General features: G+C 42.5%; 1 protein-coding gene across 1 annotated transcript; it reads left to right on the plus strand.

Moving 5' to 3' along the window:
• The first annotated feature begins 22,692 nt into the window (after positions 1-22,692).
• Positions 22,693-59,057, plus strand: NKD1 (naked cuticle homolog 1). Its single transcript, XM_026036498.1, has 8 exons — positions 22,693-22,746; positions 24,370-24,427; positions 42,221-42,327; positions 44,824-44,919; positions 52,402-52,549; positions 53,973-54,057; positions 56,762-56,892; positions 57,602-59,057. Exons 1-8 carry the CDS (start codon positions 22,693-22,695, stop codon positions 58,174-58,176), a joined length of 1,254 nt encoding a protein of 417 aa, XP_025892283.1. The 3' UTR covers positions 58,177-59,057.
• The last annotated feature ends 12,566 nt before the right edge of the window (positions 59,058-71,623 follow it).

A 71,623-nucleotide genomic window follows, 5' to 3' on the forward strand; every position in this document is an offset into this window, starting at 1 on the left:
TGTTGAGCCACCATATGATTGGGAACAAGTAATTCCTGGATCTTTTTTCTACTACTGTTTACTTAAGGCTCTCATCTATTAGAGTATGCAGGAAAGTCTTTGTATTTAGGCTCTGAATATTATTCAGTATGCAAGAAATATTTTTCAAAGTTTTCTTAATTGAGTTGTCAGCTACATTTCTATGAGCATAGCTTTTGCTGTTGTCTTAGCCATGAAAGAAACCTGCTAAATATCTCACATTCTGTTCATTTTAGAAGAAATATATATTCCTTTTTGGATATATCAAACATATTTAATGGAATTAGCTGTTCTCCTTACCAGAATGATTTTGATTATTTAATGCTTATGGAATTCGATAGGAAATGCAATCTTGTTCTTGTACGTAGCACTTCAGTTCACAGCTATGAAGTGGGTTTGCCTTATGCTCATCCTTCTTCCCTTGTCTCTGTCAGTACGAATTTGGCCAGCTGTGGTTTATGGTTGGATTTCACGCTTGTTACAGTGTGACGTGGGCTGGTGGCCTGCTGAAATGAGCATTCAGAGGCTTAGGAGGAGGGCAGGCTCGCTGGTGGCTTCAAAAAATAAACACTGGGAGGAAGTTTCTTCAGTAGGTGGAGCTGGGAACTGTAAACCCTGGGAATTTGAGAATTATCTATGTACATATCTGAGCACTTAGAGTGGTAAGCACTAACCGGGGAAGGTGTGAGATTTCAGCCTTAACTCAAACCTGTCAAGGGTTAATGGGAGTTGAAGCGGGGCTGCTTCCTTTGCAGCAGTATCCCTTTACACTCATGCTTTTAGAAACCTGCTAACCAAATACAATCTGGCCTTGCTTAAAAACCCGTTCTTGCTTCCCTAAGATTTAAGTAGGGCTGTCTGTCCAAATCTGCTCACATACCATTTGCTATCACATGGGAGTATCATAACAACCAGTGAAAAAGGCCAGAGATTTATGTTAAGTGCAACATCTACCAGGAATTCTCCATATCCTGGGTGACACCTGAGCTGCCATGTCAGGGTTATACCCATCTGGAACAATTCCTTTGCAACTTTTGTTTCCTTAAATTTTACAGTTGTCTTTGAGTATGCCTTACTTACATAAATACATCTTTTAAAAGTCTCTTCCTTGTGAAATTTGCCTTTATCATTTCTGTTGCTCTTCTTACTTACTTTAATGTGGACTTGTGTTTATTTGCATGATTAACATGATGTAAAGAAAACTCAGGCTAAGCATAAAAGCACATAAATAAGTGACTTATAAACAGTTTTTTTTAATGGAAATTTCATTTGACAAGATGTTTCACTGAATTGGTCATAGATGTGTCTGCTACAGCAACTTCCTATGATTAATTTTGCTAGAGGCAAATCAGACCCATGAATGAATATCACATTGTTGGCCAGGAAGAAAATCAGGTTGTAAAACTGCGAGTTCTACAGGTTATCTGGCACTTGCTGATTTAAAGGTTCTGGGTTTGTTAACGCGTTCTGTGACTGATATGAATGACTAGTCAAAACCATCTGAGGGATGTGAATTTGGAGTGGAATGTGAGGGGTTGTTGTTCTGTTTAATTCCTACACAGTGTGGTAGATAATGGGCGAAGCTCTGAACTCTGTTATCTTAAGACCAGCCCAGGGTGGGCAATGTAATGGAGAGTCTTAGCTTGTATCTAACCAGATACGGGTGAGAGCTGTTTTTCTGTTTCCTTGTTTTAATTAGATAGATTTTTCTTCCTAAATTGTGTAACAATTTTCCAGACATCGAGTTAGTTCTAAAAATCTAAAAATCTACTCGGTGTTTGCAAACCAGCAAGAGGTAATTTGACTCCAACTCCAAAGTTGAACTGCAGCAGATGCTGCTACCTGTGCTCTGGCTCCCAATGAAGTAATTTACCTTCAAGATGGGGAGTAGCAAGTTGAAGTAAAAGCATCTTATTGAAACTGCTGATTTCATTGCGCAGAAATGAGACTAACAAAAACTAGTTGTTGACTTAACCGTGCTGTGGCTTTTGACAAGGTTATTAACCAGAGAATATTATTATACAATAATATTAGCTGCCTGTGAGAATCAGCCTTCAGTCAATGACTTTCTTGAGAATAGTCTGAGTATTTTTTGAACATGTAGGCATGCTGTATCACGGCAATAATGCAAATGTAGTTGGTAAACGTAAAAAATAACCATTAGAGGTCAGAAATGAAAGTGAGTAGGAAAAACAAGCAGACAAAAAAGAGGGTACTGCAGGCAAGAATGCTGACAAAAAAAAAAAAGATTAATGTGCTGTGTATGATATGATACAGAAGATGATTTTAGAGTGATTAATACCTTGAGCTATCAGGAATTTTGTAGATTAAAACTGAGCTGGAAAATCTTCGAGTTCTCTACTTACCACCCAGTAATATTGGGATCGTAACCTACAATGCTGCTTGGATATATTGCCATAGGCACTTTTCCTGCTTTAGTTTTTGTAATCTTCCTTAAGTAAAATGGACATAGGAAAACTTTCAGATTTTTTACTGTATGTATTCATGTGCAGAGCCTGCATTTAGTTTATGGTTACCATATGCTTGCGTTGTGCCCTGCACAGGGTAGGGATAATCTACACCTCTGGGGGCATCTTCAGCTCGGTTCATCTCCGTTAACTTTAAATGTCTGTGATGTGAATATTGACATCTGAGTGACCTCATCTTGCTTAATCAGCGGAGAGAAGCCGAAGTTGAGGTGAGATCAGTTTTAAGGCTGTAACTGTTGCTGTTGAGCCCTGTGACCAGCAGTGTCTGTCTCCACATGGTGAGACAACCGTCTGGGATCGCTATGTGCAGGGCTGTGAATTGCCTTGCAACACTGGGGATGTTTCTGTGCTTGCATCTATGGCAGGAGGTAACTAAGGCAGCATTAGCTGCTTGTTTTCTAGCTGCTTGGAAATTTAGGTAGTTGTGCTGGTTTAGGAGAAATGTCTGCTGTTAGAGAGAGAAATCCCAAGTTGCTCCTGTAGACTCTCATCCGCAGCATCACAGGCCTCTGGCTCACGGAGAAGTTTATTAGAAGAAACAGCTTAGTAAAAATCTAGGAGAGGACATTGGTCAGAGGAGAAGAGTGTAGACAAAAATGGAGAAAGCCAAGCTGCCTGCTGCTCTTCATTTGTTGCTACTGTAAGGAGGGCTGTAAAGTGGGAGAGTAATTTGGAAAGTCAGAAAGGACATGCCAGCCAGTGCTAAACTCGGGTAACCAGAAGGGGAAGAGTTAGGACTCTTTGCCTGAAGCTTGGCCCCCTGCACTTTCAACGTGTGTGATTAAGGGATGGTGTGTTTGTGTGGGCATGTCAGAGAGAGAGAAAGCAGAGGCCCAAGGACTTATCTGTGCGGAACCGGTGCATGACACCCCCTATCAACACTGGGTCTGTCTTGCCTAGAGCTGGAGGATTTCTGTCCATTGATCATCGTCTTCTGTAGGTCTTCAGTGTTTGCCCGTGTGTCAGAGACATGGATGAGGCATCATGGTACAGATCAGCTTGTGCTGATGTGACTTAGCCATGTCTGCTCCATATCTGCACACTGAGGAGATCCCTGCTCCTTGCCTGCAGTGTGGGTCAAATAGCAGCCCCGTTGCAGTGGAGGTGAGGTGGGTGGTGGGTGCCAGTACAAGGATGTGCACCCGTAGAAATGGAATAACTTTAATGACTTTGAACTGTAGTTTTTTGTTTTAATGGATCAAAATGTCATACCATCACTGCCCAAAGTTCTGGTAAAGTTTGTAAAGGCACTTTGTACTTATTTCCAGTCATGGATCTCAGTATTTTCTTAATATTCTGTCAATGGCATGAAATTTAAGGGCAAGATTTTGTATCCTGAGTGACCCTTCCCTTGAGTAATGCCAGCACACAAGATGTTCTTGAACAAGAGATGATGTCAGCCTAGTGCAGGAAGGAAGACAACATGCCTGTGTGTTAGTGGCATAGATAAGGAAAAAATCCCTCCCTGCAAATTTGTGTTTGAAGTAGGAGGAGCTCCTATCGCTCGGATCTTCAGCTGCCTTTTTGTAGCCTGGTCTTCCTCTTTGATGCTTTTTTCCCCTTTGGGGACCTGTAGTTAATTAACTCAGTTGATTAAAAGCAGAATGTCCAAACTCACGGGTCAGCACACTTGGGAAGCTTAGACCTCCAATTTAAAAATAGGCGTCAGCACCTGATAAGCCCTTTGAAGGCGGCGGGAGCCAGTCCTGCAGAGCTGGCCCTATAGAGCGGCATTCCCACCATTTCCCGGAGAGATCCGTAAAGCAAAGAAATGCCATTCGGGCAGGTAGGGTGCAGTGGAGCCAGGAGATCTCCTAACTCTCCTGGTTGGTAGCATGAGCTCTTAGTAAGAGGAAAATTGTTTTGACTTTTATTTTTTAACATAGCAGTGTGGAGAAACTTGCTCTGTCAGGTGCTGTCAACTTGAGAGCAAGAAGAAGGATTTTAAATGCCTTTTATTCAGCTGTTACTTGGACAGAGCAGAAATACTTGAAAATTACTTTTTGCTTTGCAGTCACTTGCAGAGATGAGCCCTGCATGCAACCTTCACTTACTGCAGTAATAAGAAACTGGAGTGATCCTAATTGCACAGTGTACCTTGATGCCATTTTTCAGCTGTCCTTCATTTCATTTTCATGTATGCTTCCATTGTGCAGAGACTTGTTGTTTTCTCGCACATACTGTTGGAAATTACTGGATTCAGCTAAAGGGATCATGAAGTTGAAGCTGAAGGAGATAGACTGTGTATTACTTAAATGAAAGTTTCACTTTGCAGGCACATTTTCTGTGTTCCTCAGTTTAGGTACACGTCTTAGGCCTGTGACATTTGGCAGAATGGAAGATTTTGATACAGATTGACTTGCTGTATATAAACACAAGGCACCAAGCATACAAAAGGACAAGATGCTACTCCAGTAAAAAGGCTAAGATCCAAAATGAGAAGTGGAAACACAGGATAAGAGGGAGAAACAGCAAGCCTAGTAAAATTAAAGATATAGGAACAAATTATGAAGGCTGCCAGCTCGCTCTTGGAGTGCTTTCACATGCTCACTATGTAATCCATCTCCCCAAATAATGCCTGGAAAATTTCCCTTGCATCAGCCAAGAGAAAAAACTTTTAACTGAAAGGGGGGAGGGAAAAAAAAGCATTGTGGAATTTTTGATTCATTTGATCAATATAAACTTCCTTTGACTGCAAAGTTAATCTAACCTTCCAGATTCGAACAGAGCACAGCTAAGCATAATGTTTTAATATTTGCCTCAGCCTGCAGGCAACCCCAGAGCCTCTGTCGCTGCTCCAGTGCTTTTAAATTTCGTCAGTGAGAACAGTAAGTGTCCAGTATGGCCTGGAAAAGCAACAAACAACCCTCTGCTGCTTAAGAGACATTTGTAAATCGTTCATATGTCACTGAAGGTGGAGACTGAATTTAATGTAGGCCAGATTTTGACACGCAGTGTGGTACAATAGTTTACTGTCATGCTTCAAATTCACCCAAGGTCTGTCAAACGCGATGAACTGGAGCCAGGACGCCCTGAAAAGGGGCCAGAGAGGGAGCACCTCGGGCGACTGAAGGAGAGGGCTGGTCATTGACCGCGATGGTATCACCGCAGAGGGGTGCTTTATGTGTCTGAAATTTAATCTGTAGCCCACACTATTCCAAAGATGACATGTAGGAAAGTGTTTGGAATAAAAGGAGGAATTACAGATGAATAGATGGAGAAGGCTGTTAAAAGGGAAGGATGTGAGAGGAGGGGAACGTACGGGGGCTTGGAGTACGGGGAGGAGGAAGATAACTTGGGTGAAGGTGCATCACGACCTGCAGCAGCAACAGCAAGGTGGTGTGAAGTCGCACAAGGCAAGAGGGCTGGGGAGTGGAGCTGGCTGGATGGGCTTGAGCCGACACAGTTTCCAACAAATTGCGCTGCTGTTTAAGTCATCTGAAAACACTTTTATGTGGTTTTGGACCGGTCTGTGGCAGGTCTTCATTTACTTTGCCAAATATATTTTTCAACAAATAGAAGTAGATTTGTGAATAATAGGATTGTGATTTGTCTTACTGTTAATCATAGTGAAATGAAACAATAAGTTGATGCAGTGTCATTTGGCAAGACTCTATAGTTACATGCAGTGCATAGGGAAGAGCATACAGTGGCTGTGTGTTCTTCTAAATTCTAAACTTTGTATATGGAGCTTATTTCTTTTTTTCTCCCAAAATATGCTCTCTAGAAACACATAACAAATGTGCTCTCTAGAAACACATTTAAAATAAAATAATTTTTTCTTAAGAGAAGATCGTATGGTTGAAAGTAATGGGTATATAAATTTTCAGTGGGTCTGCCTAGTCATTGGTGGCATTTCTAATAATGGCTCAATTTTTAAATATATTGTGTGTACGTGTGTGTGTATAAAACAGCCACAGAATCCACGAGCACCTTCAAAACTGTCCTGTCTCCTGTCTGCATTTCTCTTAAAAGCAGTTGTCTGCTTCTGAAGCAGCAGATGAGTCATTATGCAACTGACATCCAGTCTTGAGATCTTTTCTGTGGCCTGGGCTCTTAAAAAGTTTCCCATTTTGAACTCTTGAGCAACTTTTGCTTTTGCTGGAAAAACTTGGCCCCATTGGTTTTGATAGAAGGATTAACAAACTGAAAGGACTGGCAGTGGAAGAGGGGAAGGAAACATTTAACTGTGTCACTGCTTTTAACAGCCCTGCACCAAGCTACATGCATCTCTGTACAGGCTGTGGTCCTACGTAGTTTCTAAATATATGTCTTTCCTCAGCTTACAGTCAGAGATCTGTGACTGATTTTGTTTAACGAGAATTGGTTATTTCCTGGGGTTCTTTCCCAACATTTTTGTAGCTCCCAAAGATGGTGGTCAGAAGCTTTCAGAAATGTTCAGCATGGCACTGTGCAGGCTGTGGTGTGGATAGGTAAATCCCAATAGACCAAGACAAATTACATGCACTTGCCTGTCTGTAAGAGACAGTAATAAACTGGAAAAAATAGTTCTTTGCCAGCACCTTTCCCACGTTGATTCATCTCGTTCCAGCAGCTTAATCATGGCCATTCGAATGTGCCATTGCAGATATTAATGCAGTTTGACACATCCATTTTCCATACGCTTGGGAAAGGAATCTCTTTCTACTGGTTCCCTACATTAAAATACAAGGCAAGAGAGAAAACAAAGGTGTGCTACGTGTTTGGTACCGGTGCTCTGCTTGTTTGCAAGTTCTTGTTTGTTGGGAAATAAGCCTCAGTGGCAAGAGGAGACCTTCATGGGGACAGTCTGGAGGGGGTACAAAGACGGCACTTTGTTTGTACCGAGCAAAAATCCAGGATCTTCGCTGTTGCGGCCCGAAAGCTGTGTCTCCCATTCCCGGCTTCCCACGTACCATATGGAGCCGCGGCCGGCTGGGACTCCGTCGCCCGTCGGCTCTTCCCTTTTTTCTGTTTGGGCTCTGGGGCCGCGCGGCTGTGCCCCAAACACCTGCCAGATTTGCATATCATTCCTGCCTGGCTGGAGCTTCCACACGGAGCTGGCACACGAACCGGGGAGAAGCCGGGCTAGTGTTTTGATTGCGCGCCAGAGGCTGATACCGAAATAGGCGGCGGGACGCGATCCAGTAATTGTTGGCCTCTGATCAATGAAAACTGTCGTTAGGCCAGTAAATCGTCGGTATGTGGGCTTAGTTCTATATATCATCTTCGGGCTGGTGTCACCCTGACTCCAGGACAAGAACATTATCAACATGTCATCAGGTCTGCTGGGAGCTTTTTATTACTTTTTCTCCCTTTGATTTATAGCTGTTCTCGGGTTTCGCACAGGTCAGTTTGGACGAGGCGCTGGTGAGGGGCGCAGGGGCAGCCCCCAAGCCCCCGGAACGGCCGCTCTGCTCGGCAATGCAGGACACGGAGGCGGCTGAGACACCGCGTTGGGCATGAGGCGAGCGGGGAGGGCCCCGTGTGGGTGTGAAGGTTCCAGGCCAACTTCTCCCCACAGCTTAAAGCACTTTGGGATTGGTTAAGCCCAGTTAAAGTAAGCCACGTAAAATAAATGTCCGTGTGGCTCCCTGCAGCGTAACCCTGCTGGAGAGACAGCCCGAGCCCTGCGTGCCGAGCGGTGGCTCCCTGCGGCCCGGGGAAGCTCTGACCCGTGCTGCAGCGCTGGCACCTTCGCTCGCTGCGCTGACCCGAATGGGCATCTCTGTGACAGTTGTGGGATAGAAGCGCTTCCTTGGGATTGTTTGTTGTGAAATCAAGAGTATTGAAATTTTTCCTGCAATAGAATCCATGCAAGGGGCAGAGATCGTCACAGCACCAGCAGAACAACCATGGTTGTGGCAAAGCCCTAAGGCTGCTTTGAAACAAAGTCGCTATTCTCATAGGGGAAAATACTGGCGTTCTTTGGGAGCTGGAGGCGGGAAACTTGGTGCTGTTTCTTTGGTAGCTTTTCCTTTATTCTTTACTGTATCAAAGTCAACTTATTTCTCAGTTAACTGCTCCCAAGAATGATCAGTGCTCAGAAGTATATGGTGCATGCAGTTCCAGCCTGTTGTAGCATGCAGCTTCCCGTGTCACTCCTCTTGCACCTGTGTGCATTCCGAGTAACGGGAGTTAAATTTGGAAGAGGTCATAGCTGACTGTTTGGCCGGAAAATAATGATATTGCCTGTTTGATTCCAAGAGCAAGACAGCACCTCCAGAGTGGAGGCTGGATGCCCTGGAGGCCATGGTATATTGAGGGATTATTCCCTGCTGCCTTCTATGTATAGGTGCGGTGAGCCAGGATATGGCTGAGAGTCCAGGCCTGGATTTTTCCCACATTTAACTAAACTTGAAATGTTCTTTTTAAAATAGCTCTTTGAATTCTTTCCTTGCGTTTGGGATAGGTTTATTTAAAGGCTAAGCTGAATAAAAAGTTGCTGGTTAAGGTGAGTGGCTAGCTTTCTGCTAGCTTTCTGCAGGCTGAGTGGCTTTTTTGGAGGCCTTTTATGCTAATGTATAAATCCTCATTAAGGGACACTCTGTTTAAATCTGATCATGGCCCCATTTCAACAAAGCACTTAGCATGTGTTGAAGCATGCGGGAAGTCAGCAAGATTACTTGGATGCGTGAAGTTGAGTGCAGTACCAAATTGAGATGTGCATGAGCATCAGATTAGTTGCTGCACAAGTACAGAACTTATTACTCATAAATATTTTGAATTCTTTTTTAATCTTCTTAATGGTAAAGTGAGTAGGCTGCCTCCAAACTTGCCAAATTCCATTTCTTAAATCAAAGCTCCGATTTGAGTTACATGACCACAAAAAGCATTTTAAAATAAACCTCCAAATTTGTTTACAGTTGTATAAATTAAAAAAAAAAAAAAAAAAGACAAAACAGCCTAAGATTTCTTTGTTCTGATTGTTTCCCTTTTTTGTTTAGAGTTGGCACTCGGTTGTTTCCCTTTTTCCTTCAGAAGGGGTGCTTGGGCTGTGCCCCAGGCCCTTTCCCCGGCTGCGCTGCGGCCGGCTGGGGCGGGCAGGAGGGCCCTGGCAGCCCCTCTCCCACTGCCTGGCCGCCCTGTCGTGTCCCTGTTCCCAGACTCCCTTCAAGGGAGCCACTGCTTCCGTGGGTGCAGGTAAGGCGCCCAGGGTGACGTCGTGGCCCACTCTGTTATCACAAGGCTTGAAGGCAGCGCGGGGCACAAGGGCCGCCCGGCTGCTGCTGGTGTCTCCCCTGGTGCCCTTGGGCACGACGAGCAGAATTCACATTGCTACGTGCAGAGCTCGGGCTCTGCGTGCAGGAGTATAACAAAAATAAATGCAATGATAATACATTGCGGGGAGGGAAAAAAAAAAAAAGAGCAGAGGGCTCCAAACAAGCTTTTTTGCGTGTTATCCCCAGCAAACTCACAAGAGAACTGGCAGCGTGAATTTGTGTTATGTGTGTGATCGTTGGCTTGGGCAAGTCGCCTTTAAAGTCTGGTACAAATTGTATTTGTTAGTGTTGCCTCTTGTCCTAAATTCTATCCTGCAAGTGAGATCTTGAAGCTATGATAGTTTTCTGTTCCATTTATTTATTTATTTTGAAGTCTTTCAAGTTTGTTACTCTTAAATGGAAAAGACACCAAAGTAGAGGAGAAGGAACTCTGCCCATCAAAACAGGCCTCTGAAAAGATCCCCAGCTAAAATAAACAGAGCTGTGTTGGGCACATTTAGGATTCAGGCAGGATGCGAAGCAGCACCCAACCCAGGGCGAGCGCGACGGCCACAGCGTTTGCTTTGCAGGCATCATGCTAGAGACTCACAAAGTTAAGCTGTTAACAGGGATTCCTCTGCCACATTACAGCTGGCAAATGCTGGGTGTATATTGTTGTTTATTTGCTAGAAAAGCTGAGGAATTCAAACTAAAATGGCTGGAAATAGCTCAGTGTGAGCAAATGGAGAGGCCTGATACTTTGTGCAAAATGGATGTGCTGCAGGCCCTGGGAGCCCCATCCCGCAGCGACTGCGAGGGGAGGCTCCACAGCCCATCATCCTCGAGCCCAAACCTTTGGGACTTCTACTTCACCCTAAAAATTGTACAAATGGCTTTACCATGAGCTCCTGAGCATTTACATTTTCCAGATACTTGCTGTAACTATCAGGGCCTCTCTTTCCATCATTAGATGTTTTCCTAGCTTTCCTCTGTGTGCTTTTCCCACTCCTCAGACTTTTTTCCAACACTGTGTGTATTCTTGCCTTCAGCAATGCCTTTGGAGGTAGTTCCTCCCTCCCGCCTCTCGTGCCACCCCTGAAGGGGATGTCTATACTGCAAGCACCCATAGGAGAGCAGCTCATAGGGACGCTTGTGGGGCAGCCTGAACGGTTCCTTCCATCTTGCACAATTCTCTTGTGCGTGAATAGGGCTCTGGTTGCCACAGTGTAGGGCAAATACAGCCCCAAGGGGGCTGGGAGCTAATGAGCAAATCCTGCAGATGTGCACTGGGAAGCGTTGGCCCCAGGGAATGGGACTCCAAAGTTATGAGTATCCTTAAAAGTTGGATCCGAGTCACTGAAATTCATGACAGTGGATGTGGCTTGAGTCTTCTGATCAGGTCCTTCCTCTCATTTTCAGGATGTAGTCATTGCCACCCTGCTTGCTTTTTGCTTCAGCTTTTCTGATTGCTCCCTTTCAACTGCATATCTTAATATATACTTTAGCTTATTTCCCACCTTTTAAAGCCTATCAATTTTCCTTTTTCTGTTTTTTTTGGTCCCACTCCAAAGTTCATTTTTAATGAGGGATAGTTAGCAATAGTATTCATGTGATACCATTTTTCTTGTGCAATTTTTCAGTAACAGATATCATGTCTCTCTTTTATTGTTTCCAAGGATTCGTTTTAGTGCTCGATCCTGTAAACTTTTTTTTTTCCATTTAAGTAATCACCTCGGTTTCAAAAGAACTGCTCATTTGAGTAAGCTTTAGTGTTTGTACAAAGATTTCCATGACTGAATGCCTTTCATTTCCTTTGTGCATCTGTTTTCCAGTCTTCCCGTGTAATTAAGTCTTGTCTCTAATGTCTCCTAACCTCAAAGTGTTTTTGTAAAAAGATATGTGACTTTCCTGAGATTTCTTACTCCTCATGTTGTTGTCACTGTCCTGGTTCTGTGTGAGGCCACTTGTCTCCTTTAAAAGAAGACAGTTAATTTCCAGTAATAACTATAAGGTAATTGTTAAAGTAAATAAAGGCAAATTTACAGCAATTTGTTTGGGATGGAAGATAATTACAGTCTAAAGTGAGAGCTGCAAGGCATGACATATGGTCTAGGACGTGCATCCACCAGTGGCCCAGTGCTGTGCAGTGCAAATGAGGACTCCTTCCATTAAAATGAATTGCAGAACTTTCATTCACTTGAATGGGAGAAGTGGCAAACCCTCAATGTTTATTTAGTCTAATTACACGTGTCAGAGAGGAGTGACTCAGACATTGGGGCTTGTATTTTAACTTTTTGCAGAGGTTTTTGTTTTACAGTGCCCTGCATAGGTGAGGTCATAGCGGCAAGAAGCTTGAACCAGGAAAGCCTGGAGATGCTTGGTGAGCTTCCAAACAGTGTCCTCCTTTCCCAGAGCACACAAGGATCCACTCAGGCATTCCTCTCTCTCCCCCTCATAACTTTCTCCTTATAAAGGAGGAGAGGAAAGGAGGCATTTCTCCTAACTAGGCAAACAGTGCAAAGTCTGCAATACTCTAGGGCTGGTTGTAGCAAAGAACAGTACCCCAGAACACCATTTGACAGGCAGTTATCTTCAGGTGGATGTCTCCAGGTTGCTGTCCTCTGGTTTTCAAGGACATAGAAGTGGATTATATCTAAGAAATGGAGCAATTGATTAGATATAAGTATTAATGTCAAGCCGTGATAGAGCAAGGCCTAACTTGTTTCACTCATACCTTAAACCTCCTGAATAATTCTTTGCACTTATATAATCCTGTGGCCCCAAGATGAATTGTCCAGTAAAACCCTTGGTTTCAATAGATAACAAGGCAAGAAATGTTTCAGGTTGTCTGAGCGTCTCCACTCTGCGTGGGGTGAAATGGCCAGTGTGTCTTCTGCTTTTCCATGAAAATCCTCATTGCTGTTGCTTGTTGCATAGTAGATACTGCCCCTTGTTGCTGCATCTTGGGAGGAAGAAGAGTCCCCGGGAGGAAAGCGGCTGTTGCCGGTGTCTCGGGGCCCTGAGAAGGTTTTTTCTGCCTGTTGGCTATTGTTGGCTCCTTTTGAGTGCACCTATCTCCAGAAGTGGTTTCCATTCTCATCTGCTTTCCCCTACCCATTTAATTCTTTGTTGGTTTTTGTTTCGCTTGTGACTGAGACCCTTTTTCTTAGTGAATTGATTGATCCTTCTTTTTTTCAATCCCATATTGGCTGGCCGCATATGGAACCCTGCTTGGCTTTAGCTGAGACAAAATCGACTGCACACAATTTCCCTCTGACAGCTTGTACAAGAGCAAACATTTCCGAAGAGCTGAAAGTCTAGAAATTCAATCAGCGGAAAACCTACTGTGTGGAACAGCTTTGCTAGTGCTACAGCTCCCTGCTGGGTAGAAAAGCAATCCAGTTACAATAAATCCTTAAGAGTGGAGTCATTTGGGTAAAAGGAAAAACAAAAGCTGGTTTATACAAACTGATTGAAGTCAGACGTTTTGACTTCCCATTGAAAAGGGAGTCAAGGCCCAGCCTTGCTTGGTAATTTAAAGGGGAGATTGGCTCCTTTCATCTTTCTCTAGGGCAGGGTTCTTAATATTTTGCTTATGGAGAAATGTAAAGAGTTTTCAACGTAAGTTAAAATAGCTACTTTGATATGAAAAGCGTTGGTGCCGCTGCAGGCTGCAAGCCGGGCCACTCCGCGGTGCTCCAGCAAAACCAGGGCACCATCCTGCTCTCCGGGCAGCTCCCGGTGCCTGTGGAAGCGCCAAGGAGGAGGGAAGCGGCAGCAGTGGCAGCGCCTGGGCCTGTGGGTCGTGCCAGGCCGGCTGCGGTGCCCGCGGAGCCGCGGGAGCTCTCACCTGGCCCCTCCGCCCTGGTGCCGCACAGGCCCTCCAAAACTGGCGGTGCTAGAAACTGATGAGTATTAAAACAGCAATGGAAACAGAGCTGCCAGAATGACTGGGAGGAAGTACTTAGTCTAGTTTATATTTTAAAAAATTAAATGGGTAGCCTGGGGCAATGAAGTCTGTGTCATTTTCCTTTATTTTAGTGCATTATTTGCACCCCTTTGTGCATCTTTTGGGCTGCAGCGTAGGAAACGAAGCAACGGCCTTGAGAGGCGAAAGGAAGGCAGCGATGATCGGTAAAGGCCAGGGAGCAAAGTAAACTGACTGGAAATGCCGACGTTTCCTTTGCTCTTTAATGCCTTTCAGGTGCTGTGTAAGCGTAGGTAGAACTTCTTTCCAGCCTAGTGTGTGTTTGAAGGTGTTGCTGTCCCTTTACAAGCTGCGCGGGGCTCGGCCAGGAGAGCTGCTCTGCATGTGATCTGCATTCGGCTCCCGTCCCTCCCGAACGCGTCCTGTCCTCATGGAAAATATTAAAGATTGTGTAAACATTGTAAAGGATTTCAACTGGCCTTTCTGTTTAGCTAAGATGTTATAAACCATAGCAAATGAGTATAAACCCTTACCACAAAGAGGGAGCAGCAAAAACAAAAAAAATCCACGATGGTGACCCGATAGGAGGCCTAAAACTGCTGCTTGTGTCCCCTGCTAGCCCCTGCCCAGGTACTGGGATATCTCTGCCCAATGGGAAATACTCCAGTTCTTTTTCTTCTATTTTCCCTGCAGTCTTTATGTAAGTAGAAAGTGTCTGTTGGCCCCTAGTGGTACCACTTCTGTCCAACCACTTTGGGCTGGTCCTGGAGCTCCAGGGCTTGGAGAGGTGGTTGAGGGCACGAGGTCCCAGCTGGCTTCAGGATCATGGTTGTTCCCACTGCGGTGGGACCTGCAGGGCGCTGACATCGTGTCCCAGCTGAGGGGCTCTCTGTACCGGAATGACTCTGGGAGCTTTTGACAACAACAGGGGGTTGCCCAAGGCCTGTGGAGCCACCTTTCCCGGTGACCCGGTCACCGCTAGAGGGGAACAGAGAGCTGCCAGGACAGCAGAGCTTGGGGGGCATCCCCTGCAAGGAGCCATGTGTGCCCCGGAGCGGGGCCCGGGGCCTGCGAGCCCCCTGGCACAGGCAGTGGGCCCTGCTGCAGGCGGGGAACTGGTAGCAGTGATAGGGGTTAGTGCAAAACCAGAGATAAACGAGCAGGAGAGAGATGCGCTCCTAGAAATACGAGTTCCTACCACAGTGCTTTGGAAACCTCGGGCTGGCCTTGTTTCTGCAGGCTGAATTGTTTTGTTTTGGGCTGGCTATGCATCTGCATGTATGTTTTCTGAGATGGGATTAAATTTTTCCATTTGTCTCTCTTGACAGGAAACTTGAGTTTTGGCAGAATTGCCTTTTTTCTTAAAAAAGAAAAATTGTTCTTCTTGCAATGTAAAAAATAAAAAAAAAGTCTTCTGCGAACGAAACAAAAGACTAAAGATTTTCTCTGAGTTATTCCTCCAAGCTAATGCTGCAGAAATACAAAGACAGACAGAAAGCCCTTCCCAGGGCTTTGGATGGTCCTCATGGTTGCGCGCAGCTCAGATGAACTGCAGCAGCGGCCCCGAGTCAGAGCTGCGTCGGAAGGAGAGTCTCCACCACCCAGGGGACCCTCATTGTTTCCTTCTCGAGTCTGTAGCCTCGTTCCTGTGCGTGTTGGTTGCGTTCCTGGCACGGGGAGATCCCTGCACGTTGGGAGGGTTTCTCTCCAGCCCCTGTTCTGCGGGGCACTTGATGCATTGCAGGGGAACACGAGGGCATTGCTGTAATGCTGGTTCCTGGCAGACTCCAGTCTCACAGGCTTCTAGGACTATTTTTTTTTTTTCTTTTTTTTTTTTTTTCTTTTAGTCTTACTGATGGTGATATTTAGAAAGTTTTGTTTGCAGGCACAACTATTAGAAATATCCCAGGATTCCAGGAGGGGACTCTTTCAAAAACCCAGATATTCTCAGTTAAATTTGAAGTCTGCAGTAGTTAGATACGTATCTGTTCTGTTTGTAAATTGTGGGCCAAAGATTTGTGGTTGAAAATACATTGATGGGATCTTTGGCAGTTAAAGAGGCGTCTGGGAAAAAAATCTGAAGAATTTGAATTGTTTTTAAGATGTGTGTTTAAGATTGGGAAGGCATTACAAGTAGCAGAGTGCAGTCAATAGCACTGAATGCACGGAGGAGATGCACATGAAAGCTCATGTGCTCTGGCTTATCTAGGTTTTTCTCTGACCAACTCCAGCAAAAGTAACTTAGCCTGTTGAATGCAAATTGTAAATGTATAGGAACAGCTAAGAGTCCAGCAAGGTTACTGGATGTATCACTTCCTTTTGAGTTAATGCTTGAACATACAAAACCCATGGTTTGGCTTTCTAAGTCAGGGGTATTGTTATGGGTGCAGATTTCCAAGCCTTCATTCAGGCAAAGCATCCATCAGCCTTTGTAGAAAGCACTAGTACTTCCTACTGGAAAACGGAAAGACTGTAATCCTGTTATTTTTGAACGAAAGCTTCAGCATTAGTGCTTCTGCTCTTGTATCCAGTGTTAACTTACAGTGCCATTGAGTGCCATTCCTCGTGAGGAAGGCAGAGCTCCCTGCATCGCCCTTGAGCGTGGGGGTGCTGAGATGTTTTGGGGAGGCCCAGCAGAGCTCTGCCCTCCACACCTGCGCAGCCCGCAGAGCCGGCCTGGCCAGAGGGACACGCTCTGCCCCTCTGCTTCGCCGTCCATTTGGGGGTTGGTTTCACTTGATTCTTTCCCTTGGGGACTTCCAGGCTCGGCTGAATTTGTCCTGTGTTTTTTGGCGGAAGAAAGAGCTTGTTAAAGAATTCCCTGGCGACTTTGAAGCAAGCTATTTATTTTCTCTCCGGGGTTGCGTGGCGTTGCCGCTTGCCCCCTCTCCTTGCTCGCTTCAGCCGGGTGTTTCCTGAGCTACAAGCATTCTTGGAATATATTAGTTGTAATGAGTTATGCGGGCATCAAAAGTTTTCTTTGAAACTATATGGCATCAACATCTGTTAGCTCTTAGGGAACAGAGCCGCAGACAAAGGGGCCGAGGGGGGCAGGGAGGAAAACGATATTAAATTCTGGAGTATGAAGCCCTAAAGCCTTGGGGGGAGGGAAGGGGAAATCTGTTGGGCCCGGCAGCTTTGATGTGGTGCGAGGGGCCCGTGGGTCTCGCATGGCGACGTGCGTGGCGGCCGGCCCTGCTGTTGCTGCAGTAACGTTGGCCAGGGAAACGCGCGGCGTTCGGCTATGGAGGTGGGAATTGAAATTCCGAGTGTTCAGAGGTAACTTTCAAGTGAGAAATGCTTAGAAGGGGACTATTTACTTGGTCTTAATCTTCCTGACCCTGTGGGTCAGCGGGCAACTGTTCGTCTAAATCAGGACTTTAAATGGTGTGTGTCTGTGGTTTTTTATTGCCTGTAATTAAAAAACATGTGTCTGTTTGTATGTGCATGGCATCGGTCAGCGCGCAGGCCCCAGCGCTCTGCATCTCGCAGGAATGTGCGGGGACGGGGCCGCCTCTCCTTTCATCTCCTCCTCCAGAGCCCCGCCGTGTTTGCCCTGCGGGCCGGGGAGCAGAGGGGACGAGCACAAGGCACCTCTGCGTCCCCTGGTCTGGTGGCCCTGGCCCTAGTGGCCAGGAAAACGGGTCCAGGGGGATTAGTCGACATACCTGGGCTTGGGGACAAGGAGGTGGCTCGCAAAGGAACGGGGAACATCTGTTTTGCCAACACCTCCTGTTGACAGATTTATGGGCCAACATTAGTGTGGTGTCTGGGGTCACACACCTGTGCTTCCCAGCAAGGTGTGTTATTTAGCAGTGTAGGCTCCATCCCAAGGAGTCGGGGCTCTCTGCAGCAGTGGGCATCAAGAATTCTGTTTTTCGCTTGCAAAATGGAGAGATTTAAGTGACTTGCCCTGCACCACACATCGAGTCTGTGGTGGAGCAGTTATTGAATCCAGGCTTCCTCCAGCTGCATAAATACACATCATCCATTATCCAGAAAAGACCCAGAGCCATAAGCATAATAGAGGAGCATTGGTGATCGTTCTAGAGGAGCTGCAAACCCCTGTGCTCTGTACAGGGCCGAGGCAGGTAGGAAGACACTGGCTATTGTGACAGGATACGTCCAAAATGTAGCACCTCAAATCTGTAATGATCACTGAAGCCAGTGGAAAGAGAGCCACAGATTTCAGTGATCACACCTTAAAGGAGTGAGTTACCTTGTAGTTGAGCTCGGTACCTGCTCTTTTGCATGCTTGGTTCTCAGCATGTGTCTGGGTAAAATCACCTGATTGCCCTCAAAGTCTGTCTGGTAAAGAGCTTCTTGGTAACCAGGTCTTTCCTGAAAGCAAATCGAACAGAAAGTCAGATTTATTACATAGCTATAAGCATCTGTCCACCGTGCTGAAGAAGCCCAAAATATGCAGTGTGGACAAGGTATTGAGATAATCTGAGCTATAAGTTAGATATTCCTTATGTTGTTAAACTTGTTCACTGGTATAATCTATGATGAAGAAAGTGTTGGGGAACAAGGGACACTTGATTTTGCAACCAGAGAAGAGGGTAGAGGTTAGCTAGAAGAACAAAGTAAAGTAAATAGCTGAATCTGTAAAGTGAATTCATTTATCCTTCTGAAGTAGCTTCAAAGTGAATTTAAATATATCAGAAAGCAGTTATTTCTTGTTTCAGTCCCATTTCATTTCAAAGACTGGTGATCTTTTCTAGCTGGAAATGCTTGGACCCTTCAGTTGGAAAGCAACTGCTCCTTGAATGTATGAATCCATTCATACAGCTGCTTTCAATTAAATTATCTCTTATTTGAAAGAAATCTTTGAAAAACTGTGTCTTGCTATATCACCTTGAAAAGTAGAAGCCACAATAGTTACAGAATTCCAATAATAGTATTAATAGAAGATGTCACTTCGGAGCACTTAGCAAGAGTTTTTAAAAATCCATGAAATCCGGGGTCAAACCATTATAGAAATAACAACATTGTACCTTGAAATGGGAATGACTTAAACCCTCTCCAACCTGACCAGACCAGACCCTCTCCTAAATAGCTCCTTTGACTACCACTTTTATTTCATTTTGGATATTCTTAGCTACTGGTACTTTTTTTTTGCAAGTTATATGTCCATGTTATTTCAAACTACTGATTTTTGTTTCTGTTATGTATTTTTCCTTTTGCGCCTGTGTATTTACACTGTACCATGGCACAGAGGAATCTTAGTTTTCAAGTTGTAACTTTTGTTGAATGCACATTGGGATGACTTAACCATTAAAATTTACCCACTGAAGCAGATAAGAAAAAGCTACCTGTGAGGAGCAAGGTCCTTGCAATTACTTGTTTGTTTTTGTTTTGTTTTTGTTTCATAGGCTGGGAAACAAAAATACATCAAAAGAATAAGGAAAATATTTTATCCTTTTGGAAAGCCTGCTCCAGGTGTTGGATTGGGACAAAAGAGGTTCAGCTGTGTTGCTAAATGTACCACTATTCCTCTTTTACTTGTTCAGGAGACATAGAGGCTCTTGAGCAAGTATCCTGCTTGGCACTTGCTCATGACCCCTGGTCTATGGATAGGATATCTTTAAGAGCACCTCATACAGGTACTGCTTGTACCCATGTGAAGCCTGTAACAGGGATATAAGGGATATATTGGGGGGCTCTTTTTTCCTCATAAACCTGCGATAGTCTGTGATGCTCTGTGACCGAAGATCTGAAGGGCCTTGCAGCTCTGGTGCATCAGATGGGGGGATTTTGAGCGCTGCTACCGTATTATTTTCATGCTCCTTTGCTGCTCCTTTGCTAGAGCAGAGGCAGCAGCACTGAGTGATGTTTGACCATCATCTTTTTGTGAGCTGCTATCTTAGTTTGAACTTGGTGCCAAGATCAAAGGGTGAGTTTCAGCACCTGTTGTGTTGGGCCATGTCCATTAAGAAGACGGTGCCTTCTGACTTAGAGGTTGTCATGGCAGGGGAGGGCAGTAATCTTAAACTACAGAAACTTAATCCCAAGATCATCTTTGAGAGAGAAGTTCCCAAATGATCTATTTTCTTAGCAGTTTTATATGCTGTGATTATATTAAGGGGAAAAAAAATCTGTGAGAGAAACTTCCATGTTTGGTAGAGGAGGAATAAGCCTGTTGTAGTAGATCATGAAGCACCAGGTTCCTATTTCACAGAAAGAAAACATTACAGATATTGAGCTGGCTGGTCCTGCTCAAAAAAAAAAAAAAAAAAAAAAAAAAAAAAAAAAAAAAAAAAATTACAGTTCCTATGTATATTTTAATTTTGGTCTAGTTAAAGTCACCTTGACTTATTTTCCTTCCTAGCTGTGAGCTGCTTTGCATGTGCTTTACAGAAAATTGAACAGTGAATTGTATTTTTATCAAGTTTTCTAGAATGGTGAACTTCCAAATTTTTTTTTGCAGGCAGAAATTAAGATCTGCTTATACCCAGGCATAAATATGTGTTGCTGTGTAGTTTTGCCTTCCCAACTGAGTTTTTTATTATTTTTTTTAATACGCTATATGCTTTAACTGTTTGTTTTATTTACCTTGTTTCAGTTTTCTTTATAGTGAGGCTTGTAATATCTAATATCTGTGTAAGGCAATACATTATTTTATGAGTGGGTAAGGAAAGAAATCTCTTGTTGTAAATAGCTCATAACTGTAATGCAGAAGTATATCATATATTCAGAAAGACTTATAAGGGGGATCTTCAAACATCCTTGAACGAAGATATTAATTCAAGGGTTGCACTTCTGAGTATGGAGACAGCCAAATGCGTGCCCCAAAATGTTCTTGACTCTTGCATGGAGCTATAACAGTTGCACGAAGCTGATGTGCACAGTCTGCTATTTTTATGTATATTTGCCTGCATGGGTTTCCACGCATGGAAGCTGCCAACCTAGCAGAAAAATCATCTCCAAATATGCTTAACTACAAGCAATATTGAGCACTTTAGGCCTGTATTGGTAAGGAATGAAGCTCACCTCAGATACCCAAGCATCTCATTTTACCTTTGTTTTTCTAAAATGAACATTACTGTTGGTGAGGTGTGTTTAGACTTTCTAGTAGTGAAGACTAAACTTGAGTTGTCTATAGTTACACATGGTTATGCTCCTGATCCATGGGAAATGTCAAATACCCAAAGGGGAGCTAGACACCTCCCATCAATTGGTCTTCTAAAATGTCTTATACCTTGTTCTCCTCAAGTCTGGACAGGATTAAAAAGGAGAAAAAAAAAAAAAGAAAAAAAAGGAAATAATGGGTGCTTCTGGGACTTGGATGGGTTTTCTGAAACATCTTACAGGCTGAGGACTTGCTGTATGAAAATCAGACTTCTGGGAGCTACGTTGCCCAAAAGTCGAAGTGAAGTATTGACAGAGCCCTCAGTTGTTTTGAGTCAGACCAAAGGGACCACTCTGCTTCCCAAAACTTTTTTTCTTGGGATTGTGTTTTGTTTACACCAAAAATGGCAGTTAGTGTAAGGGACACAGCATTCTTGCTGGCAGCCTCTTTAAAAGCCCTATAAAATGTACTCCAGGAAGACACTACAGTTATCACATATCCCTCGTCCCTTGCAGTCCTGTTGTGAAATACGTTCCTTCAACTTTGCTCTCTGAAGAAGTACTGCAACCTTAATTGCATCAGTATGAGAATAGAGGGAGAGAAAATACGTAACAGGTTCCCTATGGAAGGGCAGAAGCAGGGGACAAAGTTTGTCCTGGTGCCAGTGCATCATTTTACATGTGTTTTACTTGGGAAAGTGGTGGATAGAATACGCTGAGAAGGACTGCACTAAAACAGAAAATGTGATATTTCATGCCAAAAACATGGAAATTTGAGTATCTCAAAGCCAAATCAAAGGATTTTAATGAGATATTTGAATGAGGAAAGATAAAGTGACTTGTTTCTACTTGAGAAAAGCAACACCTTTAAAAAAAATGTAATTAACACTATGACTACGATGCAATACTGGGAGTGGGTGGATGCAAACTTTGCTTTAAAAATGTGCTGGTTAGCATGATAGCCTACCTACATCAAAGGTTATCCTTTGATACGCTCAATATATCAGCGGACTCTGCCTCAGCTAAAGCAAAGTTGCGTTTAATGCTGTGTTCGTCTACACACCTCACTTGCAAGCAGCCGAGGAGGAGCCCGGGGCGCGGGAGCTCAGGGTGTCCTGTGCATGGGTGCTCTGTGCGCTGTGTGGATCCTGCCCTGTTTCCCTTGCTGCATGCCCAGGACTTCAGTGGCAAGGTCTGCATCCATCCATCGAAAATAATCCAAGTCGTAATCTTAGTGGCACTAAAGGACATGTTTAAATGGAAGCGGATTAATTCTAACTATCTAAGTGGGTCGCGAAACCGTCCAGACTGGTGATTCAGCAGGGCTGGCTGAAGTGTCGGCTCAGGGGTGTTGCAGTTCAACATCACAAAAGCACTTTCTAGATTTTGGTAATTTATAATCATTTGACTTAAGGGAGAAAATGCTTATTGGCAATTTGCTGGTATTAAGTTACTACTTAAATTTAAATGCATAGTTATGAGCTAGAGAAGGCCTGAAACTAGACTATAAAATATTATTTACAAGCCCACATAATGATTAAAAGTGAGAAAATAAAACACCTAGCTTATAGAATATTAATGCCTACTGTTTTGTAGTTTTTTGCTTCACTCCTTATCACTGAGCTATTTGATGGTATATTTTACATTAACAATGCATTCTTGTCTTTAAGTGACATTTTTGGAAATCATAAAAATTAATGACTCGTGGATTTTACAGGGAATGAGATTAGTAGTAACATTTTAATGGGCAAAGTTTGGTATGTGGGTGCACAGCTTGTCATGCTGAAGTTTCAAGAGATGAAGGCAAGCAGCTAGATAGTAGCCTCATCAGAGGAGCAGCACAAGTCAAACCTGCTAACTCATTGTGTAGCTGCTCGTCAAGTTAACAGTAGATATTTATGGCCTTTTGCTGAAAGAGCAGGAAGGAGCAGGAACATGGAGTTTAGTAAAAGGAGCTTCTTTAGTACCTTTATTACCACATTGTGGGAGAGCAGAGGTGTCCAACATGTCCGTGCGGCCATTTGAAGCATCTCATGATCTTTGGAGAGAGCGGTCAGAGGTAAATTCTCAGAGCTTCATACAAAATCATGACATGAGGACTTTGATGAAACAAAAGTAGAGTAAACTCTATAATCTGCCGGAAATACCATCTTCTTGCAGAAGTGTGGTAACTTATGCCAGCATTAAATAGCTTCTTTTACTGTGGCCCTTCCATGATTTTTGAGATAATGATTGATATTAATCAGCAAATGTTCAAGAAATGGCCTTTCTGCTAAAGCAAAAACTCAGGGGCTTTGTGGCTTGCTCTTGAAAAGCGAAGTCCCCACCAGCAGCTCTAACTGCAATATCGTGCTCTGTAAATGGGAGACAGCATTTCTCAGTGACAATCTACTCACAAGTTCTACCTTTATTTCAGTCTATCTGCCCTGGTATTTTCAGGGTCTTTGGGACAGTTAATCGATAGAGTTTGTGGAAGCTAATTTTGAAGCAGCCATAGCAGAAGCTGACTGCGAAGATTTCCTTGGATTTGCTTTTGTGGTTTAGTTGCTTTCTGCTACCTAATCTCAGAGAGTAACGTGTAGGGTCGTGGAAACTGGAAAAGAGCATCTGTCAGCCGCTTCAAGAGATGAAGTGCATTTATCAAGATTAAATTGCTTGAAAGTCAAGCTGATGACTGCAACCACACATTCCTTTTCAGGGGCATGTCCTTCATTTCTGCTTCGTGCCGAAAACTCCTTACTGTCTACGTCCCCTTTCCAGGTTTATTCTGCAAATCCTGGCGCTGTGTTCCTGCTGTGCTTCTGCATGGAAGCTAAAATGGCCCCAAACGTTGCACTGGAGCTTGCGAGGGCCATCTCCTCCTTCCTAGTTATATAAATAGTTACCAGTGGCAGAGAGAATTTGGGGAGAAGCTGGGAGAGCAGTGGCTCCGTGGCGGGGCTGGATGGTGCATGGAGGGGTTTGGCTGCGTGTTGCTTGGCAGGGGCAGCGGGGAGGACCTGCTCCTACAGGTGAGAATGTTCTTCAGGGCTTCATAAGCAGGATTAGCTGCAAATCCCCCTGATGGCCTTTATTGCTTCTTCAGCACCATTAGAGAAATGTTTCTTGGGTCCAAGATAAGATCATGTGCATGTGTACGGCCTCTGCGCCTGCGTTGCGCTAGACGTAATGGGGCTGACAGAATTTCATTAATTTCAGGACTGAAGGATCAGGCAGCTCTTCAGAGTCTGGTGTCTGCTTTTCTTGGGTGACCTCTGGCATATGAAAGTTTTCTGTTTGTTGGTGGAACCAAGTGATAACATTCCTCCATGGTACAAGGGCTTATTTCTCCTTTATCATTTCCATTTGGAGTTTTTTATCTTGCTTGATTGACAGAACATGGAAATGCTAAATACTAATCTACCTCATAAAAGGATCTGAATATCACCACTTTTTTTCTTCTTTCCTTCAGTCCAATCTGTTGATCTCCCTAAAATTTTATACTAAGGTTTATCAAATGTATTTTAAAATAGCATCCATTGACTGCCTGTGATAAAGTGATTGATTTCTGTCCTGGAAAAATGTAATGTTTACAATTAATTCTCGTGATAATGTGTGACTTAATGTCTCAATGCTTTGTATATAATAAATTTATGGTGTTTTTTTCCTTATAATTTTTTTCTTCTTTTTTTTTTTTCTACAGGATCTCTCTGGGGAAGGCTACCGAGACACAATTGGAGACGAACACTTTCATCTAGAAGGTATTTAAAGTACAAAACTTCTTGGTTAATGTTAAGGAATGTTGGAACAAATCAGCTGCCCTGGGCAGCCTGGCTCTTGTCTGTGGTTTTTGCTGGGGGCCAGGAAAGGGGCAGGACTAGGATATTTCTGCATCTCTCACCACTATGAGAGTTGCTCATTTATGTCATAGAGGCCAAGTACATTAATTCAGGGACTTGCGATTATTTTTTTCTGCATCCTTCCATCAGCAATGGTACCAGTGGTACCTCCCTGTCACCAGCATTGTTGGAGATGGTAGCACCTTTGAGGCCCTCGTACCATTCATTTCTAATAAAGATCAGAGACTCTGACTCAGTTCATTTCTCTTGAAAATGATGGGAATCCTTATTGCCTCGGATAATTTCTTCTTCCTGAGGCTAAGCTTGTCTCTTCCTCTGTGGTCAGGGCTCACATTGCAATGGAAATGGAACCACTGTTGTGGCGGGAACAGGATTTTGGGACCTCAAGCATGGACAGTGCCTGAGGCGTGTTGAACTGGAGAGGGGCATGTGGGCTTGATGCGCAAAAGAGATTGAACTGAGGATATTGTCCATCCTTCTTGTCAACAAACAAGGAAATGAGGCATCAGAAAGTCTTTGAAAATCTCTCTGTCTGAACGAGGGTTGTGTGGACTGTGAGCTAGGTTTATTTTCAAGGGAAATGGAAGCAATTTACCAAATTTATTTAGAGCAAAGAGCCATGTCAAGTTTTACTTAGGAGGGCTGCCCTGTTATATTTCGCTTGTTTCTGGGCGTCGAGATTGCTGTCTAGAAGATGATCAGGGTTCTAGCAGACTTCAAAACAACTTTTTCTGCTTTTCACTTTAAATAACACATTAAAAAAGTCTCTTGTCCTGCAAAAGGAGGGGCAGAAGCGTGGCTTACAGAGTTATCGGGACTTAACATGGAGTTGCAAACTGCACATCCTTTAGCAGCATCATGAGATATTGTCCAGTGCTATTTGCTGTTATATTTTGTGAACTGAATATATTTCTAGAGTATAAATATTAGGTAGGGTTATCTCCCTTTTGCATATTGGGAAAATCCAATTGCTAGAATTAAATTGTGAATTCAAGCTCAAAGTGTAAGCAAGGATGTAGCTTTTTGCATCAACAACCTCCTCAATGACTCACTGCCTGCTTGTATGTTAGGGAAACTGTGTCTGTTGGTGAAATGTGAATGGCAAAAATGTTTTTCTCAGGCCTATAATGTAGTATTTGGACCTTATTTTTATACAGTTACTACTTTTTTTTTTTTTAACTTAATGTACTACCTAAATTACTAATTTCTTTTTCTTTTTTTCCTGAATGATTAGACTGTATAATTAGTTGCTGCTTGTTCTCTTCTAGAAACTGAAAATACTCTTTTCTTGGCATCTTTGCCAATATTAGAATGAATGCCTCTATCAAATGCCAGTCAGGGACTAGTCATTGATTTGTAGCGCAGAAGTCAGGCAATTGCTCTGCATATACGGATCTGTTATCAGGACTTTAGGCTGCAAAAATGCACACTATTGAATCAAAATTGCTGCTATCTCATTCTTTGGGAGCTGCTGAGACTGAGCTAAGCAAGAGAAAAGAAATACTGGGAATAAATCTTAATTTTCAGCATCAGCCGCTGTACAAATGACTTTTGAATTGAAATTGATTTGAGAAGTGTGTTTCAGTGAATTGTGGCTGCATCAATAACATGAGTGCTACAGTACTTAGCATCGCTTAGTGCTTGTATGCTTTTGTAACATGTTGCTTATACCAGATGAAACACAAATGTAATCTTAAAGTTCAGGGAAATAGAAAACTAGAGGTTTTTGTAGTCAGGATGCTAGAATAATCTTGACATACTCTCCATGGCTGCATTCCAGTTCCTCTCCTGTGACTCACGTTAATACACTGCATGTTTCAGTGATGTCTTTAGTTTACAAAGAATATGCTCTAATGCTGTTAAGGTTAACGTGTAAAACCTTTAATATTGTTAAATGATTGAGATTGTGCTTGCAGGAATATTAGCATGAAAGGTGCCATCCTAGTGAAGTTGAAACATGGCTGGAGACTGGTGGTGAAGCACCACTTGAATCCTTTGTGGCTTAGGTACAGGATGTCTGTGTCACAGCTCTTCTGTATGTAAATGTTCTGTGTGTAAATATAATTGCTAATGTAGAAAGTATATCAAACTTTCCCTCTAAAATAGGTTTACTACCTTTATTATGCTAACCTGTGGTCTTTCCATATGTCCATGCATAACATGTATGTCGAATCTACAGACGTATGTCATCCAGAAGATGTGGTGAGTTGACAAGTGGAGAACAGTGATGCCCTGAAGTGTGGTTGTTTAGAGTAACACTGTGAAGGACTTCAGTGACAAAACAAAGACTTGAACCCAGAACTACCAAATATCAAGAAACCTTATAATCATACTTTCTGTCTTTACCAATTTGAAGTAAAAATGAGAAGAAATAAGCCAAAAAAAAAAAAAAAAAAAAAGCGGGGGCAGAAAGGTCTTGAATTAACTGCTATACAGTCTTAATTATTTGAAGCTGTTTTTTTCTCTTACCTTTTCTCTAAAATGCCCATCTGTTTCCAAAGTGCACATTTGTTCTTCTCTCCCCTCACGGTCTTTTAAGCTACAATGGTTAGTTTAGTTTAGGCTTTGAGTTTTTTTATTGTTGAGCTTTTTATTTGATCGGGAAAATGCCTGATGAAAAAGAAACATTTCTCAGATTTTCAGAAAAGCACAGCAGGTGCCACAGTTCTCCTGGGTTAGAGGAGAATTATAGCATTCACACTCAGAGCCTTGATTGCAGAATAAATCTGAGTTCTTTAGAAGACTCTCACTGAAAAGACAAAGTGGCAATAAGAGGAAAAAATTGAATTCTTTATTTTGTTTTACATAGCCAAGTTCATTACCTTCTTTTTTTCTCTCCTTTTTTCCCCCCTCTTAGCCGTCTGAGCAGTACAGATAAAAAGAACTCTCTTTGCTGGATTTAACTTCTGTGTTGTTATGTAAAGCTTGATCAAATCCTTTCGTCTTAACAGACTTAACTGGCCAACAGCAAAAGGCTCGGGATTCTGGGATTAAGATTGTATTTGGTAAGAGGACTGGTGCATTAGTGCTTTCTTTTGAACTATAGAAAGAACAAAGTAAACATCAAAAGCATTAAGCCATGAGAGCGGATTGTTGACTCAATGTTGCTGCAAGACAGGAGGTTAGGACTCAATAGCAGCTACTCTGTTTACCGAGTGCTGTGCAGAAAGAAACAGTTTGACCAGCATTGTTTATTATATCCAGCACCTGCCTTTGATTTGCCTGCTGGACAAGTCACTGTAAATTGAAATTTCGGGATTTTCTCTTAGATGGTCACTGACCTCCTTAGATAAAAGACAGACCAATGGAAACCTCACTCTGTTATTATACTCCTCACTCTTCCTCTGTTTCCCTTCTTCTTCTTTCAGTAAAAAATCAAAGATTGGGTATGCTGAATGGAATTTCTACAATGGATTCCGTTGCGAGTTTTTCTCCAGGTTTAGCAGTGCTTTCCTTCTTCCTTTCAGGGATTCCCACTGGCCTGTCTTGTAGCGCTTGGGCCGGGTGCAGTCACTCCCCGGTGGCTGTAGACGCTCCAGTGCTTGAACACAGAAACGTTCTGGTGCGTCAGTATCTGGTCTTAGCGTTTTTCATCTCTAGAGTAACAGAGCTTGAATTTCCTCTTTCTTGTCCCTAGATCGAGTAGTAGCTCACCTGAACTGAATGACTCCAGGTGGTACTTGTGTAAGCCTGAAGCAGCCCGAGTGCTGGAGGAAAGTCATCTTTTCATCTCAGTGAGGAAGCCAAAATAGCAGGCAGGAGTGTTTGTGGTATCAAATTAGTATCCAGTACGGACATCTATGTTATCCCTTTGCTCTTCAAGGCTTACCAAGCTTTTTAATGAATCATTCAAGAGACCTGCTCTTATTTTTTAGAACTTTTTTCCCCCTCCTTTCCTCTGAGTTTACTTTTGGGAGCTTCCTGCAGGCAAAACCTGCAAGCCAGGAGGGCTGTCTTAGCTGACCGCTTCATGTGCTGAATGAACAGGGGTTCCTCTCTCTTATTGCTTGGATATATAAAAGAAATATCTCATTGCAGCATGTTTTCTCCACATTTGTGATATCCAAAGTGGTGGTGTGCCACAGGAACGTGGCACAGGCTGACCCAAGGACAGAGAGGTGATTCTGGGCTTGCTGCGGGAGCCCTGCGTGGCCGTGCGGTCTGCTCGCCTCTCCACCCTTTGGAATTGAAGGTGCAATTTTTGTTCACAGGAGACACCCAGTTGTCTGCTCAGTTATCACCTGTGATAAGGCAATTTCTCATATCACTGTTGGTCTGAAAATTTGACTGAAGTGGTTGCACTAACAAGGAGTCTTGCACCTCGAAGTGAGCTCAGTCTAGAGCTCAGTCTTCTTGTCAGAGGAGCTGCCTCTGCGCTGGTGACAGTCTGTTGTTCCCTCTTTCATTGTCAGCTGAGGGCGATGTCTTGTTTGTTATTCTCTCAGCAAAGGACTGCAGAAGAGCCAGGCCTTCCTGGTGCCTTATCTGAGCAAGATATCCAAAGGTCCCGCTAAAGGTGGTGACAGAGCTTCACCTGAATCAACAAACCCACTCTCTGATATTTTTTCACCGACTCTGTGCATTCAGATTACTGTCAGCCTTCCATGCTCCGGATAGAAGACATTCCTTAGCCTGATACCAGAAAGGACAAAATTATTCAGGTCATCTCTTTGCCCATAAATATTAGAGAGCCTCCAGCAGAGTTCAAAGCACATATTGGTGCTGGAAAAGTCTATCTCAGATCTCTGTAAAAGAGCTACTTGGAGCTCTTTTCACACATTTACCAGACATTATGGAATTTCTAAACCTTCAAGTAAGGCATGTTGTATTTGACAGAGCAGAATTTCAGTCATTGATTCACCAGAGTTTTCAGATTGAACTCTTCAATGGGCTGTCAAATGCTGTGCTTTGGAGTCGCTTACAATTGCATATGTGCACTCAGAGCATCAGGATTAGTTATTCATAATAATTCATTATATTCTTTATGTTATGTTGTTGTTTATGATGTTTTTGTGTCGTTTATGTTTATGTGCTGTTTATGTTGTCTTTATGCTGAGGAAAAACTCAGTAAAGAGCTTGGTTTGTGATAAAAGTTGTTTATGAAATTGGTAATGGGAAGATTATCTGCTGGGTTATCAGCTGGGAGAAGAGGTGTCAAGGTGTGGTCCTCGGTCCCCATAGATGCTGAGGCTGTCAGCATGGAAAAACTTGAGCAGAAGTTTTAGCTGCCGTTCTGAAGTATATGTCATGGAAATGCTACATGCATGTGGACATTTTTTACCATGCTTGGGTATATTAATCTCTTAGTGGTAATACTTGAAGTATTGTGCTGGGCTGAATTATGAATGTGCAACAAAAGGCAATTATTTCCAACTACCTGTGCCTTTCTGGTTAGTGCCTTCAGTTGTGACGCTTCTTATTGCTTTTATGTTCTAAAGCTTAGATAACTTTCTAAGTATTATTTACATGAGATTTTAGTGTAGTTACAGAAGAAAATATAGATTATTTCTTGTAAACAAGCTGTTTTGTCTCAGCACTGCTTCTGTTCTGGATGTGGTAGGCATGGTGCCTAGCAGAACTTGAAAGCTCTCCTTTAAACCAAATACCTGCTCATCCCCGATGCTGCAAAAGGCGCGCTAATAGCTCTGCCTTAGAAGTGCTCTTGTGGTTGGTCTTCTGGGATGTCATGTGGGAACTCTACATTTTAAGGGGTTGTGGATAATCCTATACACTTAACATATACTCATCTAAAGCAAACTCCTGGTATGTGGTCACTGGGAGCTGGCGATCGTTTACTGCATTTGGGTGTCTATCAGGAGATTTCTGATCTTCCCTTTCCTACTACTGGCAGTGAAACAGAGCCAGCTCTGGCTCTGAAATGTATTCAGTGTCAGCCTGACCCACCGCCAGCAGCCCCTGTTATCAGGGGCAGTGGCCCCTACCTGCACGGGGAGCTGAGAGCTGCTCCCTGCGAATCGCTGGAGCTACCAAGAACATGGGGGGAAAAAAAACGGAGGAGGGGAAAGTGCCAAGAGAAAACTGCTTAGTTTGGCAGTTAGAATAAAAGTCGCCAAAGAACATGAGACTGGTAGGATTAGCAGAAGTTTTCCTGTGGTCATACCCAGATCCAGGAAATTATAAGAAGCAGGTAGGCTGTGTGCCATGAGTGGGAGGAAAATCTTATGGCATAAGGCACTTTAAAAAAAAAAAAAAAAAAAAAAAAAAAAAAAAAGTACAAGTGTTTCTTAACATTAGCTGTTCCAGTTGAGGTGGGGTTGGTATTTGGATCAGACGCTTTTGCTCGCAGAGCTGCTGTTTCAAGTGCCGCCAGCTCCAGAGTGATGAAAGGCTGTTGCCATCCCATGGCTGCCCGTGGCCTGTGTGGAAGGAGTTAGTGGTCTCCAGGTGTTTCCAAAGGGACCTTTACGGTGCCTGGCAGCTCCCGCCCATGCCGAGCGCCGTGGTGGCGGGACGCTGAAAAGCAGCCGCGTTGGCCAGCGTGGAGGGGACCCTTCCTCATGGTGCTGTGGCACCGCGCCACGCTGGCCTGTGAAACGTGCAGTATCGGCCTCTCTGGCTGGCAACCCACTCTTCCTACCCGGGCTGGAGGATCATTTTTGATAAACGGTGTGTTTCGTCTGTACTTGGAGAGTTTTGTTCCGGGGTATTTATTCTCTGCATTGAGCTGGGAAGAGCCTAACTGCTTTAAGTAACAGTTTCATGTTAATCTCCACATTCAGCTCCTTCTGCGGTGCTGAGATGATATTATGAACCAAAACCAGGGAAGCTGGATGTTTGGTTCAGGGACACAGTGGCAGAGCTGAGAACACAGCCTGGAGTGTCCTGCGGTGGGGCCCGTTCTGCCCCTTGCACTGAGATGGACAGGGGTTAAAGGCACGGCACACAACTGGCCTACTAGATCCATAGTGAACACTTCAAAACATGCAAAGCTTTTAAAATAATATAATAGGCCTGTTCGGTATTTCTAGCAACGTTGTTTTTTCCATACTGTTTACATCCACTCAAGATAAGCAACTTTTCCTGCTTTCACAGAGAAGTTAGGGGCTTTAGTCTTTAAAAAAAAAAAAGGATCATTTGGCACTTAGGAATATTTATTTACCCTCAGACAGGTGGGAACCAGTTTGCTCTGGGGACAAAAAGGCTCTGGTGGGGTAGCTGTTGAAATGAAGTCTAGCAATCTCTCTAGTTGCTGCCCTTGTAGCGTGGGAGACCCAGACCATCTGGGTACCATGAGGAGTTGGAGAAATGAAGAGTGGAAGGAGGCAGGGTAGGGAGATCTCATCAGCTTGCCTTGCTGTCCTGGAGGTACCACGGAGCATCTCCACATGCCCCTGCGCTCGCTCAGCAGCTCCTGGGTCCTGCTGGCCATGCACATCCCCAGCGGGAAGCAACGGGGATGGGCTGTCATGGAGAGGAATGAGAACCAGGAATGTGAGCCCTGTGCTTGGCGTGTGGGACTTGGCAGGGCTGGGTGTGAGTAGTCTGGGCTCACCAAATCGTGTGGGCTGCTGACATTTCTTTTGGGCTGTCAGTATCAGAGGAGGACCTGTAGTGAGTGTGGATGAATCTGAGTTGTTCATCTAGTCTAGGCTGGGTAGCAACTACAGTGCCCAACTGGTTGCTCACTATGGGTAGACCTGTTGTCAAACCTGTATCATCATCCAGTATGGCTGGATATGACCAGCTGTGTTTGCCTCTCTGTTGTTTGAGGATAGTAGGCAAGACCCCACCAGCTGCGGGGCTCATGAGCATCTGGGAGACACCGTTGATAGGTACAGAGATAAAGATACATCACTGTACATGTGCAGCAGCATAAAAAAATACTTGAACGTTGCCCCAGGACATCCATCTTCAAGAACAAAGACTGAAATATGGGAACAAGTCAGTTAGGAGTTTGAAAACAATCTCTCTGGAAACATGATGAATACCAGTGGTTTCACTTATTCTACTTGAAGAACAAAGGTCCTTTTCTACTTTTAATTTCCCAGCAACGATTATTACCAGTTATTTTTCTTGTAGCTTTGACCACAGTTCGTGGAGGTTTTATTAAACATGTTTTTGAAAAGTGAGTCAAAATGCCATTCTTCTCTGCCTCTCTTGTGACTTTTTTTTTTTTGCCCATGTGAAACTAGAGCATATTTCCAGGCAAAGATTTGGGGCCAGATAATACTCTCATGCTGGTGTTCATGGAATCATTCCAGTTTTATGCTCTGGTAATTGAAAGAAGTTTTGGCCCTTGCCTTTTCAGAGGACAATATATTCGTTTCAAATCCATCGCCTGTACATGAAACATTAAATTCATTTTAGGAAGCTTGAATAGTGGCTGCATTTAATAGACAATCTGTCATGCTGTGACTTCCAAGTATTCCTAAAGTAACTAGTTCTCCTGTGTAGGACTTGACCTTGACACAATGAGGCATCCAGGTTTTGGTATTGCAGCGTTTGTGACAGCTTTCTGCAATGGGCTTTGGTTTAGATTGCGTGTGTGCTCCTCGAAGTCCCTTCTCTCCTACCTGTAGAGGTTTCAGCTCTCTGAGCATCTCAAGCAATACAGTTTATGGCAAGATTAAATATTTCTTGCTTTTCTGTCACGCATTCAGAAGTAGAAACCATCTAGCCGGACTCAAATTTAGGAGCCATTGTTCCATGCAGTTTGTAAAGCTCGAGCGATGCCTGAACCTTGAGGCTGGAGATTTTAGACACAACAACTTGTCATCTTGCTGAGCTGAACAAATACACAAGCGTGTAGATGCAGGCGCGCAGAGGCAATTGCAGTGAAAGGCAGATTGCTTTTGCCAGCTGCTCTTGCAAATTCAAAGTGTGTACCAGTCAGGGTGCTTTTGTGTGCTGCGACTCCACTTCTGCTGCAGTAGCTACAGAAACCCAAAGTTTTACCTCACCAGGCAGAACAAGTGCCCTTTGTTACCTAGACAGATTACAGCCTTCTCTAAAGTCTGCTCTTCATAAAAGCCCAGCTTGAACAGTGGAAATTCTGACTTGCCTCAGATACTGAGGAGACTTTTATAGTTTCAAGTAGCTCCAGGGTTATATTTTAAAAGTTGAATTTCATCACATGTTTCAAGTTTGGTGGAAAAAAAAAAAAAGACATGATATTTTTAGCAGAAAAAAGTCCCCTCACACACCTTTTTTCTTAACAGAGGTTTCATCTCAATCATATCCAAACCTCAAAGCACAAGTAGCAGTCAACCTTATTCTCCTGTGGAGAAAAAGATAAAATGTCATTTGTTTGGGAGAGGGTTTTTTTGTAACCACAACTAGTTTGTGAGTGAAAGCAAATAATAAATGCAGCACTATAGGGTTGTGGAAATGAACCTTGAAGCAACATTTCTGCTCTTGAAAGAGCTTGGAGTCCAGCTGTTCTTATTAGATGGAAAGTCCCAACCCCCAACCTACTAAAAAAAAAAAAAAAAAAAAAAGTAATCAAATTTTTCTTGCTTTTTAAACCTGATCCTGCAATCTAGGTCCTTTCACCAATGCAAGATGTCGTACAAAGTGCCCAACTTTGTGCTGAAAGCGACTGAAAGCTGCAAAGGTAACAAAAAGAGAGTGAAGGAATAGTGGTTGTAAAGCGAAATGCCCAGGAGCAGAAGAGCCGCTGCCTGAGGAGTCGGGCCGGGCTGGTGGGCACTGGTCAGGCCCAACCGGGCAGCCAGGGCTGCGTGTGCAGAGGATTTATTAGGGACAGGTTGTATTCCTGGGAGGCCCATGGAGCCCTTGGCCTCCACACTTCGGTTTTCCACCATAGTGATAGCTCAGCGAGCAGGTAACGCTTCAAAACGGGGCTATCTCAGGGTTGGGAATGGTCTGGGGCACAGGGAGCTTCCGCCCCTGGCTGAGGTCTTCAGGCCATCACACTGTTCTCAATAGCAAGTGGTTACCTGTGTTTGCTGCAGTTACCTGCGTTTGCTGCACGGGAAACATTTAAGCTGGGTGTTGGGTCCAGCATTTCCATAAGTTTATTTCTGTGGGTGCTGCCCACAGGTGCTGCACTACTGAGTACCATGGCTCAGCAAGCAGAAGGAGTTGCTGGTCTCCATGTGGCTTCTCAGCTGGAAGCCTTGGAGATCAATCTCTGCTGCCTCACTCCAACATGTGCACGGGGCATAGGGCTCTGCGCTGAAATCACCCCCCAGTATTAACTCTCTGGTGGTTTGATGTGCATCCGAGTCACAGCACTTATAATAATGCTACAATGTAGGTCCACAACCCTGCTTCCTGCAACCTGCCAGCTTTGAGAGGCCCTCTATGACTTTTTTTTTTCTCATGGGAAGCAATTTTGATGCAATGATTCTTGCAGCTCAGTTATCTTCAGAGGCCCCATTATCATTGCAAAGGTGTTAGAAACATGATCTTCCCATTGAACATCTAAGTCAGATAGGAGCCAGCTTGATATCAAAGTCTACATTATTAATAACATTACCTGCTCCGTTGTCATTTGAATAATTATGTAGCCTCTTTTTTAAATTTTTTTTTTTCCTTCTTCCTTTGTGAATCTTGGGGGGGAAAAAAAATCCAAGGAAACGAGGAAAATTAAAGAGAAAAAAAATCTATATGAAAGCACGTATCTGCAGCTTATCCTGAGAAGAAATATTAAACAACAGAGTTGTGGGCTGATGTTAACCAAAATCGGTGTATGACCATCTTCAGAGAGAAGAAGTCTGTCCTTAAGTTACAAATTATCACTTGGTGTCTCCATCTGCCACTTCTCATGGCAAGAATTAAGCACTTTGCAGACTCATTTAGAGCTCCTAGGACATGTAATACTGTTAGAAATGGGTCCATACGAAAGTGACAGTTTTGCCTTAAGAAGCATTTTCCTGCTCAGTATTAAATGATAGAGATTGTTATAGCAGATTGTGTTCTGATAATGTGGGTTTTGATATGCCCACTGATCAAACACAAATCGTGCCACTACAGGTATCATCCTGAACTGTTCTGACCAAAACTTATGGAGATTTTACCCCCCTTTTTTAGGCAGGGGAAGGGAGGGAGAAATGATTTCCTTTGATCTCCGATGAGGAAGGGAAAAAAAGGCTGTTCTGTTCGGGCTTTTGGCTAACACAACAAACAGTGTTTAAAATTTAACTTTGCTTAATTAATTAGTAATTCTGTTTAGTGCTGTCTGATCTTCATCCAAAAGGTATTTTGAAGCTTGAGAACCGAACATCAAAGTGTGTTGGGTGAAGATGGTCAAGTAAGGCACTTAATCTGGCAGTTGCTGTTGATGAAATACAGCCAGTTGGGGAACTAATTGGGAAGGAGAATTGTAATCTGGCAGAATTCAGCAACTCCCTTGTTAAAAGGAGTGTGTGGGAAGTCCAGGTTTAGAGCATTTAAATGCGTATGAGATATTGGGTAGCTAGCCAAGGGAGACCGCCTTGTCCTTTGCATGAGCAACCGTGCTACAAGCCTTTTGTTTTTGGTAGAGAGGTATTAAAAATATTTCCTTGGGGGGGGGAAAAGAACATAGCAAAGAAAAAAAAAAAAAAAAACCACCACCAAGCAATGACCCAAACAAGAAACCAGACTTAGTAATTTGTGGTGCTTCTGTATAAAAGCTGGGAAATACTTCTATTTGTATGCATCAAATTATTGGGACTGGCAATAGGAACTGAGGCGTGCAGGAGGGTCCCTGGGACCTCTGAGTCCCACTATTTCTTATTTATTCAGGGGAAAATTCACTGTCAAATCACACTGAATGAACTTCAGGGTAGCAATTCCCAAATGCCCTAGTGGTGACTAGTCAGTCAGAATGGTTATGTGATACGTGAATGATTTAACCAGATTTTGGTTGTCTGTTTCTGTTTGTTGTGAGCCGGCCCAGCACAGCTTTGCTGTTGGGTGCTCAGCCAGCGGTCCTTGGTAGGGAGGTGGCAGCAGGTGTTGGGAATGCCGTGGATCTCTCCTTCCTTCACTCTGTGCTCTTTATTTGAATCTTTAGTGTGCGTTGTGACCATCAGGAAGCTGTGTAGAGCAAGATGACTTCTCATGTTCTCAGGCTCAGGGTTAACCCAGACTAGTAGGAAGTCCCACTGGCAGAGCTGTTCCTGGCTTTGCCTTCTCCCACTGTACTTTAAAAGAATTAATCTCCCCGTGGTGCAGTTCAGAGGAGGCAGCTTGAGCCCTGTCCTTCTGAAGCGTGTGTTGAATTCATGGGCTTCAGCTTTCAGCCAGTGAAAGCTGAATACCTGCCCTGCGCCCGGGACCGGGAGGAGCCTGCCTTTCTGTGGGCTTCCTCCTGGGGCTACGGAGCAGCAGCAGAACTGGCCTGCTGGTCCCTTCTGCATGTGTTCACTCACCACTGCAGAGGAGGACCTTCACAGAAGCAAAGCTGTTCCCCTCAGAGATGGGTTTCATCCAAGTCTGAAATAAAGGTGTAACGTGTGCCTGATGGGGGTGAGGTTTCTGTGTGCGTGGCCTCCAGGAGAACGTGAAAATGAAATCTGGATGTGAATGCTGTTATTTGACTGACAGACTTCTTCTCAATTTGGACTTTGAAGAGTACTTATTATTGCTCTCTTTGTCATCGTGCAATCAGCAAGGAGTGTCAGTCATGTTAGTCAAACCTGATTTGCAATGAAAAAATGTTGACAGCACCAGATAATTTAGACATCAGACTTCTGGAGAAGCAGCATGGTTCTTTATCCCTTCTGTTGTCATAGTCTCTGGCTTTACATTCTGCTGTAGGTCTGTAAATTTGAAGTGAAACTCTTACCCTGTTGACATCAATAGGAATTTTACTACTGAGCTTGGTTGGAGCAGCTCTTCAATACTTACACCAGCTGAATTTTGCTACTGAGGTTGAGCTTTTAGAGAAGTGCTTCATCTCTTTGTCTTGTTATTTCTGTTCATTTCTTAGGTTTTCTTTCATCCTGCTTGCCCACAAGCCCCAGATTCCAGTATGTGGTTTGTTGCTTTTGCCCACATAAATGTAATTCGCTCGTCCCATTGCTTCTGCTAGCTCTCTTTTAAAACATTGCTATGGAATCCAGTCTATCCAATTTTAGGGGAAAACTACTAATAATATTCCACTTGAAAGATTTTGTTTCATGTATGCCAGGCACGGAATTTCATAGGTGACATTTTTGTCAGTTTTTCAGTTTTATTCTGCGTTCTCTCAAAAAATATGTAGTAATGATGCTGATATTAATTTTATAGCTTCTCCTATAGTTCAACTTTCTGTGATCTATCCAATACCTTTTTACATGGCCACCATGCCAAACAACCTCTGACGTAGTTCATCTTTATCCAGAATTTTCATAAATATTGGGCAAATTTTGACCAAGTAGTTCAAACTTAGTCAAAGCATCCAGAGCATCCATGAGAGCTGCATCCTCTTCTGGCTTCAAGATCCTCTTCATCCCACCAACTGAAATGCTTAGTGCAGCTGAAAAAAAAAAAGAGTGAAACTGCATCAGTATTTTGGGAAGGAAGAGCATTTGCTGTGAAGTGTGGTGCTTTGCTTGAATGGAGCTTTGAGAAACCTGGAATGAGAAGCCACCCAAATGACGGTGCAAGTTAAACACTCACTTTTCATCTTGACTGCTGCTCTCTTTTGGCTTTCTGATTTTTTCCCCCTTATTCCAAGATGTAAGCAGAGGTGAGTGAAGAATGCGTTGGCTGTCTGAAGCACAGTGTTCTATACTGACTCAGTGTGCTCAGCTCAGCAGTCTGTTTTACCTCATTTCCATGATTTTTTGGTGATTTCTAAGGAGCAGTTAGAATTATTACCCACTCCTTTTCTTAAGGATGAATAAACCTTTGAAATAAGACCTAATTCTTCAGGGATGAGTCTTAATACCCCTAAAATAGTGTTCATTCTCTCCTTCTTTTCCTCCCCCACCTCAATTATGAGCAATTGGGTGGTAGTAATTAAGAATCCTTAGAGAGAAACATCTGCTAGTACACTTAAGCCAGTCAGTTTGTTTTTCATGAAAGAATGGTATTTCACAATTTTTCCAAGTTAATATTTTTCCTTTATTGTCTTTCCAATTTCAAATATTGTCCAGACGCATTTTTATAGTGTCTTAAGGTTATAGAAGTGAATACAAGACCATTAATAATGAACAAGAAAAAAGAACATCATAAAGAAAACATATGCAGTATTTCAATTCATGAAACATTCTGCTATGGAACATTGTTTTTGAGAGCATATGGTTATTCCCATGAGGAGTAATAAATATACTTTTTTTTCCAGTTGTGGATTCCCACAACAACAAGGGTAGCTTTCTCTGTGTGTTTGTCTGTGTAGTGTGTTCTTTGTCAGGACTTGTTATCGGAGTGGGGAGGTAAGTAAGTATTTTTGTACAGATGATATATTGTACGCGGACTTATTTCTGATGGCCTCGGCTTTGGAAACACAAGTCTATTAATTCTGCACAGTCCTTTGAGATAGCAATCTTGTCTGGTCTAGTTTAATATCATTGGCAGAGCTGAAAGGAAGTTCACATTGTGAATATAGCTGAAGCTTGGCATGCAGCTCGCTCGTGGATCTCTGTTTACAAGCTGCCAGTTTTAACTGTCCCAAGCAGACGTTCCCATTTTATTTATAAGTAGCTTCAGCATGTGTTTGTGGCCTTCATGAAGCTGAGCAGCCTGTCAATAGTCAAAACTAAGTATAGAAACAAGGTACCAAGTATATATACTGTTTTCAGACAAAAACACTCATATTCCAGTATGTAGTTTTTAATGTCCGTTGGGTTTGCATAAGGCGCACGAGGATATACGCACAAGCACATTTTTGATCATCCGTAAGTGTTATTTTAATATATTCATATTCCCACTTAAAGTTTTTTCATTTAGACCTCATTTTTTTGTTGAATGAAACCTGACATCAAGATGAGATCACCAGATTTCCCCATCTCATCTGAGCTCAGAAATGAGTAACTGATTTCAAAGGATAATTCCCCGGAGCTGCAAGACCAGCGAGTTCTTCAGATCAAAGGTCAGCGAAGCTCAAAGAGGATAATTTCTGGCATACAGTATTTAAACTCTCTGAAGGAGTATACTGCAAGATGTATCCCCTCCTTCCCCAATAGTTGAACTCTTGTTTTTTGAGAGGGCTAATTTGTCACAGCACATTTTTTCCTGTGTTACATAAATAATACATTAAAGCAAAAGCTTCTTCTCTGAACACTCACGCTCTCCGCCCAGAAAGGTTATTGAACATGCCTGGGGAAGTGCAGTTCTTGAAGCCCAAAGGTGACTTGGTGCTGGTGGCTCTGTCCTTGCTGAACCGCCCAGCTAAGCGTGCTCTTTGCACACGCAAGGAACCTGCAGCAGCAGAACACAGAAGTGAAATTCAGAGAATGCTTGATAAGACACAACACTTGGACAGAAAAAAGAAACAGCACAGAGCTTTGGGGCAGGCAGCATTCACCTTTTACAGGATCTGCTTCTCAGTTCTCTTAGCCTCATGATGGCTGGGATGCTGAGCTGAGGCCATCCTGGGCAAAAGAATAGTGTAAAAGTGGCCCTTATGTACCTTTATATGGTGAAAATTAGGTGTAATAATAGATGTAGAAGTTCTTTGCTGGTTGACTGTTGTTCCAAAGAGCTAGGGGTCATAGTAGCCCAGCTTTCCCTTTGCAGTCTCTGGGGACTGGTTATGACACAGCAGAAGTCCCTCACAGTGAGTATTTCTGTTAGCTTGGTTAGATCCCTTGCTGTGAGGAGCTGCTCACCAATACAAATGAGCCCCTCAAAACCTAGGGGCATGTTTAACAGTTGCTAAGAACCTCTGATAATGCAACCGTCCTTCTCACGAGGCCCTCGTTACCTTTTCATTTCAAGTTGCTTTTAGAATGAAGCTGCAAGGCTGCCGAGGGTAGATTGCTTAAACTGCTTCCAGATGTGGTCTTTTCTTGTTTGTTTTGTAGGGGTCTTTTTTTTTTTTTTTTTTTCCTTTGTTTTTTCCTCCAATCTTAGCTTTGAATTACCAAGAACATGGAGCTATTTTTATGGAGAAAGGGAATATAAGATATATGGCTGTGCTTCAGATATTTTCCAAAATTCTGTGTCATAAGTAATATGTTATGTGTGTTCATTATGGTAAGTGCTGTACCTCCTAATAAACAGACTCTACATGTCCATTAACATGTAGTTTTATGGACAGGGAAAGGCCCCATCACGAGGGGAACGGGAACTTTCTGTTGCTGAGCTCACCTTCCTCCTTAGCTTCTAGGTGGTTTAAGGGGTCTAAGCAAGGCTCACAGGAGAAATTGAAGTATATCAGCATGTGAGTTTGTCTGTCAGATCCCAACTGATTATTTGCATTTGTGCATCTCTCTGTGGCCCCTGGCATCGTTATAACACCAAAACTGCCCGTGAGCACCAAAGTCAGGAAAATCAGAGGTTAAGGTTTCTGCTCTGCTGTCTTTAATGTAGCACATCCAGGGACTTTGCATCTTGCTGCAGATTAAATATATATATATATATATGCAATTGTGTTAAATTTAAACAAAAAAGTAAGACTGGAAAATGTGATAGGTGGCAGTCTGAGCACTATGACAGAAACTGTAGCTTTGGGAGCATAAAGCTGTGGTAAGGGAGGTTTTTTAAACTGCTTGCTCCAATTTGTGCAAGAAAATGCTGAAGAATGGTAAATACAACTGCCTGTGTGGGGTGGTAGTGCCATGCTCCCCTGGCAGAGTGCTTGGGAGGCACCTCTGTAGTACTGAGCACCAGCAGAGACAGGGAGTAAATCTGGTTTGAAATGACATATTCTGAAGCAAAATGGATCATATTTCCCCTTTTGTAAGGAACCTACCTTTACTGAACTGGCCCTTAGGTGAGATCTGACTTACAAAAGCATCGCCAAGAAATGATTCCTACATAGCACTAGGATAAATGTATTGGATAAATGCAAATGCCATATTGCAAGAGAAAAATGCAGGCTTTAAGGCCTCCATTCTTCTAATCTGTCTTCTGTTTTATGGAGGCAGGCAGGATTACTGCTCTGCCCAGCAGAATAGGGGCATAACTAAAATGCATATCTAAAAAAAAAAAAGAGAGCAATGTTGAAAATCTTTGTGTATTTTCATAGGTCTAATGAATATAGAATATAAAATTCCTTTTCTTTAGCTATTGTGTTTCATTACCTGCAGGGCTGAGTACTACTTCATGAGCCAAAGGCATAGGTATATGGCTGAGTTATAAAGTTTCTGGGTATTTTATCTTCTATTCCTCAGCTAGACTTGGATATATGTTAATGTCGATGCTGTTTCTGAGTGCTATTGAATTATGCAACTGCATAGGTGAAATATACTTTTTCAGGTGTATTTTTTTCAGGCAATTACTGCTTAACCTTTTAGTGAATGCAGTGTGTTTTTGCAGTATGTCACCAATTTTCAGAGTCTTGCAGAATATTTCAACTTATTTGCAGAAATGGTTCTGTTAATTTATATTCTCATAATACTGTGTTTGAACCTCCTGTGACTCTGGCAAAGTTAGTCGGAGAGGCTGATACCAAGAGCCGGTGGTAAATTGTCTGCTGAAATAATTCGAGATGTGCAGTGAACACAAAGGCAAATCAAGTTTAATGATCTTCTACTGCAAGATCCACTTTCTTACTAAATAAGGCAGATTTGTAAATAGAAGACTACTCTGACATTCCCTTATAAGTGTTTTTTTCTTAAATATATTTTTTTGCAGTGGCTTTGCCTCCAGAGAAGACAGATGGAGTTTGCAGTGGAGATGAGAAGAAAGTGGAAAAAGAATGTGACATACGTACAGGTTCCAAGAAGCAACTAAAATTTGAAGTAAGTCCTATGTATTTTCAAGTTTTGCTGTGCTGACCTCATTAAGGTAGATACATAACCTGGGGCCCAACTAGTGCCCTCTGATGCATGTGTGTAGCTCCTGTTGATGTAATGGTGGGTATGTGAGGGATTGGAAATGGCATGAGGGTCTCTCTCTGTCAGTGGAATCGCTCCTTTCACAGTGATTATTGAGTTTATTACTAAGTGGGACCAAACAACGATCCCTCAGCAGGTTCTGAACTATTGAGTAAGGAAAGCCACTTGTTTTCATCCTCTACGTGCAGTCCTTTTAGAAGTAATTTATTATGCCACCCAGTGGGTTAGCAAATCTTTAGATTGGCTTTGGTAGATGACTGCGCTTGGTTAAATCTTCCTAGTGAACAAGATGTTAATGAGAGCTCAGTTATCCAACCAGTCTTCTGTGCCTGGACCTCCAAAGTGAAATGATCTTCACCTGCTAGACTGGAAATCCCACTGATCAGATGGGAGGAGGAAAAGGATCCGGGAGGGGAATGAACTGGATGGTCTATTTCCTTGTAGACTTAAAAACATCATTAAACTGCCAGACATTGTGCAGAGTCGGCAGGTCTTGTTTATATAGGGAGCAATTTAATAAATATGAGTACTGAAACATGCTGTCATCCAGCTAGAGGCTTGTCTGTCTTGGTGAACAGAAGGATGCTCTGGTACTGGCAAACAGCAGCAGGGATTTTCATCTCTGCACTCGCAGACGTGGCGAATGTCTCCCTTGCAGGGCTGTCAGCCTGTCACATTAATGAGCTTGGCGTTCCCCCCGTGGTGTCTCAGGGACCATCCAGCCACCTTGCAGCATGGCTGCACTCTTCGTTTCCCTCTCCCAAGAAGGCTTGGTGTCTGCAGCAATTTGCTCCTCACTGTGTTAAGGCAGGTTAAGAGGCATCAGCTCTCTATGTGCTTGGGGGCCCTAGGAGGGGAGGCGACTTTTGCTCCAGCCTTTTTTGCACAGGGATATCTCTCTTTGTTGGCACGTTTTATAGCCCACGTTTAGGAGCAGACGTTTGCACACAGGAAAGGCATGCTAAATTGCAATTAGCAGTACCTTGATATTTGGCTGTTGGAGGGCACCTGTCCACACGGTCGGTGCCAGCAGAGCTGGAACTGCAGCATCCCAGCAAAGCCTGCATTTGTTCCCGAGTAGTTCTTGGCATGCCATAAAGGTTAGCACTTGGTAGCGGGCTCCATGACTAATGCGGGGAAGATTGCCGTGGCTCTTAACGAAGCAAAGCACATCCTCACGTAAAGATGTTATGTTAGGCAGTGCGGGACGGGGAACTATTAATAAGCAGCAAGAAAACCAGTATTGATATTTTTTCCTTTGTTCTACAAATCAAAGTTTTCCAACTGTGTCAGCCAGGGGCTAAAAGATTGGTAAACATGTTCATTTTATGGCCAAGTATAAAAGAAGCAGAAACACAAGTGTCGGGACCAGAGGTCTAAATCGGAGGTGGATGCGATTTGGCTCTTAAAGGTGCTGGGAATGTTTGTGTAACACGAAACTGTGTTTCCACAGTGGAGTGTGGGGCACTTGGCAGCTTTGCGGCGGGTTTGCTGCGCCGCAGAGGAGGCTGCCTTTGAACTCGGCAGGGGACAGGGGGTGCCCGTAACTGCTCTAGGGAGTTGGTTTCAAGTCAGAACATCAACCAGGTATTTTGAGCCCTATCACGCTGAAGCTATTTGGAGCTGTTTATTTTTCTTGCATATAGTGGCTTGCAGTTTAATTGTACTGTAACTTGCCTTGCTGTGGCCCTGGAGAGGCCGGGTGCCCGTCTCGGGTGAAAGCGAGTGCTTTGCACCCCGGTGCCTGCGGTCCTGCACACGCAGCCTTTCTTCTTGGCTGATGTTTGGGGTTCGGTTTGGGGAATTTTTCTCTTGTTAGCAAATTCCCCAGGTTGCACACTCATTAACAGAAGCACAGCTAAAATGTGGTGGGCACCTTGCCCAGGTGGGTCTTCCCTGCCGCTTCCCAGCCAGGCTGCATTTCGGGAATGGTGGCGGCAGCACCGTGCCAGCCCTGTGAACTCTGCCGGTGTCAGTGTGCCGAGGATCTGTATCAAGGACAGGGCTCATGGATGGGGCTTGTGCCACTCGTCCACCTCGTGCTGCTGCTGGCTGTGCTGGCTCCTGTTGTGCGGCCACTTCTCTGTCATGCTGCTTCTGGGCTAGCAGAGCTTTCTCCTCACTTTCTTAAATCTTAGGATATTCCAACAGCTTCAGGGAGCAGTTTTCTTGCTTCTTTCTGTGTTTCCTACGGTGAAGTAGAAGGTGTCCTGCAGGCTGCCAGGAGCCTGGCCCGAGGTGCAGCAGCTGCCGTGTGCTTGCAGAGAGGCTCCCTCGGGCCCGTGGTGAGGTGGAGCGGGGCCTCCGGCACCTCTCCTGGGGCAGCCTCCTCGCCCGGCCTCTCCTCTGCAAACGGGCCTTTTGCTTTAGGTAATCAGCTGCTCTTTGCATGTCTCTTAGGAATTGCAATGTGATGTGTCTGTAGAGGAAGATAACAGGCAAGAGTGGACCTTCACACTGTATGACTTTGATAACAACGGAAGAGTCACCCGTGAGGTAAGCAAAGTACAGCCGCCCCTTTGTGTGCGGCGCTGCGAACACGAGGAGTATTTTATAACAGGAACATTTTTTCTTCTATGAAATAAAGGTATCCTGCCAACTTAAACAGCAGCTTCCATGGACCCTTTCCTCCTAGAAACAATCCCACCAGAAGTTTTCTCTTTTCAAACGTCCTGTACCACTTTTAAGCCTGTTGCTGTTTAATATCTGGGATTAGCCTTTAAAAAATAGTGCCGGCATTCGAGGGGGAAAAATATCTGAAACAACCGAGCCGCTAAACACGTTGTCAAAATAAACCCCTGCAAATGTATATTGTTCTGGCTCCTGTCCTGCTTTTCAGAGTGAAGCTAACCAAATAGCAAGTTTGCTTTCTGAAATTCTTTCCAGTAGTACTAACTATACTATTCTGTTGTTTTCGTGGATATTAGGCTATGATCTCTGCCTGCTTGCTCCAAGTAGAAGTAACATTGGTGGTACTTGCTGGAGGACTGTAGCTGGTGGAGGACTACCTGTGTGCAGCTTGTGTGCTCGGGATGACTTCAGCTTGTGTTTCCTGTGTAAATAAGAAGCCCACGTTGGTAGAGATACATAGATTAGAGTACAGTCTGTTTTAGAGCTATTTCTATCAAGATTGAATGATATTTCCAGAGGAGGGTCTTTTTCTGAGATTTGCTGCACTGTATTGCCAATGCTTTTTTGAGAAGCTATTTACTGGCTCCCATACCCCCAGCTAACCAGCTGAGCAGTGACCATTTCTGTCTCCAGCTCTTATGCTTTTCTATGAAAAACTCTGACTGAAATACTGAAAATGTACTGGCATCGATCAAATGATAGAAGTTTTTGTTGTTTTCCTAGGAGAAGTCTCTTTTGGCATTTATAAATAAGTTGACGTATGTGATGGTTGTTCAGGATTTTTGATGGATATTGTGAGCAACATTGAAAAATACAGAGAACAGGGCAAAGAGAAAAAATATTGTCTTTGTTAATGTATGGGGAACCGAGCCCAGAAAAATTAAGTAATTTGCCTGAAGTCACTCAAGAGCCTATGGCAGATTGAACCCCCATCTTTTGAGACCCAAGGCTAAGCCTTACTTAGAAGATTATCTTGACTCTCAAGAATAGGAAAAAAAGAAAAACAAAAAAACCACTCCAAACCCACACACATGAGTGTCCTTTACATTCAGGCATGGAATTCCCATTAATGTCAGTGGGAGTTCCATATGCTGAACATAACAAGAATCTGCTTTTAAGTATGTATACAATAATTATTTGTGATTATGTGGTACACCAAAGAGCTTAATTTGACTGTACTTAGAAAACATATTACAGCCAAATTCTACCTCTCCCTTCTGGAAGAGCAGACTGCAGCTTAAGTGAAACCAAATCTGTGCAGGAATTGAAAATTATACTGCTCTGAGGCCTGGAGCTTGCTATAGTTGGGCTTGAACCAGTGCCAAAAAAAATTCTTTTAACCAAGGGACCAAATAGGTTGATAATTTTCAGCTCCTTACGTGTGACCAAGGATAGAAACAAATAATATGCACCGTTTCAGAGTTTTCCTGTTATGTTACACACTTTTTTGTGAGTTGTCCCAGTGCCAGTTGCACACAACTCGCTGGTTGTCCTTGGTTGAATCCAGATGCAATTCAAGAGTTGTTTGGGCAGGATGACTAACAAGCGCAGCTCATAGGTAACACTGCGCAGAGATGTGATGTAGAATTCCTCATTTTGCCAACACCCAGGAGGTGACTGTGCAAACAGAGGGCTTGATCCTGCAGTCTGGTAAGCAGTCCTGCTCCCGATCCAGCAAAGGACACAGCAGTGGGGAATGTTAAGCACGTGAACAGCTTCAGTTAAAATGAACGGGACACGTGCTTTGAGTTACAAGGATGTAATTCCTTGTACAGGAGCTTGTGGCAGCTTGTGGGGTAGGGGCGGAAGGGGCAGCGCTCTGCAGAGCCGAGTGCCGCACGGAGCAGGGGCTCATGGAGACACTTCCAGTCCGGCAAGCGGGGCCGAGCGCAGGCCCAGGGCTCTGGTGAGAAAAGCTGCGGGTGAAACCTTACCCCTTCTTTGAAAATTGTACCCACTGTCTCCTGGATTTGTACTTGGATTAACTGCGGTTATCTCCAAGTACAGTTGGATGTCACGCTCTTAAGTCCATTTTCTATCTGTAGATGTGGAAGTGCTTTACAAGGGGAAGTCAGCATTATGTGCTTGTTTGTGCTGGAAAAGTGAGCCACTGGAACAGGAGAGGACTTGCTCCCATCCATTTCATTTGGTTCAAAGTCACTCTGTGTTTAAAACCTTGGGCATTATGTCCAGAGAGCTTCTGAAGGAATACACAGCGTTAAATTAACTTTATAAAAGGCATGTAGGTGGGGCAAATTTTTGCAAAGGCACTGAATGCTTTTTTCATTAAAAAGTTTGAAAATTGTAAATAAGATATGGATTCAGTTACTAGACAAAATTTCCCTTGGGTTTTACACAATGACAGATCACTGCAAGAGCATTCACATTCCATCTTAGTGAAATTTCTTCTGGACCTTAACAACATATTCAGAACTTAATACTGCTTTGATTTCCTCCTAGAGTCTGTATGACTTACTCCCTAGTCCTTATAGTTAGAATTTCAGATCTAGTCATGCTTCTTGAAGGGATACACCCATTACGAAAGCATAATTATTGGGAAGGCAAATTATTTAAAAAAATAAAATAAAATGCTGTGTTCACTGTCATGTTCTCTTTTAGTGCAGTAGGAGATGACTTCTCTGCTCTAATGTATATTTATTACAAAAGTTGGCTCATAACATTTCCCTTCATTCTGTAGACCATTAAGAGTGCAATTCATTATGTACTGCAAGGCCTTCTTAGAACTGACAGCTGCACTGTAATTATCTTCACACAGATATTTGTAATCAGACTTGAAACTTGGATAATTGAGCTAATGTGTTTTCATCCATGAGGTTTTATGTTGAGCGCTCTGAATGTCATTATGCTTTAGAAACACCAGCCGTTATTTGGCAATCAGTTCTTTCTTGATAAATGTAGTTTTTTTGGTGAGTGGCTGCACAGGAATAAACACACCAGAAAGGGGATTTCTCCTGGACTAGTTGTGGAATAGTTAGCAAGGGATGCTGCCTTTCCAAATATGAATGATTCAAAATGGGCATGATCAAACAAAGCTGATGGTTCAATAAAAATGAGCCTATAAGCCAACTTCCAAATGAGGCATTTGTACTTTTCTTTTTGCTGAGGGAAATATAATGAACACATATTGATATTTCTCTTCATCTACTTTTAATACTAAAAATGTCCCTTGCATCTCACTTTAAATACCCAATTTCTCTCTTATATTTCCTCTTCTATTTTTTTTTCCTTTTTGATTATTTTTGCTCATGTCCTTTCATGATTGAGAGCTTAGCGGTTACTTGTGCATTCAAAACTCAGCACCAAGTCTTAGACTTGGGGAAGGGCACTGGTTTTTCTGGGGCTGTGCTTTATCAACCTGGCCCTTCTCTTGAAACTTTTTATGCTGTGTTTGTCACTGTCATGTGAATCCAAGATGAGCACTGGAACCAACAGCTAGAGGAGTGGCGCCTGTCTGTATCCGACGGCCCATCCCTGGAAACCATGAGATTTGGTGAATTTGCACCCGAGAGAAATATTAAGAAATAAAATCCTACTAACTTGTTTGTTACAAAGAACCAAACTGAATGTTTCTTCTCAGTGTTGAACCCATTGGTTATCTTATCTTTTTTGTGCAAATGTCCTCTTCTGTTAAATTAATTCAGCTGGAAAAGCCTCTCAGTTTCCTCAGGAGAGTCCCTAGTTCGCTAGCAGCTAGTCCTCTGCTTGGAACCCTTGCTAAGGCTACGAAAAGGGGATGTTGCTCTGTCATTAATATTTTAGAAGCAAAAAATTAAGAACCTGGAATGAAGGTTTTCTCAGTAACATGAGTTCTGTTTGGAGTGATGAACACTGTTACTACAATAATGTAAAGAGAGTGATACATGTTGCCCATTCTTTCTCTTTTTCTGTGGACACACTTGTGTCTCTGAGTGCTGTGAGTTCCCACCAGTCTCCCACTGGAGACCTGTGCCACATTCTGGCATGCACTGTGTATGTGTGGCCTTAAGCACACGTTTAGGGTTATTTCTACTGCAAATACTTCTGGCAATCTGTTAAAGTTGCTGTTTTTAACATACTTTTGTATTAGCTCTTTGATAAAATAGGATGTGAAAAACACAAAGATTAACACTGTTAAATCCTTCAGCCCTAGAAAAAACAACTCTAGTCTTCGGTGAGCAAGACACAAACAAATCTGGGTATGGCATGTGCTGGCTGCTTGGATGCTACCCAGAAAGCCTTTGCTTTTCTCTTTGAAGAAAAATATCAGTTTCAGTTTTCCTACTTGATTAAAGTAGCTATTCCAGTAGAAATTCTGCACATCAGAAACCCTTCAGAAGTCATTTGGAGTCACATAGGCTACTTCCCCACTATAATTAATTTGCTATAAAGGAGAAATTTTTATTCTCTCTATAAAATACTTCTAAATCAAGTGTTTTCTAACTAAAACTGAAGTAAAATATTTAAGCAAAAACTGTGTTTGGCAAAATGCAAAACTAAAAATTATGTTCTTGTTTATTTTTTCATGAAGGAAATGGGAGAAAGTCTGAGAAATGTGAGATTAAAGTTCTTGTGCAGGAAGTAGTGTCTTAGTCATAAAAAGCAGTTGCAGAAACATGCAACTAGTAAAACTGTAGTGCATAGTACAGAAAAGTAGATTTCTTTGGTAATAAAAGATACATGCCAGTTAGTGTACTGGGAGAGAATGAAAGTTAGATAATTTTTATTCTTGATTCTTGATGCTGGATTTCTTGAGGGAGGCAAAACCGCTAGTGTACAGGCTGGTGGGTGCGAGGTAAAGCTGCATCAACAGCTGTAGATAGTTCAATTTAAATGCAATTTAAATGCAGCTAATGTTCGATGCGACAGGTTTCAGGGAAGCCTGAATTGCCCCACCCTCGGGGCAGGCCTGCTGAAAGATGAAAATTCCCTTGGGAGTAATTATAGACACAGCTATAAAACACAAATTTTGTAACATATACTGTAGTTGTCCAGGGCTATTAATTTGGCACGGAGCCGATACCATGTTAGCTGCCCAGAAAAGGGCTGTGGGAAGGCAGTTTCAAAAACTTGTTGAAGAAAGACTGTTTTGATTCCTGCCAGATCAGGGCCTCAGGAATTTGGGTATTAGGATTGCAAAGAAATAACTAGAGAGCAGCAGGAGGTGCAGGCTGCCTGGTACCTGGCAGCTGCTTGTGCAGAAGCTTGATAGGTGGGTGACTTGGGAGATAGATGGGTGACCTGAGAAGACTTCTTTGACCAAACCAGAGCTGTCAGTTTACTAGAACTTCCAACCCCAACTTAGGACCACAAATAAGTGAATCCTATAATAAAAATGTTGCTGCTGGTATTTAAAAAATCAGTATAAACATTAAGTGGTTGTTTGCATTAAGTGGCATATTCCTGACCTCCATCTTGGTATATATCCAGTCCAACAACCACGTTTGTTCAGTTCCAAAATGTGCAGCTGAGCAGACTGTCGTGAAGGAGGCGGAGTATGAAAAATGCAAGAGAACTCGAAAGCAGCTGAGCTGTAAAACCATGAGGTGTTTCCATATCTATGTGCAGTCTCTTAAGCTTCCTGGTGTCTGGACGTTGACTTGGGTTAATTCAGACCTGTTTGGCTGTGAGATGCAAACTGCCCTGATGCAATGTATGTGCAAACAAAGGCATCTGGCCTTCCTTGGTAGCAAGTGGGAGACTTTCTAGACAGGGCCTTGCTGAGAAAGGCCCACACAGAACAAAAGGGAGAAACAGGGATAGACTGTAAAGTTAACAAGTTCACCAGCACAAAAATGCTTAAAGGACAGTGGGAGTGAAGGTTTCTACTCTTTGCCTGCTGAAGTAAAAAGAGAGTATATGTGGTTGGCTTATACAAACCTGGGTGCAGCTCAAGAAAGGAGAGGGGTTTAGATGCTCATTGAGGAAGGAGCTGTTGATGATAACCTGGTGCAGAGAGCTGCAGCCTTGGCTGAACACAGCTTGGAGAGCAGGGCACGAGGGATGAGCTCTTGCTAAGTTCACAAGGTCCCATTAAATAGAATCAGGGCACGTAAGTACTCTGCTGAAAGGGAAGGTTTGGTTTGTTAAGGTGCAGGGTTATAGCCCAAGGCTCCTAGTAGGTATCATAAGTGGATGTTTTCTTTGCTTCTCTATTTATGTTTATTTATTGCTAGACTGAATTTTTATTTTAGATATAATGAGAGACCAACCTTTGAAGCTGCCTGAGAGATAGTTTGGCCTCTATATCGAGGTCTGGCTAGATTTCAAATTAGGGTGGAAGTGTGAGAAGTGAGATGTGTTGAAGAGCTGTGAAGTGACCACCAGGTTGTCACTGAGCAGCCTTTCCTCATACAGGCTGCAGACAGTAGTTCCTGTCAGGATGATGGAAAGCAGCTATGGACATGGCAGTGACAGCCAACAGGGACTTCTGCAGCATTGGAAGAAAAGATATTTCAGTAGGGAAAGAAAGGAGGGAGTACAGATTGTTCTCTGTTTTATGAATATTTGATCTTCACCTCTTAAATCTGGAGAAATTCCACTGACTTTAGAAAAGTTAGATGGCCATGAGGAGCGTAGCAATCCTCCTACCAGCCAGTGGAGACAACTGACTTCTCAAAATTGGATACAGTTCCTTCTGATATAGCTGGACACGTCAGGAGTTGCCCTGTTGCCTTGAAGGAGGCATGCAAAGAATATAGGCCAGAGTGGGTAATCTCTGTTGTCTAAAAATGTTTAGATCTGGTTTGAATTCTGCAAAGTAGGCTAGACATGTGCACGAGTGGTAGAGTGACATTCAGACCTAATCTAATTCCACACGTAAGGTTTATGGTCCAGACACATCTCTGACTAGTTTTGCTCTATGCAATATGCCATTTAGCTAGCCCACAAAAATAACCAGAAGTAGTAGGATTTCCTGAAAATGTCATGTTTCTTTGGTTACTGTATTTATTTTGGTCATATGAACTCACTTTTTAGTGCAGTATGAATAATTATCCCTTAGTTCTTTTGATACCAAAGGAAAGAAATACAGTTTGGCTAGTTCACAGTGTATGTCTGGAGAGCAAGTATAAATTGTGTATTTGTTATTATTTGATATGTTTTGCCCCATTTCATAAACCTTACATCATTTGATGCTGAAGAATATGGATGCGCTTGAACACTCCTTTTCACTGTGCCAGTTAAATTAGAGTCCAAACTAGAAAAAAAGAATTAAAAAAAAAAAAAAATGAGTTTTGAGGATGCTCGACTTTAAATAGTCCTAGGTCCGAAATAGTTCTGTGTATCAAAGACATAGATTTCATACCACTTTCATAATATTGTGTCTGTTGTGTTTCAATCCAACTATAGGATATTACCAGCTTGCTTCATACCATCTATGAGGTAGTGGATGCATCAGTAAATCATTCACCTAGTTCCAGCAAAACTCTGCGAGTGAAACTCACTGTGGCACCAGACAGCAGCCAGAAGAAGAAGAGCATCTTGTTAAATCACTCTGGTAAGGATGTGCAATCAGCTGGTTGGAAAAAAAAAAAAAAAAAAAAAAAAGAATATCTGGAAGTAGATCCATCCTTAAAGATCTCCAGATTTTGTCAATATATACACATGTATACAGGTAATTCTGTGGCCTCTTTAGTCCCCAAGAACCCATTTAAGATCTTAGGTGCAAAAAAAGGAGGTACCTTTCCTCCTTACAGTTTCTCTTAAATGAATTAAGGTCCTCCTCCTGACTGATTCCTCCTGGCAGCAGTGACACTCCATGTGTTGTGTGGCCGTGTGTGCATGCTGCAAGGCAAATTTATTTTTTTCTTTTCCTTTTTATACTGCTTTAACTCTGCTGGTATTGTTATAGCCTTCAGCTTGCATGGAAACAGCTGTACTAGTATAAAAATACATAGTTACCACTACTGCAGGCTAAGAGTATATAGTTCAGTGTAAATAACCTTTTATCAGTGTAACTATTTCTAAGCTAGAATCCTTAGTATGAAAAATACCATAAAAATTATACCAATGATTTATATTCTTGCACTCTGCTAGAACTTTTAAGAAGTGAAATAGTAGAAGGAAAAATCATTATTTGCCCCTTCACTTAAAAGTCTGCCATGTGTGGAATCTGGACAGGTCTTTCAGTTAGTTATTAAATACGTGGTAATGAAAAGATTGTGGCTAATGCATATTGATCGATTTTAAGTAGAAATACTGGGCCAAGCACTGTTACCAGACACACATGGGAATTTGAAAGGCCTTGTAGGCTGCAACTGTCTGTAACATGATATGTTAGCAAAGATGCATCTATTACAAAGGTGGGTCTGTGAATAAAAGTTGCACCGTATTTTTCAATACTGGCAATCTGCCGTATGTACTGTTATAAAGTGTCTTATACTTTGATGGCTTATTCACCTTGTGTTCATGCTAATAATAGTTGTCTATGAGTGTGATCACTTCAGTAGATCACATAGTGCTAAACTGAAACAGTGAAAGTACCTAGAGTTAATACTTCAGGAGAAAAAATGTGGGTGTGTTATCCAAAAGGAGACCCTCAGGATCTAAGTTTTTATATGTTGCCACTGAGTCAAGTGCAGTTACCAGCAAATTTGCCCCATTGGGAAGCTACATGCTGCATTAGTACAGTGCTGCGCTCCAAAAACTAACAAGCCCTCCTGCGGGCTCCCAAGTGTGAATGTGGCTCAGTCTAACCTACCACATGGCTTTGAGCCTAACCCTGACTCACGTCCCACAGCCAAGGTTATGTCTGCGTAAAATCTGTTTGTGGACAAAAGCACTTTTGAGGAGGTTAAGCTTAATAATGTACTACATCCTGACCTACAGACAAGCAAGGATGTGTTTACAGTGTAGCATATTAGTTGAACGGATGAACAACAACAGTCAGGGGAGAATAATGTGCTTTTTCTTGGTGGCAGATTTGCAGAGCGCCAGGCACAGAGCTGAAAGCAAAGCCAACGAAGAAGGAAGAAGCTCTGAAAAGAAGCAGCGAGCTTCTGTCAGGTAAGAGCAGAGAGGCTCCTGGGGGACAGGCTTAGACTCCACAAAACCTCACTTATGTTTTATTTGTGGGGTAAAACACTCAGCTACAAATGAGCTTGCAGCTTCTACCACACAGTAAACTGGAAGGAAAAAGTGGAATCTATATTTCCATTTAAATTTGCAACTATAAATGCATCCAATATTGGGGCAGAATCTCAACTCGGTGTCCTCCACCTCCCTTCAATTAGAGGCTTCCTAGGCAGGACAAACCTGAGTCTTGAGCCTGGCGGACCAGTATCGGGCAGCAGTCTGGCAGTTTTTGCTGCATCATGTCAGATGTGGCCAGCGCAAGGAACCTGGTCACCGTGCACGTGCGTGCATGTTTGCGCCCTCTGGCCAAACTGCCAGGCCCCTCACAGCTCTCGTGGACAGGACGTAGCTGCTGGAGTTAATGTGGAGGCTTCCCCTGGAGAGCAGCAGAGAAGGCTCCTGTGAAGCACACACGCTTTGCAAGTGCAGTCACTTAAGAATTCTAGGCAAGACGTGATTAATATTCGAGATAAAATGGATGGAGCTGGTTTTATCCCTAAGGTGGGAGATAGATGGTGGGTGGGATTTTTCATTCGCCGGAAGCTACAAGAAGGCGCTTTCATCCATAGGGCTAATTTCAAGATCAAGTAAGCAGATTCATAGCTGTCTTGCCCGGCATACGTATTATAAAAATGATGGTGGAAGAGCAGTGGCAAGCAACTTGGTGGATGGTGGGGGAATTTTAGAAACGGTTTTCATGTACTGCACAAATACTTAAGCAAGTGTCAGTTCTGATGGAAAAGAAGAAAGAAACTAGCAACAGCAATGTATATTCTTACAGCCTGTGCTTGATGCAGGTGCCCGATGCCTGTATCTTCCAATGTTTATGCAAAAAAAGCATTCGGGAGCTTGATGCCAGAAGCCTCGTTTCTCAGAAGTACTTTAAGCTCTCTGACAGTAGAGCACATCTCTCATCAGTGCCTAATTGCTTCACGGTGAATATTTGCATTGTCGCACGTCAGCTTGCGTGTAAGGAGGGTATTAGCATGCAGGGCTGTGGCAGTACTTGTGTAGTTTCCTTCACTGTCTTGATGAGAGATGGAATTTATTACAATAACAAAGAAAAACAGGTTCCCTGTTAGCTCAGCTTTCGACAGGCACTGCTGTACCCAGTGTTGCTTCATCGTGCTAGATCAAACCAGTGATGCTTTTTCTGGGTTAGCAGTGCGTTGCCTTCAACACGTGTGTGGCTCCCGTTGCTTTCTGTAGGCGACTCAAGCACAGCAACCTTCACTTAGTTCTGGCTCCAAGATCTTTAAGTTGACTTGCTAAACTGTACGGTCCTGCATGCGTCTGAGGCAGGAAAGGCACAAGAGTTGGCAATCTGCCTAAAAAAATAATAAAAAAAATAGTCTGGACAGTCCCTCTTTTTTTGACAGTACCTCATGTCACGTCTGGTGTTCAAAGCTGACTGCAGAGTCTTTAAAGCTTCACTTTCAAGACAGACTGTCTTCCATTCAGGAGAATCTGCCCATAGCTAGGAGGAGCAAACATGATCTTCTGTGTAGGTTAAGTCTTGTGACTTTTATCAGAGAAACTGTAGGTCTGTGCCTGACAGAGACACAAGGGACTTAGTTCTGTAATGTCCTAAACCCTCTGACCCTAGACCAAGAAAGCAATGTGTGCCAAAACTCAGAGGGTTTACTAGCCTCTGGAAATCTGCAAATGTGTTAATAGACTAAAAACAGTATATTTGGCACTTTATGGAATGGAACCTGTATTTAGCAACTGGTGTAAAAATGCATGGCCAAAATCTGGTCTTTCAGCGCATTTGCACAGAGCAAAGCCTTTCAAAACTCTCTGTGGTCTTGAAGATGGAAGTATCTAAATGATGGGTAGTGATTTAATCAGGAATTTTTTGCTTATCCCTTTTACTATATTGAAGACATTAATGTCTGCAAGCTTCCATTTAAATTGCTGAATTAAATTGTTCAGCATTATTGGCTACAATTTCGTAAACCTCTGGATGATTTTTTTCTGCTTCATAAATGAATGGTATTTCAGATATTCATTCTCAGGAAATAGTTCTGCTATAAATAAAATTGCAAAGCTGAGCAGGAAAAGGAGTCAAGTTGCTGAAGCCAGGGGCTGATCTGACCTTTTTAGTTGCATTTTGGAAAGCAAGAGTTACCTCCAGCTATTCTACCAACACTTTTTCTCCTTAGGTTCATTCTAATTAATACACCTGTACAGTTGTTTGTCCTTCTGAAGCAGATAGATGTGGATGTTAATCTGACATGAGGTTTGCCCCACTGCTTCCTGATAGCACTGGAATCAGTTGCATCAAATAGCACGTTTTTTTTGGCATGTCCAGATTGAGAGCCAGCTGAATGGTTTTGGCCCTACAACAGAATGTAATAAACCCTTGGAGCGTTTTCACTTGTTTTTGTATGTATGATGCAATTTGAAAGCATCATTTGCTTTGCAACATCAGGGTCAATTTATATGAGGGGAAAGAACAGTCAGTTCAGGCCTATCAACTTAGCAAATCCGATCATCCAGAATTTCAAGTGCTTGTTGTTTCTTTGTGTGCAACTCTTGTCACTTCAAAGGACATATTAGTTGTTGTTTTGCAGATGATGATAACAATTTTATAGAAGTTCTGCTGAATTGTAACTTTGCTTCCTGCTGACAGATATCACCAGAGTGAGAACAATGCAGAACAAAGTGGGTGCTATCGTCATTGTGTTGATGAGAACATTGAAAGGAGAAACCACTATTTGGATCTTGCAGGAATAGAAAACTACACTTCAAAGTTTGGGCCAGGTAATTTGGTAATTTACAGTTCAACCTTTTGGCCTTTTCTTTCCTCACTTGTGTGTTCCAAATCGGGGGCAACAAATTTGGAACCTGTGCGACTAGCCTGTAACAACCTACTGGAAGCTGTAGGACTGAATACTGCAAGCAAATTAGTGGTGAAGAAGGAGTGGTTAATGTGCTTTGAAGTATTTGTGTAGTGCAACTTGGACATGAGCCTAGGAGACAAATCTTTACGTGTTCTCTGTTAAACTTAGACTGTGTGTAAAGCTACGACTCATTTTTGGATGTCAGGGATCATTTCTGAGCTGAACCAGCCTGTGTTTGGGGTTTTATATGCACTATTGACCCCAAAACCAGACCCCCATCAGAATGTGGGTTCATACCTGGAATTTTAACATCTGTACCCAAATTCAAGGGATCTGGATTTCTTCCCTTTCCCCGAATCTTGGCCAGGTTTTACTCTTCCACTCAGTTATGCTGGTGAATTTCAGATAATTCACCTACCAAGAGAAGATAATCTGAAGACGTATGTACATGTGCGTGTGTATGTTATTTACCGATCACACTTACTAAATGTAATTAAACTAGACAGCTATAATTGCATTCACTTCCTTAGGAAAAATTCACTCTGCCAGTGATGATGTCCCTGCCAACTGCATGCAACTAATTAAAACTTTGAAATACTAGATGACTAAGTCAGCTTGTTATTTCCTAGGATCTCCTCCAGCAGCTCAAAAGCATGATCCACCGAGCAGAGTTGTGAATCAGACTCGATCCCGTTCTCATGAACCTGAAACCTTCCATGCTCACCATCGGAAATCCCAAGTGGTGGATCCAAGCTATGTCAATTTGGCTGAGAGTTCATATGCCAAGATTGCAGAAATCCAACAGAGGCTGCGGAACCAGGACTCAAACAAGCACTTTGTTAGGTCTCCCAAGGCCCAGGGCAAAAACGTTGCTTCTCTGCATCCTGGAAGGGCAGTAAGAAATAAACCTTTTCAAGGGGCGCCCATGCCAATGGCTTCCCCAAGTGCACGGGTGGGCCAGAATCTTCCTTACCTCCCCCTGCAGTCTCAACAGGCTCACAAGAAGCACAAGCAGAGGGCAAAGGAGAATCACCAAATGTGCAAAACCTTCCAGTCTCCAGGGACAGTTGTGGAAAAGGAACATGTGAGAGACCTGCCCACAGTTATTTTATATGAAGGCCAAGTTGGACAAATGATACAGAGACATGAACATCACCACCACCATGAGCACCACCACCACTATCACCACTTTTATCAGACATAAAACAGATCCCACCAGCATCCTCCAGGAATCATCCCATATGAAGGAAACACTTTCTTGTGACACCATAACTAAGGCATTACTATGATTAATATTATTGATACTCCATTAATATTCAGCTAGCATATATTTTAGAGGCTCTATGGGACTCTTGAAACTTACCCTATTTATATGTTGTGGAACTGCATAGCTTACTTAAAACTTGTGGATTGATTTCTTTTTAAAAAATTTTTTTTTTAAGTGGCTTGTAAAACAGCAAACAGCCATAGCTTTTTGAGCTGTGATTTAATGCAGGTCGTCAACGCACTTCTTTACAAGTACTACTTCCATTGTAGTATAAAAGATACTTCAAACACTTTTGCAGACATCTAGCTTACCAGTCTGCTGTATGTCGGCTGATCGCACACAAGCCTTTTATCAGGGGAGCAATGTTCGAAGGTTTGGACTCCAGAGATACTCAGAATAACAGAAAAACAAACAGCTGCTACCTCTAGTATTATTCAGATTTTATTTTCTTTTTATTGATTGTAATGTGCTGCAGGGGGGATTTAATATACCGCATTCATGTAGCCTGTTTGTGTTCACATCCTTTCAAACTATCTTAATAATTACAAGGAAATATTAGCTATACTTGTCAACAGAGCTACATTTGTACAACTTACACTTTATTTTCTTCGAGATTCTTTACTGACACAAGTACAGTCTGTTATATACTGGGTAATATTTAAATATACTTCTTTTTCTTTTTCTTCCCTTATTGCTTACTCTCCACTCTGTTTTGGGAAACCATTTGAAAAGAGGAGGATGTGAAATGGGGTTTTCAAAATCATCACTAGATCATAGTGCTCGGGCCATAAGTGTAATTCTTGGGCGGGTTGGGAAGAGAGGTTGTTTGGGGGTTTTGTTTTGTTTAAATCCACAGTTCTTTGTTTTGCGAAAGAATTGAGGAAATATACTTTCTCACTTTAAATGTTGGCAAATATATATAAAAATATAAATATAAATATATATATATATAAATATGCACACTCTCAGGTACATTTTGTTGTGTTTTAGAAATCTGTGGTTTGAATATTAACATTATAATTTTTCCACAACAGTGACTTTTTATGTATGTTACGATAAGCATACATCATGGCACTTCTTTAGGTGCCTGCCTCTGATTTAAATTTCCCCCGTTCCTAGAGATTTGTGCTTTTCCCATTTTAGAGACAATTCAGCATGTAAAAAATACCATTCATGGTCATTCTGGCCTCTTCTACTTTTTTTCTTGTCAAAGGGCTTCCATTCCATGAAGGAGAATGAGACCATAGTTGCCAGCCCCTACTGGCTGCTGAGAAATTTGAAGGTCCAAAGCAAATCGGAAAAGTGAAAAGGAAGAGTCAGTGCATTCAAGTTTTACAGTCTGTGGGGCCCAGATTTATAATGCATTCAGTTGGGTTTTGCACAGATCACCATTGTGCAGGTAGGAAGGGACTGAAAAACACGTTGCTTTTGGAAGTAGAGAAGTAGAGAACTCCTCACATAAAGCGTAATTGTACTATCAAACATAATTGCTTTTGGTTTCAATTTCTTTTAAATGTTGTGGTATTTTGTCTATAGTATATATTGTAAATTGTAACTATCCCACATTATTATAAGACTTTTATGATTAGGGTTTTTTTTTTTTTTCTTTTCCTGACTAGGGTTTTGAACAGTCTAAAATGGGATATTACCCTTCTGTTAAACACTCGAAACTTTTAGAAGGCTGTTGTCCTTTCTAAGAACATGAGACATTGACTTCTGAAGAAAATAAAGTTGAAAGCTTTGCCTTCTTGTGGAATTGGAATAGAATCACTGCATCTTGGTAATTAGGTCCATCTCTTGCCTCTCTAAATCAGCAGTTGTTTAGACTTATTGTCCTCTTTAAAAAATCTGGTTTAGTTTATTTTATTTTTTTAGCTGTCAACAGTGTGTTCTGTCAAATCTTACATAATGTTTTTAAAATGTGTTTGATCTGTGTGACAACTATACTGTTCTGTTTATTTTTTAAATTCCTAAAGTCCAAAAATATTTATATTCAGAATTTTCTGTATTGAAAAATATGAAAAGGCCACAAATTCGGTTAGTTACCACTGAGTTGTTCTAGTCTAAGCCTTTTTTGCTGCTTGTGTATCATTCTTATCAATGTATATATAATTATGGACTGCAAAAAAAAAAAAAAAAAAAAGGCATTTATATGTCTCGTAGAAGGAATAAGCTTATTTATATTATAGTGTTAACAAAGTCTGATGTATTCAAGTGACTTACGTTATACCGCATGCAAACACACAAGTGTACATTCCACCTAGGATGGGATGCCATGCCATTTGGTCTGAAGTTGTAATTAAAGCTGTTCTCTTTTCAGAAGAGCTGGAAAGGCTGGGACACGGGGCTTCTTTCTTACCCAATTTCTAAATGCAGATCATTGCTGAAAACTAGAAAATGGCCTGCAAAACTCGAATGCTTCCAGTGGTGTGGGCTTTGCTAAGAAAGGGCAGCAAAGGGGCATGAATGGTCTCTCACCCAAAGATATTTTGCTAGAAAAGATAACAGCACCAATAGCAAAATCCCATCTGACTGGGAAGTGTGAACTTGGAAATACAACACACCTGAGCTTTGGTTACAACTTGGTGTTGATTTGTTCGGTTTTACCACATTTGGAGATTGAACAAAGTCTGCCTTGCTTAGATTCTGTGAAATACAAGTGAATTTTAATATCGTGGCATCCCCATACTAAAACTTTACACCGGCCATGTATAAACTTACAGTATTTAAGTACTGTGTTGCATTTGTGTCAAGTGTGAATAACATGTAGCACAGTTTCTTTTCACAAGACCCTGAGTTTCCGTATCTTTTAAAAATGTTTGCTTTTCAGTATTTTGTATAGTAAATATAGATGGTTTTGACTAAATGCTCTATTTATTTAACAGCAAAAACTGTGCCAAGAGAACCCCCTGTTAATTAAAGTTTTACTAGTTCAGAAAGTATATTTCCTTCTCCTTGTTTTGGATTTCAGGGGCATATTGCAATTGCTGTCAGTGCTTGCAGATCCCACCGATGAAAGAGCTTGCATTAACATTTTTGGGAAGGAGATCAGGCCATAAGGTATGGACTAGGTATACTTTGATTGTATATTTAAACTGTAAAGTTTTAAAGTTACGTTTCTTGTCCCCTATTATTAGAGCTGTGTTGAGTTACCAATTTTTCAGCTTGCTGTTAATCCTGAAAACCTAAAAAAGAAAATAAAATTTGTTTCAGGCTGCTCCAAAATGTGGCTGTATGAAATAGATTAGTTGCTGGCTAAACAAAACATTTCATTTCCCAGAAAGAAAAATAGAGTTGTTACTATTTAAAAATAAAATGGAATGGCATGAAGTCATTTCAAATAAAAATCCAGCTTTTTCACTTATTTTTTTTCTGTCCCTACACAAACAATTCAGCAAAACTAAATTGATCCCACGACTTGCACATTTTGCTGAAGAGATTTTCAGCTGAAAGATTTTGCTCAGCTCTGCAGCTACATTATTTGGAAAGTCAGGGCCTTGAGAGCAGGGATGCCTAAACCTTTCTTACTTTTATGACCACCTAATATGAAGTAAACAAAGCAAAGGATAGCAGAGAAAAATCTTTGTCCCAGTGAAATCTCTGGCAAGACTCCCAGACTCCCACTGCCTTCAGGGTGCCTGTAATTTCATTCCAGGAGAGTGGGTTTGAAGTTCGAAGTCTGTATAATGTGCAGTGATTTTCAGTATTTATATTTCTGCTTCTTAATGTTGATGGTTTTCTAGCAGCTAAAATATTATAGAAGTTTATGAGAGATCAAGCTGGCAAGTTAGTTAATATCAGCAGCAATTACTGAGCTTTATATTTACCTCATTGGAGGATTTCAAGGCACTTACAAGTGTCTCTGAAAGGCCACCTTGTCATTAGTGACAAGTAGGACCTAGTTCTGCCCTTGGATGCTGAGGCTGAGATTCTTGTGGCATGTTGGCAAACCAGCCCAGTGAGGCCACACCAAATGAAAAAGCCCCTTCAACCTCTGTTGTTGCCTTCCTGCTCAAGGCATCGTGAGCAGACAACAAAGTGCTGTTGGAGATGTACCCTGAAGGGAACATGTGGTTGTGCTAAAATGTGTCCTCTGCCAGAAGTTGGATATTGAATGGCACAAGATGGATTCTGATGAAGGTGATTTTTTGTAAGGAATAACTGCTGTATATACTCAACAGTCTACAAGCTGCCACATAAACATATAGCTATGATGAATACTTGCTGTTCTCCACATGTTATTGTGTTCTTCAGTTATTGAATGACAGATTTCATTTGTATGCCAATTAACAGGAAAGTGACTCCCCTGGGGGCTAGGTTGCACTTGGGAAAATTCCTCATTCTAGAAAACAGCTTTGCCAAAACATTCAATGTGATTTTTGCCTGGAGTGTAGACAAGAATGTTCATGTTTGGAAGTGTGTCAGCTAGTCAAGTCTCACCTTTAATTACCTTGATGTAATTCATCAAAATCCGAAAATATGTTTTCAAACATGACTTATCCATGGTCTCGCTGGGAACCAAATCATATTCAGCTTTGTGTTAGTTGTCAGACTTCTTTTTTTAATAAACACCCAAGCAGAAACATGTTTGAAAATCCACGAAATAAAAATGGAAGTTAATATATTTTCTAAATAACTTCCTTGAGATTTCCCTTTTTCTCTAGCACAGCTAGCAGCAAAACCAGCTTTGGTTTATCACATAATGATTTATTTTCTCTGCATATATGACAGCTGTTTGGTTGATTTGAATTGTGAAAGGATGTCTTAGAGTTTTTATGCCTTGTATACATTTAAAATGTGCTCAGAATGGGCTAAGAAGAAGAAAAGAATGGGCTACTTAGAAAAGTAAATAACTTTATGTACAAATTACTCAGTACACGTTGAACTACCCCCTCATTTGCCATTTGGATCACAGTTATTAGATAATGAAGTTTCAATGACACTATGATTTACTTTCATATTTCTATATAGTTCTAAACAATTCAATCCTGTTGAGCTAAAATAAATTGTGTTGTAAGAAATTGTATATTGAGGTCTTTTAATTTCTTTGCTTTAAAATAGCAGGACTTGACTACACAGATGGGTTATTGTGAGGGTTAGAGCTATGAAGAAAGACTGGCAAGGGAGGGATAGAATTGAGAAGAGGAAGGATAGCAGAGAACTGTTTGCCAGAGGAGAAAAAAGACAGTCAAGAGACAAGAAAAGACTGTGTGGAGAAATAGCTGTATTTGTGGTACTGTTTTGAATCCTTTATGGTACATTTATCACTCATAAAGCTGTAACAATAGTTCCTAAAATGTTTTTCTCTGGGAGGCCTTCAAAGACTTTCTAAAAGTGGTCAACCTCTAGGGTGCAGCTGGAGGCACAATGTAAGAAAGTTGCAGAAAATCACCAGTAGGGCTGTGGTGGAATGAAAAATGATGCCTAAGTTTTCTCAGTCCAATGTGAGGGAAATTCTTTTCAGGTGCTGTGGTGTTTCTACAGGTGTTTTTAATAGTCTGTGGAATATGTTTTGAGTGGTAGCATGAGTTTCTTTTCCATTTGATTACAAATGCGCATCAGTTGGCACTGTTGCCTAAAGCGTAGGTGTCTGTACTGATGTTGGAAATGCTCAGCACTCACTATGCCTTGGAAATTTTCTGGCAGTGACTATAATCTTGATATCACAAGAAATGCCAGCCTGCAGTGGATCTGTTGCCTGGTCCGTCTGGTATTCAGGATCTCAAAGCAGGGTAGTTGGAGAGGTTTTTATGCATTTTGAAGACATAATGTTAAGGCACTTTACAAATTTGGCAATGGGCAAACATTAATTTAACAGTATCAGCCATAGTGATATTACATTCACTGTGCTCTGTTTTTTTACAAGAAGCTTATGAAGTAGGTTTGCTCACTTCCTTTGAGTGCCTAGTCCATATAGACAAAAGAGCCTGTAATTATCGCCAGCGCGAGATGTACTGTTTTGGTGAGCCTGTACTTTGTGGATGATGATAGGGGGTTCACATCCTTCTGGCACGGAGTGTTTTTCCTTGCACTTACCGTTCCCATTCTGTTTGGTTCGTAAAGTATAGCACATGGAGGCTTTGTGAATTTGCCAATGAGACACCTAACAAACTGGGCCAAATGCATCTCCAGCTTCAAAAGTGAAATTCTGTAGAGCCTGGAGAACCCTGTGCATGTCTTTGAATTTGGGCCTTCAAATACGGTGTGCTACACAAGTTGTCGTTTTTTCTTGTACTAATTTCAGATATTTGATAAGCTCTTTTTATGGTTTACAAGTTTAAAAAAGAAAAATAAAACTTTGTAGATTAAAACACTGTTTTGGAGCTTGTATCTTCTCTGTTCTCACTGGAGTTCTGCAAATCGCCTTTTTCCTTGGGCTTTAGCTTAAACCCTACAAAGAGACTTTGGAGTGGGTGTTTATAGTTCTTCGCTTGCTTGTTCACAGGATAAGGCTGTTGATAGACGAATAAAGTGCCACTTGAGGTTGTTAACAACCAGGGCTGGTAATGCTAGTTCAACCAAGATAAACAGTGAAATGCCATGGCAATTAGCATTAGGGTCTCACTTGGCCAGTGCTGATTTTTAGTGTTGCAGGTACAGTGCTTTCTACATGCTGTGACCGTGGGATCAGGACTGATTTACTCCATCCTTGCTCTGAATGCATCTTGGGCTCCTCTATGGTCACACACAGGACATTCCTGCGCACTCGGCGCTTCATTAGGAAGCAGCGGTGTGAAAATTGTAATATTTCAATCTGAAGTAATTAACCCTCTCGCCCTGCAAGGAGTAGAGGGGAGGAAAAGCTCAATTTAAAGAGATTCAGAGTTTCCAGTAAGTGCAAAAGTATGAAGTGAAGGGAAAAGCAGCACTGTGAGCCTCACATTCCTCCTGTCTCTTTACAGCCTTCTCAGGGAATATTTCTTACTTTTGATGTCTTTAATCACAACTTCTTGCTGTTTGAGTATGCCATCTGTTAAGGCCATATCCCTCAATGGCTCTGCACATATGACTTTCATGGGTTTCAATGGAAACTTTGTGCAGCTTAACTGGATCAGCAGATGTAAACAGAGGTACTTCAATTTGCACTTGCCTGGATCAGAGTCTGTGGCACTTGTAGCTGCACTGGGAGGGCAGAGATTTTTTGAAGAATTCTTCTCGTCCAATGAGTGGAGGCTGAAAGTCTGAAATACTTCATAGTAAGTCATAGTGTTTCCAGGAGTGGGGCAAAACTTGCATTCTTTACTCTGCTAAAAACATCATTGCTGCCACCCCAGTTTCCTTACAACTGAATGATGAGTTAGATAGGCAGAAAATTCTGGGATGCGTTCACGGTATCTGTGACTCCGACAGAGAAAATTGAAGAGCCAGTGTGATTCTGAGGCAAGTAACTGGTCCTCAAAAGAGGCAGCAAGATCCCACTTTCCTAAATTCTACTTTTCAGGGTTTCTGTGAACGCTTTGGAAATGGCAAACTCATCCTTGGGAAGGTGTCAGAGTCTGAAATGCTCTTCCATCCCTTTAGTCAGTGATAGGAAACATTTGGAAAGATGTCACTGCAGAAAGAACTCCAACAAGACAATTTTTGCTGTTGACTTTCTGCTGTGCCCTTTCATGGGTTTAAAATCCACTTATCTGAAAGTGTGCAGTTACATTTTGTCCTTTTTCATCATTTAAATGCATCTTCTTGATCTGGAGAAATAAAAGCAATTTTTAAAATTAGAGATTTTGTTTTCATATGTGCTGCCAAGTCTGATACTGCAAAGTAACTGCTGAATTGGCACAAGCAGTTTGAGAGAGCCAGCAGATTTAGGAAGGGAGAAGATAAACCTTATTATGTTTCTTTGCCAAAGGAGAAAAGAAACGATATTGACTTAAATGTGGGAAATTTAAAAGGGGCCATATGTTCTCACTTTGTGCTTTGTTTCTAATAGATAGACAGAAATCTTTGAAGTGTGGATTGGCACAGTAGGGTGCATGCTTCTGTAGAGAAAAGATGCTAAATGGGGAGGATGTGAGGGGGCACATGAAACTCTATTAGCTATGCAACAGCAAAGAGAGAAAGGCAAATCCAATGATAATGTACATCTGTTTCAGGGAATTTATAAGCTTTGAACATTTTTTATGTGCAGATAAGTGGATCCTTTTCTTACCATAACTTAGAACTTCAAAGCAGATTGTGTGGATAATGCAAATTGCTGAAATATGAGATTTTCCTACAAAGAGGTTTCCAAAAAAGAAAAAAAAAAAAGAATTAAGGCTAATTGATGCCACAGTCTTTTATGTACAGTGTAAAAACTCTACAAAAATTGATTTTTATGAACTAAGAAATTGATGAAAAAAATATTGAAGTCTGCTGTTTGCGTTCAAGGACTGTAGTTTGAAACTAAGGTTCTGTGAATTAAACATTTGTCTCCGATATCACTACAGCAATATTGTAACATAAATTAAGATATGTAGCTGAGCTGTAATTGTATCAAAGTCTGCCATGTCACAGGAATGTAAAACTCATGAGTGTGGCATGATATGCTGCACCTGATGTTAGCATTGCTGTGGAGGCAGTGAAACAGGAATTTCTCGGATGAGGGAAAAAGATTACTAGAGATGAAAACCAGAGCTGGGAGGCAGGGATGGAGGATTCCTACCCGGTAAACCTTGGGGGTAGACAAAGTGTAAGCTCTTAAGTGCTTGGATTTTTTTTTTTTTTTTTTTTTTTTGTGTGTGTGTGTGTGTGGAGCAAGGGGTTGCTCCTGGCTCTGCTGGGACGGAGGGGGCACTGGCTCTCTCCTGCAATGGGTACAAATGCTACCGTTGAAGGTGCAGGTTTCTGTTGCAAACCTGTGTAAGGGTTCAGGAGGGACATGTTTACTGCAGAGAGGACCTTTTCCTTCTGCCCTTGCCAGATGTGCTCCAGAGGCTTCAGTGCTGCAGCAGGGCCTCCCCGTTGGGGTGCAGGCCGGGCGCTCAGCTCGGGGTCAGAGGGGCAGCTGTGGCCAGTGGCTTGGGGGAAATTGCCGCCTGCAGAAGCAGGTTTGGGGTGGCCTTGTTAACACCTCGCCCAGCCTCACTTGTGGCTAATGAAGAACACTCAGCCCCAAACCGCTGCCAGGTGTGAGACATTGGTGCTGGGGTGAGGCTGTGTGGGGACCTGCTCTACAGCCTCTTCCTGAGGAGGGTTGCAGCACTGCTGGCCTGTGTGGCTGTGAGGAGCCCTGTGGAGCTGTCCCTGCTGCTACAGGTATGCCCTGTGTGTGCTGCCAGCCAGGGTGCTGTGGGATGACTGGTTTTTTTTGGTGTTCCTGCTTTGTAAAGGGGCTTTGCTGTGGGCTTGGGTGGGGAAGGTGCAAGCAGATTTTGTAGCCGTGCGGCGCCATTATCCCACCAGAGATGGCGTGATGCCAAGACGCCATCTTGTACCAAGGCAGAAAGACGCCTGTGTGGTGCTGGAGCAATTTGCCTGATCTTCACCTCAAAACCGTGGTGACAAACCTTGTTGCTCTGTGCTCTCCTGTTAGGCACCTCAACTAGAGGCACATTTGGGTTTACTGGTTGTGTGAGCAGCTCATCCCCACCCTGCTGCCTGTTGAGGGCTGAGCTTTGTGCTCTCTGGGGTGTGGAGAGGCCTGGGGCCATAGGGAGCCTCAGAGCACTGGGCAGAGAGATCTGCTGCCTGCAGCAGGGCGACAAAACTGCCAGAGGTTCAAGGCTTTTGAACTTCTTAAAATGTATTTTATTTATTTTCCAGCTGTAATATTAGATGATTTACCTCAAGTAGCATGCTTAGCATGCCAGTATGAGCCTCAGGTTTTGCTTTCTTTGGTGCATTCCTTTCGGGGGCCCTGCCATGTCCCTCAGGTGTGTCAGCTTGCTTCCTAACGGGTTTATGGCACTGAGGGCTGATGTGGAACTCTGAGAAGATTACCTCAAAATAATAAACCAATTTAATCTGGAAATGGCCTTCAAGGTGCAAAATGGATCTGTGTCATTTCCAGGTTCCTGCCTCCCAGAAACCTGCGTGGGGGCCCTGAGCCCCTGACTCAGGAACAGGGCTCTGCTTGGCCTCCTCCATGCTCTTGAGCTGGGAGCAGAGGGGCTGCTCAGCTTGTGCAGGTGCTCTGGCAGTGAAGGAAAGATGAAAATGCTCAATGTGATGAGATGCTCCTTCTGTCCTCTGCTTATGAGAGCCAGCTCTGAGCTTGCATTGCCAAGCTGCTTTGATTGGAAGTGCAGTGCTGGCTTCAAGTTGCAAAGTTCCTGGGAGCTCTGGAATGTAACTCTAGTTTGACTCAAGATTTAATTTCTCATAAGAAACCTGGAGTTTTCAGTAAGATTGCTCAGAGTGATCTTCCTACTCACTATTGATTATGTTGATGAAGCTGAAACTTAAACACACTTTTTTTGTTGTTGTTGCAAACTTTTTCCTAAGGTGCCTCTGTTTTAATCTCCTAGCAGTCATGTTTTACATTTTATGGGACTCAGATGCCCCGTTTGCACATGTCGCCACACTGCAGTCCCCCATGCTGGACCTCCACGTGCCAGGGCTCCGATGTGCTGCCCGCTCCCAGCCCTCACTGCAGCGCGCGGCTCGCGCGGCCAGGGCTGCTGCCAGGCTGGGGATAAATCATGCGGAGTGACACAGTTATTCTTAACTGTAAGAGCCTAAATTGCTCATATACTTTATCATGATTGCCATGAGTTTCATATCTCTGCTGATAGATGGTTAGATTCAGTTAAGTCCTTAATCATTTTGTTTGATATAGTAGTACTTCAATTAGCAATGAGGCTGTCAGCTGTAATTTGTGGTACCGGCCTGTTGCAGTAGATCTTTTCACCCTCCCTCCCCTCCTCTCTTTTCTTGACTTATTGCTGGAGGAATTTACACCTCTAGTTCCTACTTACTTCTAAGATCCTTTTCTAAGGAGGCTTTTCTATAGATGATATTTTTAGGTTATAGCGTGTGATAGTTCAAAGTGCAGTAGCACTTCTTAAGTGTCTGAAGAAACAACTGGTTTGCTTCCCTAACTGAAAAAATAAGTATAATTGGGGAAAGGTAGATTGGTGGGTCTGGCAGTACAGTGGTCCTAGGTAAAACTGTTGTGCCAAGCCAAAAAAAAAAAAAAAAAAAAGGCAAACACTACACTTTCAGTATTTTCTAGGAAGTTCTAGAGATGATGGAAATGTTTGACAAAAATGTTAGTGTTGTTTAACACTTTGGTCCAATTCCTTGGCCAGAATTTTCAGCTCCATGAGATCCGCTAGTTAGGCTAGTAATTAACGGATTATTTATAAAACTACCACAGATCATGATGCCTCATAGAACTGTGTTTAAAAAAAAAAAAAAAAAAAAAAAAGGCAAAGTAGGTAAGGCCAGCAGAAAATTCAGACTCGATGGAAATGGCACTTAACACGTTAGAAAAAAACAGACAAAAACCAAAAAAACCTTTTTATGCCATCACTGCACAATACATGAGATGGCAAGGAAGCCTTTCTCTGGCTTTGTATATATATATTTATATATGTATGCACAAACAGATGCTTACTTGGACTGGGAGAGAGCTCCTTAGTGTGAAAGTCCTGATACTGGTGCAGAAATACACTGCTGTTACTGCAGACAAAGGAGAAACTTATACTGGGATATGGGCATCCTTAAGCTGGCCTGTCTGCTGATCATGAACATCACTTGGATCCTGTCTCGTTTGCTGGTACACAGCTTCCACACAACCAAGTGGACTTCCTGCAGTTGAGTTAGTCCTGATTATTATTTCTTTGACGGGGAAAGTAAAAATAATAAAAAAAAAATGATGCCTAATTGGAATACTTATATGGATTTGTGAATTGGCCTGGCTTTACTTTTGGTTCAAAAAAAAGCAAGTTAAGTATGGTTTTTAAATTGTGTGCTTTTCAACTCTCCAATGTGGTCTGGGGACCAAAGGTACATGCAGGACTTCACCTGATTAATCCCTACATCTCTGCAGAGTTTGCAGGCAGAGGCTGGCAGAGATGCTGTGGTGATAACTTGAGCACTGGCAGCAAGGGCTGTGTGGAAAGGAAAGTGATGTGGTGCTGTGAAGCAATGCAGAGTAATGCAAAATTGCTTTGGTAGTTCTGTTACCACAGTGCAAGTGATATAAATAACAATGGGAATATTTTTTCAATTGAACATTAATCTTGGCACTCTTGGCCAGCTCCTAACAATAGCAAAACTAGAAAGATTCGAACGTGTCTGGGAGATCAGCAGACAGTCCTCTCAGGGAGACGGAGTGAGTGCTTTGACAGGGAGGAAATCTTGCTGGAATAATATTGAAAGCAGAGAGCAGAATAACAATGAGTGTCAGGAGCACTGAGTCTACAGAGGAGCTGATTGTGGAAGGCAACAGTGAGAGAGACTGAACTCCAAAAGGCAGAAATAAAAAGGTTAAGTCACACACACAACTTCAGACAGTCAAAAGGTGCTGAAGAAATCTGCCAGCCTGTCAACTCTTTCCCTTGCTGTACTAACAATGGTATTTTTGGCAATATCATTCCTCTCAAAATCCACATTAATTCTTTTTCTCCTGCCTCTCAATACTCAAAATATCTGCTGGAAAACCTCCTCCCATTCTTAGCAAATGCCTGCCAGCCAAGGGAGATGCTCTGAGGCTTCTATTTTTCAAACCACCTCTGAAAACTTTAGTACTCTTTGATCATAGATGTTCTTTATTTTGTCACTGTTGTTGCCTCCAGCAGCCTAGATAGTCCAGTCTTTCACACAGATGGAAGTAGGAACCAAGCGTTCAGTGCAAACGTATTCAGCAATGAGATTTTTTCAGTGATTACAGAGGTGATAAGTATATGATAAACGCACCAGTTATGAAGCTCGTTTTTGTAATAAAACAGTTAAAGGCAAAAAATATATGGTTAAAGTAGCATTATTTTCTAGACAAATCACATATACTTACTGCTCATAAGTCCCTCCTAATCAGGAAAACAGATTTTCTTTATCCCATTGTTATAAGGTCTAGGCTGCACTACAGAAAAGAAGCCTTTTAAAATGTATTGTCTGTCTGTCTCTTTGTTTGTATAGGCAGGAAGCCTGCAATGTAGCCATGCACTGAACCGTCTTTTAGCCTTAGTACCTATAAACGTACTTAGTCTGTTGCTCAGTAGTGGCAGCAAAGATAAACTGCAGCATAAACTGGGCTCAGACGTTCTGTTTTGTTTTAACCACTTGAGAGACGTAAGCTTCCTTTCAGATTTCTCCAGTGTTATAAGGTCCAGTGACAGCCGGCAGGCTTGAATTTTTGCAAGAAACTAGAAGGGGTCATTTGGATTGACCTGCATGTTGTAATTTGCTCTTTCATCTTGGTCCATTTTTAGTGTGGTTTCTGGGTGTCTCGAAGTAAGCTGCA

The sequence above is a fragment of the Nothoprocta perdicaria genome, unplaced genomic scaffold (assembly GCF_003342845.1).
Source record: "Nothoprocta perdicaria isolate Ctin4 unplaced genomic scaffold, notPer1 scaffold_18, whole genome shotgun sequence".
Lineage (NCBI taxonomy): Eukaryota > Metazoa > Chordata > Aves > Tinamiformes > Tinamidae > Nothoprocta > Nothoprocta perdicaria.

Bases quoted from the DNA above. Each gene is read 5' to 3' on its own strand.
- NKD1 (XM_026036498.1), top strand. From the start codon at position 22,693: ATGTCCGTGCGGCCATTTGAAGCATCTCATGATCTTTGGAGAGAGCGG. The intron at 24,428-42,220 runs GTATTTAAAGTA...ATTTTTTTGCAG, and splicing joins CGAACACTTTCATCTAGAAG to TGGCTTTGCCTCCAGAGAAG. The intron at 54,058-56,761 runs GTAAGAGCAGAG...TCCTGCTGACAG, and splicing joins AAGCAGCGAGCTTCTGTCAG to ATATCACCAGAGTGAGAACA.